Raw genomic sequence first — 64,472 nt, 5'->3', positions numbered from 1 at the left:
CAGTCATGGGGAACCCATCCCTTTGATTCAGTACTGAACAAAAGCCCCAGCCTGGTGCTAACGGGCATTGTGCTAGGAGAGGCTTCATGTTCTGATGAGATGTAAAGCTGAGCTTTGGACCCCATGTAATCAGTAAGGTCCCACACAGCCCTTTCGAAAATTAGACCTGTTATCCCGTTTGTCCTGGCCAAGCTGCGCCTCAGATAAGTACATTGTGACACCCTAAATCATCTACAGATTCAATGCAGGAAAGTAAAGGGATCTGTCGCTTCTTGTCCTAAATTGCAACATACTGTTGCTGTGTGCTATGGAACATGAAATAACACGTGCATTGTTTGCAGATTGGTTTTTAAATTGCTTTGGACACATGCTGGGTTAAAGGCATTGTATATGTATCAAATGATTATTATGTACAGAATTGTTGTGCTGATGTGATCAGAAATAAACATGGTGTGGCTGCAACCTGGGAGTTTAGATGAAATGGTTAAAGAAAATAACCTAGATTTGTCATAAGGTCAGGTTAAAAATGATAAACCGAGCACTGGAATAAATTGCCTAGGGAGATTGTGACCAGATTTTAAGAGCAGGTTAGACAAACACCTGTTGGGGATGGTCTAGATCAGGGGTTCTGAGCCCCCCTCCCCCAACGTGCTATAAAAACTCCACGGCCCACCTGTGCCACAACAATTGTCCTGCATAGTCAGTAGATTAAAAGCCAGGGCTGGGGTTAGTGGGTAGCAAGCAGGGCAACTGCCCAAGCACAAGGCCACAGGAATCCCCGCCCCTGCGAAACGAAGATGCTCAGGCTTTGGCTTCAGCCCCATGTGGCAGGGGTTGGGCTTGGGCTTTCTGCCCTGAACCCCAGCAACTCTAACACCAGCCCTGCTCTCTGGTTTATTTTTGTGGACCCCTGAAACCTCCTCACAGACCCCCTTGGGGCCTCGGATCCCTGCCTGAGAACCAATGGTCTACTCTAGATAATACTTAGTCCTGCCATGAGTGCCAGGGACTGGTCTAGATGACCTCTCGAGGTCCCTTCCAGTCCTACAATTCTACGATTTACACTGAGGACCCTTTACACTCTGCTTTTGATTTATGTTTGTACAGTGCAAGCACTGTGGAGTCCTGGACCAAGACTGGGGCTCCTACGTGCTACCACAATAGTAATAATAATACTGGCAGAATAAAGAATCTAAAGTGGAAGTACATTACAGTTCAGTGAGAATCTGGCCCAACTAGCCCAGTCCTGGGCTCGGATATGAACACACCGTCTTCCAAGGGAGTGACACAGGTTTGTCTTGGGTATATCAGAAGACAGGATTGGGGCTGCAGCGCCTCAAAGCAGTACAAGAACTCACTGTTTGGGGTCTTACCATAGACCACTTGCTGGAAGGTCCACGAACAGCTGGCTAATCACTTGATGCTGGCTTCACCTCTTTGTTTCCAGCTGCTGTGTTGCATTACCAGGAGGACTTGTACATTAACTACCTTCTTAATGTTACATGTTCATAGCTGTAGTGGCCACCATTATGTAACCGTGAGTAGGAAAGGAAGTGGTCTGTGCAACTGGGAAGGGGGTGGGGGGATGGGGGTTCGTCCGATTGGGGATGAGCAGGTGTGTGATCTGTGTGCTAGTGAATGGGAAGGGAGGTGTTCGGTTTGGGGCGACACTATGAAACAATTTGACGGCTTCTCCTTTCTGCCTGATGCAGAAATTACTGGGTGAGGTTCCCTGGCCTGCGTTATGCAGTTCAGGCTAGATGATTGTAATGGTCCCTTCTGGCCTCAGAGTCTCTGAGCTATACAACTGTCTGGAAACAAATTGTTTCTGGACTTCCCCGCATCAACTCAGACCCACTCAACAGAACTAGCATTTCAGCTAATCCACGCTGGCGTCATTGGGGCTTCTTGCTCCTTGGGCAAGCAGGAGAGGAGGGAGAGGTGCTGCAAAGTCCAAGGGCTGGGGAAGGGAACACCTCCTGCCACTCAATAGTGACCTCCCCTGGCCAATGAAGACGTTCCATTAATGGGCTCTGAGGAAGTTCTATCTGACCCATCACATATAGGAGGATGGAGGTGATGATGACTTGTTTTGTGGGGCTGTTTGACAGTGAGAGGTTCTGATGGCTCCAGACAGGAGGTGGAGACCCTCATCCTATAGCAGTTAGTTTCTAGCTATTATTATTATAGTATTTATTATTAATTATTATTAATTATTATTATTATATCTCTAGTGTGCATTACAGTAGCTCCTGGAGACCCCAATTAGGATCAAATCACTGTGCTAGGTGCCCTACCAACATACAATCATACAATCCCTGCTGCAAAGAGTGGTCAGTATAGAGACCAGGTACAACAGGGTGGTGTAGAATGCAAGGGATGACAACAAAGGTAACAAAATGGAACCATTGTTGGTTGCATATGCTATAAGCTAAGGGACAAATTGTAAAGCCCTGATTCATCCTGCTGAGCAGTTGCTCACTCAAGCAAGCCCACTGAAGTCAGATGATTACTCACATAAGTAAGTGCTCGCCAGTGTGAGTACAGACTCCATAAGCTGGAACTAAGCGTTTAACTAGAAGCTTCATTGGTTTGATTCTTTTAAATAAGCGAACAAGGGATATTGATGAGTCACTAACAATCCAATCCAAGGCCTGCGCCGGCTCCCATTAAAGACAGTGGGAGTCAGATCAGGCCCTGATTGAATAGGCAAACACAGTCCAGACTTCCTGGATGTGGCATAATTAGGACACATTGAGGCACCAGTCAGTTGACTCTGTTTCCCAAGATGTATTATCAGGGAGTGGCGAAGGGCAATAGAAATATCAGCAACCGCTGCTCATCCTGCAACTGGCAACAGCACACAGCAGCCAAAAGAAGAAGTAAAACCAGTACATGAGTCTATATATATGCTTACACATGCATGCGCATACATGGGCGGAATTGTGATTTGGTGATTGGGTGATCAGTCAGTCAGGCTTTCGTCAGTGCTAGAGCAAAGGGAAGCTGAAATAACTCCAGCGGAAATGAAAACTACAAGCTTCTGGTTTTTACTGTGTAACCATTGGCTTCCTCTGTGGCAGGTGTTCACGCCCTTCACAGAAGGAAACAGCCAAAAATGCTGTCTCCGCTGTCACTGAACAAAATGTGTATGAATTGTCCACTCCCTGACACTCCCCCAAAGGCCCCATTCTCCATTTGAATGACCCCTGCATTGTGTGGGTTGTGACAATGTGATTTGGAGGCAGATCACAAAGCAAAAGTGCACCAAGATCATTTAATAGACAAGACAATGGGACTTCCACATCTCCAGCGGGGACAAAGTCTTACACAGGACAGGCACTGTAGAACAGCAGGTGCAGTTAAGCATTACAGGGATTGAAAATGGCACTGATCCGAGGTTTAGGGATTGTTGTATTAAATCCTGGACCATAGCTCAACAGCAGTCTTGGTCCAAGGCAGGGCTGTATAAAGACATAAGCTCTATAACCTGGTATCTAGGGCACCAGCTCCTGGAATCATGTGATAGTCAGAATTTTAGCTTTCATTCCAAATAAGAGGACGTGTCTAGCCATCATGGTTTTGAAGAAAAGCCCAAAAACACCTGAGTATTCAGACAGCCTCAAACAATAGCTCTTAGAAGGGTGAGCTGTCCTGTGCATCTCAGTAGGCTGTTACCTCCCATATTAACTGCTGGGGGCCCCACCAACAGCCCCCCCATCAGAGGACTCTGTGGCAGGAGCTGAGGAGTGCAGCAGGTCCAATCGTCTAAGCAGAGAGAGCCCAATTGCTAGAGTAAGTACTGGGTCTTTCCTACTCCATCCCCTCTCACCTGGCCGCTACCACACCTGCCTCACTAGGTGGGGAGGGGACTCTTGATTCTTCCCAGGGCAAAGGGTCCCTGCTGCCAACCTTCCACCTACCAGACTCCTGAGATTTGAAAGAGAAAGCAAAACAGGAGACACTACTGACAAGGATCTTCAGCTTTCTCCTTTCCTCCCTGGGCCTCTCCAGGACCCAGTGCTTCTCCCCTCCCCTTTGATCTGTACACACTATGAACTGGGACAGGAACAATGTGGTGGAACTGACAAGGGTCCAGCTGGATCTTCTCCCCGCCCCGCAGCTTCCCTTAAGGAACCAGGCCAGTCCTGGTTCCATCTCAGGAACAAAAAGAGAGCAAGAGAAGAAACCTGTTAGGTGAAAAGCACAAAGGAAACAACCAGGCAACAAGATATTCAGTCGTCAAAAGCAGCGCAGTCAAAAGCACACCAGCGTCTTCCCTCCCTGAGCTAGCATATGTCACAGACTACCAGCCCAGAGTTGACCTGGCAGTGGCTGCAGAACAGGACAGTCACCCCCACATCACAACATTTTCAACATGAGGGTGAGGGCATAGCACAGCGTGATCCCCACCCTCCTGCAGCCTTCATGCCTCCTCATGCAGGGTGGATCCATTCAAAACCGGTGATGGAACAAGCCCAAAACATGGACAGGTGCAAATAGACATTATGGCCCCCAGGCGTTATAGAGGCCAATAGGGTGGGAACATGGGCTAGATGTGACTCCCCATAGGGCCTGCCACATTTGCAGGGAATGTGATGGCCGGCCTGGATGCTCTGGCTCCTTTGCAGCTTGTGCTTGATCAGTCCTAGCGGGGCAACTGGGAACAGTGCCATTCTAGAGACCAGATGAGACAGGAAAGGCCATTTGCATTCCAAGTTTTGTTGCTGATCACTTTCAAATGGAACCACAATGGCCCAGGGAAGATAAACTGAGAAAGTGGGGGTGAGAATCTGTAACTGATGTTGCATTCTGTGGCATGATTGAAGTTTCATGGTCCAGATTCTGAGCTGTCAATTATTATTATCATTACGATTTATTATTTGTATTGTGGTAGAACCTCAGAGCCCCAGTCACGGACCAGTACCCCATAGTGCCAGGCAGTGTACAGAACAAACAGACAGTCCCTGCCCCAAAGAACTTACAACCTAAGTATAAGACAAGCAACAGATGGAGACAGGCAGACAGATGGGGGAGTACAAGGAAACAATGAGACAGTATGATAGGCAGTAGTCTCAGCACATCAGCAGCTTAACCACTGTCAAGTTTCTTGTAGGCACTGGCGTTATGGCAAAGGAGGGATTTGGAGGAAGACAATGCATGACGGGCAGCAGGAGAGAAAGTGATAGAGATGGAGGGGCTGGGGGAGGGATGCCAAGAGAGGGGAGACACACACAAAGTGGCAAGCTAGGGAAATGATCCTTGCAGCAGCATGCTGACTGCTTTTGTCAAGGCCAGAGAACAGGATGTTGCAGGAACTGAGACATGCGATGATAAGCACCTGGATGGGAGTTTTAGCTGTACTGATGGGAAGACCACAAGGTCGTATCTTAGAGATGCTATGCAGAAAAAATCGACAAGATGCAGGCACCTCCTGGTTGTGAGGATTGAGAGAAAGGGCCAAGTTGAGGATGACACCCAGCTTACGGAGGTAAGTGGCAGGCAGGGTGGTGATGTTGTCTGCATTAGTGATTGAGAAAGAAGGAAGAGGGGAGAAGTTGGGGGGAAAGATTCGGAACTCTGTTTTGGTTGTGTTTGAGCTAAGCTGATGGCTCAACCTCCATGAGAAGTCAGACAGACAGGTTGAGGTTTTTGTTGGGACCAAAGAAGGCAGGTCTGGAGTAAAGAAGTAGATCTGGGAGTTGTCAGCATGGATATAATAGCTGAATGTGTGTTTGCAGATGAGATTACAAGGTGTCGAGATGCCCAGTGGCTGGTCTAATTTACACTAACTTTGATTGACCCTTTTGATTGACCCTTTATGGATTATTTCACCTGCCCAGGATGGCTGAAATTTTGAGCCCTGCATGCCTACACCCTGCCCTAGCAAGATCCACCCTCCTTCCTTCTCTTGGGCAGAACCTCATCATGCTCCTACACTAGAGAACAGCATAGAACCCTTAGATTGTCTATATGCTGACTTGAGAAATGCCCTGCACTGGGGGGGGAAGGGGGAGGGAATTCCACAATGGCAGTTATAGGTTTAAAAAGAAGCAGGAATCCTGAAAAGGAACTGGGCAAAAACCATGCTGCAAACACAAATATGTTGCAGCTCATGAGGCCTGGAAACATTTTTTGCAGGCTCAGTAAAAATACTTGCAGGATGTCCGTTGTTCTGAGCACTGGGTTTGGACAAGCAATCAGAAATCAGTTCCTTTACCTCCAGCTCTGTCAACAATGTACAATGAAAAGAACCATCTGGATCATTTTAGACTTAAGAACACATTCACCCACATGCACCAGTCATCACCTGACCAGCTAAAGGCTGGACTTTCCAGGGTGTCTCTGCAGCATCTCTAGCTGGTTATTACATGATTGATAAAGACCTCTGGATAGCTAATGGGTGCTTAGAAATCAGCTCTTCCTCAGAAGGAAATGGGACAGCAGTGCCACCTGAAGTTAAGTTGAGAATTGCAGTCTCTAAGGTGCCACAAGTCCTCCTTTTCTTTTTGTGGATACAGACTAACACGGCTGCTACTCTGAAACCTGATCTCTGCTCTGGTATCCTGCCTCCAAGGCTGCACCACATCCCAGAAAGAAAGGACAGTGCCTGTGTGTGACAGCCAGCCTGCTGTGCCAGGCCGCTCTCTGATCACCCTCTGGTACGGAACACTCTCCAGAAACCCATGGTCGGGGGTGGGGGTGCACGGGGGACGACATAAGCAGGAGAATTCTGCTGGAGCGGTTTGAGCTAGGGAGTGGAAAGCAGGGATCCCAGGAGTTAGGGGTCGGGGGGAACAGCACTGATCAGGGTATCACATGAACTATCCTCTCTCTTTCTTTTAGAACTGTGGCTCTGATTAAGAGGTTGATAAAACCAGAACCTCAAATCCCAGCCCGCTTCAAACTTCAGGAATGCAGGATTCACATGCCAGGATCCAAATCTGTCCCTACAGTTTTGGCTCCAAATCCAGAAAGGCCCTATTTTCCCTATGAAGAGGGTGGGATTTTCAAAGGGGCCTAGCACTGGCCGAACTCTGCCAACCATCTCTGGGGGTTTCACCATTGACTCAGCAGAAGCAGAGTTTGAAAAAACAGGGTTATTGATCTTCAGGAGAGCCAAATGGGAGGGAAGTGAGAGGCTCCCACCCATGCTTCTCATGGCTCTGTGAAGCTGCTCTCCTGGTCCCTGCCCTGGTTTAAATTTCGCATGCCTACCTCAGAGTTGCCTAGAGCTGACGGGACCCAGCTTTAGCCCACAGACATGCAGGGGTTTGATGGAGCTACTACACCAGTTTACACCAGCTCAGGATCTGGCCCCAGGCAGCTTTTGGCATTCCTGCCACCTGTGCTGCATCCAGTGCTGCAATTGAACCCCCCCACACACACACACCGTTCAGCCATCTGTTCCCCCCACCCTCCTTCACACCTCACATGCCCCTGTCTGACACATGAACCTGGCACAGGCTTTGAGATTTGTTTTTAAGACCTGCATTGATTCCAAGATTCAAAGTCCCAGGGCTCCTGGGCACCCAGTCCTGCTTTGGCTGACAGCCATTGACTGCAACTGGAGCAGGGTTTAGGGTTTATAAACAGCGCTTTCCCTCAGCACGGACACAAGGTCCCCAGAGTCCTGGGTTACCTGCCTTAACTATCTCATTCTTGGGGGCTGCGACTGCATGGGGTCACAAAGACATATTGGGGGGGCATGATCTCCTCCCATGCTTTATGGCTGGATGGGATGGGATAAGGAATTTTATGGAAGGGAAGTCTTGTAACTTTTTTCTGATGTCATCTGAGTGCATGGTATAGAAACAGTTGAGAACCACTGATTCATAACCATCTCTTACTGGCATTTATCCTATGTCCAAATTTCTCTAATCTGGGAAAGCATCCCGAGGCTCCTGGCTTAGATTTCTCACTCATGAGATGAGTTTCATTTGTCTCAATCTAGAGACTCCCATGGTGTTCCTTTGGTGGAGTGATATCTTTCATCCTACAAAATCCTTGGGGATGAATGAACTGGCTTGTGACTAGGGACGGAGGAGGTCCTTTTGCCTAATTTCAAAGCCAAGCAGATACCGTGGGTGTGTAGGTTTGATTTGATCACAAACTTTATCAGGCTCACATCCTACTTAGGCTAGACAATGAGAAAAAGCGAAAGGAGGAAAAAACAGAGCCAAGAGTGGGCAGAGTGAGAAGCAAATATGGGGAAGGGGGTGGAGTGGGGGTGGAAGGTGCAGAGCAAGGGCAAGAGAAAAATACCAGTGACTCAACCAATGCAGCCCCTCTGTTGCAGGCATCACTCCTATGCATTGGGTGGCAGAATGTGTCCTAAATAGACAGCACAGGTTACTCCTTAGCTAGCAAAACAAGTGAGTTTGGTTTTTAAATGGAATCACCCTTTAAAGATCCCTGGGTTTAAGTTACAGGGGAAGGGTTCATGAACTCAACACAGCTATGCCAAAGGCAGCTGCGCAGGTCAACAAGCACTGCCTCCGATGCCAACAGCTTTCCCATTGCTCTTTGTAAGGTTTGTGACCTTGAAATAGCTTCAGGTGTAAACTCCACTTATGTCACAATCAGCCTCCAGAAGGGGAGAGACTAGGGCCAGCGTCTGATATACTGGTGTAACTGGCATCAGAAGCTGGCCCATAAAAGCTCAGGGGTCAGATCCTCAATTGGTGTAAATTGGCATCACACCATTGAAGTTTATGGAGCAAGGCTGAGTTACACCTGCTGTCAATCTGGCCTGTGGACTGAAGATGGTTCAGTCGATCTCCCTTCCAGCACAGGATTCTTCTCAATGTTTTGTTCAGACCTATTTTAAATTCCTCCAGAGAGGAAACTTCCCCCACTTCTTTTAGGAGACTGATGCTTAGAGTTGACGGTGGGGTGGCAGCTGGCAGGGCATTCTCCATGAGGGCTCCAGGGGCTGTGGAATTCCCTCCCATCCCTAGTCCAGAATAGCCCAGACTGGTCAAGGACAGGGCCCATTTGATTCAGCTGGCCTTTGCAGAGAGACAGGGGATGGAGGCTGGGCCATGGAGGTGTTGGTGTTTGATTACGTGCCCCCAGCTGGTGGAAGGAGTGAGCTGATGTTTGCCATCCTGGTCTCCTAGTTTCGAATGATGGGCAAGGTGCTCCGAGCTGAGCTTGGGAGGTTTGTACCTCCCCGCAATGCCCAGACAGGGGTGGAATTCCACCAACTCCAGGGGAGTGTGGCCTAATTTACACCCCTGGGAAAGGAGAACCAGGCCCTTCATAGTCCATTCCTCTCCATAGCGCCATGTCCAATGCCTGTGCTGGGTGAATAAACAGGGCCTGACTCCCAGTTCCCCAAAGATCCCTTTACACTGCTCTGGCAAGGGGCCCTAAAGGGGGTGAAAAGGTGCTACCCTTCCTCCCTCAGTGCTAGTCTCTACTCCCACTCTAAGTGGCTTTGGCCCCCTGTTAACTGTACATGCCCTGTTGGGGCCCATAATCTCTGGGCAGTTCCCTGTTTAGCTGCCCATCACCGGTCTCCCGCATGGGGAGAGGGTTAGGTTGTAGCAAGATCCAGGCACGACTTCGGAGAGCTCCTGGAGATTAAACAAGATCTGGGCTGGGCTGGCAGAAGAAGGATGCTCCAGGGAGAGCTGGCGGCCCTGGGCAAGAAGCTGCGGGCGCTGGGCAGGTCTTGGTGGGAAGGGACGCAGCCTTTGGCACCAGGAGAGGGGGCTCTCGGCCAGGACACAAAAGGCGAGGGCGAAGCGGCGAGCGGAGGGAAGGGGCAGGGATCCGAGGAGGGGCTGAACTCTGTCTTCGGGCCAGAGAGCCGGGAGCTTAGCTGCAGGGCGGCGGAGTCAGAGGGGCAGATCGAGGAGGAGAGAGCGGAGCTGCGGGCACCCTGCGCAGGGACGGGGAGCCGCGTCTGGGCGCCCGGCTGGGGAGCTCGGCCCGGGGGAGCAGCGGGAGAGGCCGAGCTGTCCCAGAGCCGCCAGCCCCTTGCGGGGTCCCGCATGGCCCGGCTCTGAGGGGCTGCGGTCGGGAGGAGCCCGGACGGGACGGGAGTCCAGGGCGATGCTGCGCCTGCTGGAAGCCGAGCTGCTCTTCGCTTCCCTGCTCTCCGGACCCTTCCCGCCGCTCTCCGGGGATCGGAAGAGGTGAGATGCGGGGCGCTTGGGGGCTGTCACTGAACCAGCGCAGCTGGGGGCTGCGGGGCGAGGGCCGGGCGCAGAGGCAAGCCCTGGGCTCCCGCCGGGGAGGAGATCGGGGACGCAGTGCGGGAGCCGCCCGCCCCACAGCAGCCGAGCCTGCTCCCTGCTCCGCCTGGCGAACGCCCCCGCAGCTCTGCGCTCGGGCCCGGCGTGGGAAGCTCGAACGGCTCCTTCCCGTAAGCAGCGCCACGGGCCGGGGGCAGCATCTCTGCCAGGAGCCGGCACCCCCGCCTTTCCCCTTCGCCGGCTCCCGGCGCCCCAGCGCGCCCCAGCGCCAGCAGCCCGCCCTTGGCGAGCCCCACGGGACTCTGCCTGCACAGGTCTCTGACGCCCGGCGCTTGCCACTTGTCCTCAGAGCCACTGAGCTCCTGGAGCTGAGCCGTCACCTGCTATTCCAGTCCCGGAGCCCCCCCCCCCAGCTCTGCCAGTGCCCCCATCCTCACCTGCAGCCCCCCACCCCTCTATTCCAGTCCTGGAGCGCGCCCCCCCCCAGGACTGCCAGTGCCCCCATCCTCACCTGCAGCCCCTCTGCTATTCCAGGCCTGGGCCATATTGCAGCTCTTTCACTGTAGGTCAATCCTTTGTGCGTTTTTGTTTAAAAGTGCATTTCGTGCTGGACTGACAATAGCCCTGTAGATGACAGTCCTCTGTGGATTTGTCCACAGGGCAGGCACAGCATGGGTCCTGGCAGCAAGAGCTTCCCCACCTCTTGCGTGAGGAGAGAAGAAAGAGTTCAGTCTCCATGGTGCATTCAATCCCTAGCTTCTCTTCTGGGAGGGCCACCAAGGGCTTGCCAATTAGCCTTAATTGCATTTGGCAGTTGTGCCCAAGGAACTGGACCCATTTCGCACAAGCCACCGAGCAGCCCTCAGCTGGTAAATGACTTTCAGCGCTCGCAACCTGGGCCAGCGCTGAACTAATGATCTGGCAATGAAGGGATCCATTCCCTGTTACTAATCCCCAGACCCCCTCTGCAGCTCAGAGCCCCAGACCCCCTCTGCAGCTCAGACTGGCCAGACAGCATGAGAGTGCAGCACGGACTGACAACCATGCCAAGGTGTGTGGTTGCTCTGTAATGTGGACAAATGGGGGACTGGAATAAACTGAGCTCAGTGTGGCCCCATTGTGTTAAGGGCTGTACAGACATGTCTGAAGACAGCCCTTGCCCCAAAGAGTTTATAATCGAAAGCTACTGCAGCTTCCAGTATCTGGATTACCACATGCCTTTGCCCATCCGGTGGAGGAAGAATCCCGGGGCCATGTGGTTCTTGTCCCCCTGAAGGCATGCTTGGAACAGGCTTCACACACAGACACCTTTACTTACCCCTTCAGCATTTGTAACTGAGGTCAGGGAGCTGAGTTCCAGCCTGGTTTAAGAAGGACTAACTCTATTGACCCCACTGACACTGCAGCTGCTTCCATCAGGTCTGAATCTGACCCCGTGGGAATTCTGAGGGAGGAAGGACTTCAGGTTTGGGCTTTGATTCTCTTCTCACTTACAGGGGGGTAAATCAGGCATAACTCCCTTAGAGTCAGTGGGACTACACCAGTGTCAACCTGGGGATAAGAGTCAGGCCCCAGATCAGGCCCATCTGTTTTGTTAACATGTTCGGTGCTGCAGAACGAGAGAGAGAGAAAGATCTGACTCACCTTCAAGACAGACAGACAGCCTGTCTGAGCAGAATGGTTTATAGCTAAGGACATAAGCACCAAAGTATTTTCTAAGGGCCAGATCCTCCGCTGGCATAAATGGGCACGCTCGCTCTGTTGACGTCAGTGGAACTATGCCAATGTTCAGCAGCTGAGGCGCCGACCTTAAATCCCCTCCCGCACGTTTTGTGGAGCCTCCAAGTAAATTGTTTTTCCTGGTGTTGCACAATGGACTAACTGGAAGCAATGACACATCACCTTATGCCTGTCAAAAAAATATCTGCAAAAGATGTTTCAGATACGCCAGTTGTGTTGATGGGGCCAGTGCTGCCAAAGCTCCTACCCACAGCCGCAGGACAACTTCCTCTCCTCCCTCTGACACAGGAGCACTCCGCCTTACCCAGCTCCCAAACCACCACACGGCATGAGTCTGTGTGGTTTTCCAGGCCATTAGACCCGACCCCCCCCGGCATGCCACTGGCTAGGAGCCCTGGCCAAGAGCAGCATATTGTTATAAACTGGGTGAAACCTAATCATGGGTTGGGTTAAAAGCTCATTGAGGTTGGTAGGTGTGAACTCATCCTTCTGTTAACATAACTGTAAACATAAATGCCACCTAAGACAAAAGGTGTGTGTGAAGCCATCCAGGTGCTTCTGGGCTGAGTATTGTTTGGGGTAGGTTTGTATGGGTGTGCAAGAGAACACACTGAAACTGAGGACAGAACCAAGAACAGAGAGGGAAAAAACAAGAAAGCCTAGGGCCTGGTCTGCACTACAGAGATGGGTCACCATAAGGCAGCTTACGTCAACTTAACACTGCAAGTGTCTACAACATTTCTCCCGCCGATGTAAGATGCCCACTACACCCACCTAATCGCTCCACCTCCGCGAGAGGCATAGTGCTTAGGTCGACACAGTGAGGGTGACACAGTGTCCGTGTACCCCCTGCACTGCTCACATCGCCTGTTGCTGCCTTTGGCAGCCTGAGCTCTCAGCCTCATGTGGGGCTGAGAGATCAGGCTGTCAAAGGCAGCAACAGGCGATGTGAGCATAGAGTTGACAGCCCGAGCCGCCCTGCTACCAGGGCTGACAGCCAGATTCCCGCCAAGCCGGGGCTGGCAGCTCAGTGGCAGGGCTCCAGCTGTCAGTCGAGCAGGGGGAGCTCCAGCTGTCAGCCCCGGTGGGGGTCTCCGGGCAGTCAGTGCACCGCAATGCCCCACACTGTCAGTTAAATCGGTGCAAGCGCTCCTGGTGAGGACATGCACCACCAACAGAGGGGGCATAGTGTGGACATAAATCACGGCAGTAATTACTGTGGTGGCTGTACATTGACCTAACTTAGGTCAACCTCTCTTTGTAGTGTAGACAAGACCTCAGTGTGGCCTCTGAGTATAGTTTGACCCTGGAAAAAGCTGGAGATTTGAGAGAAATGCATCAAAGAAAATACCAGGCTCCATCAAGTCCTACTTCCGACTGGAACATCCCCAGGGCACCAAAATTTGACTAGCTTCTCATGTCACAAGTATCCAAGGGCACTTGCCTGTGATGTGGTCTGTTTGGAGGGACGGTTAATTCTGACAAATACAACCTTAAGGCCCTCATGTCACTCCAGACCCAAGACCAGTGAGCAAAAACCACCAAGCCATGTCTACTGGTCTGACACGTGCCTATGACACTCAGGTGGGACAGGCTGAGATGGCTTTGTGAACCAAGGCAGCCTGCAATCTGATCTGGAAGGAACAAACTAGACTTAAACTCTTCCTTCATCTTTCCTGCAGCAAATCTTGTCCCGAGAATAAAATCCTGACCATGGAATACTCCTGTACAGGAGCAGGTGGGATGCCGGCCACATGCTTACGGTAAGTCATGTGCCTATTTGGAAGCTCAGGGTGGGAAAGGGGAGGCATGTGTAGCACCCCTAGGATTTTGAAATTGGGGGGCATTTAGAAGGCTTTGTCTTTCCTATAATGAGGATAAACAAACAGGTCACAGCTCTCAGGATAGATTGACTGTGTCTAATGGTTAAATCCGGGGAAGCAGGAGCCAGGATGCCTGGATTCTATTTCTGGTTCTTCCACTCTCGTACCAAGGGCAAGTCCCTTCTGCTCTCTATGCCTCGGTTCCCATAGCTGTACAATGGGGATAATAACTACACCACAGGGGGTCTGATTCTGCATTGCTTGCACAATCACAACGCCCAGGAGGAGCCCCAGCTGGTGTAAATCAGCGCTGCTCCAAGGACTCCGTTAGAGCTATGCTGGGAGTCCAGCCCAGTGACTGTGGAGAGTGTGAATGTGTGAGGAATGCAGGAGCTGGCCTGAGGGTGTTCCGGGGCTTAATGAGTTAATATTTGTAAAGTGCTTTGAGACTCACAAATAAAAGACCCCCTAAACGCTCACAGTATTAGTGCTATTAGCCAGAGCTTCTCCAGTGAAATCCTCCCGGAACTCTTCCACAGTCAGGGCTTTGTGCACTGAGGTGCCGTGTGTGATCTATAGCTTTACTGAGATCACGAATCCTGTACCAGAAAAAGGAGGTCTGAAGTGTCCAAACCCAAACCATGTGTCTCTCCGAGGCAGCCCAGCTGAGCACCAGATGTGGCCAGCTTCCCTCGGACCGGCATCATCTTCAGTCGAAAACAGTCTGAGGAGAGCGGGGCTTGGCAGGCTCCAGTCATTGCAAAGGCATTTTTTAAATGCACACTCCAGCATTTTTTGTGCATTGCCAAGGGAATTCTTGAGCCTTTGGAGACTGGAAAAATAGAGCAGCGTGGAGTTTTGGGAGAGAGCTGAATAGACCCAGCCACTCGCTGAAAGAGAGATCGCAGACGCACATGGCAACTCTGTGCCCGTTGCGGTGAACCCTTGGGTCTCTCTTTGGCTATGTCCACACTTATGGTGGTGTGTCGAGTACCATTGTGCTGCAGTGAAAGGCGAGCTGCATCCCCACTTGTCATTGCAGCGTGTGACTACACATCGCAGTGAAAGGCTCTGGCAGGGGTGGGAGGCCGCGGGACACTGCACTGCCAAACACAGCAGTGTAGACGGGAGTCGCTGCTTGGGTGTGCAGAGAGCCATGTAGGGTATGTACCCCGGGGGGATTCAGGCGTGTAGGGCACTCAATCTGCCTAAGCTAGGGGTGGGCAAACTTTTTGGCCCGAGGGCCACATCGGGGTTCCGAAATTGTATGGAGGGCCAGGTAGGGAAGGCTGTGCCTCCCCAAACAGCCTGGACCCCACCCCCTCCCACTTCCCGCCCCCTGACTGCCCCCCTCAGAACCTCCGACCCATCCAACCCCCCCTGCTCCTTGTCCCCTGACTGCCCCCTCCTGGGACCCCCTGCCCCTAACTGCCCCTCCAGGACCCCACCCCCTAACCAATCCCCCCTGCTCCCTGTCCCCGACTGCCCTGACCCCTGTCCACACCCTTTCCCCCTGACAGGCCCCCCTGGGACTCCCATGCCTATCCAACCCCCCCTGTTCCCCATCCCCTGACCGCCTCCCCCAGAACCTCCCCCACATCCAACTGCCCCCTGTTCCCTGTCCCCTGACTGCCCCCTGGACCTCCTGCCCCTTATCCAACAATCTTGCTCCCCGCCCCCTTACCATGCCACTCAAAGCAGCAGGACTGGCAGCTGCGCCAGCCGGCCGGAGCCAGTCATGCCACCGCACTGCCCAGCAGGAGCTCGCAGCCCCGCCACGCAGAGCGCTGGTGACACGGCGAGCTGAGGCTGCGGGGGAGGGAGGACAGCAGCGGAGGGGCCAGGGGCTAGCCTCTCTGGCCGGGAGCTCAAGGGCCGGGCAGGACGATCCCGTGAGCCAGATGTGGCCCGTGGGCTGTAGTTTGCTGACCTCTGGCCTAAGCCGTGCCACACCATCTACACGCTATATACACCCATGCTAGCTGGGTGTGCAGTGTCTGTACTCTACACGCCGCCGTAGACGTACCTTTTGATCCAGCAGATTGGTAGTCACGTAGCCCCTGCAATACGCTAGGTGCTATCCACACACACACACGTAGAGACAGTACATTTTCAAAGGCATCTGAGTGGTTTAGGAGCCTAAGTCCCATTTCAAAAGTGACAGTGCCAGATTTTAAAAGGTATTTAGGTGCCTAACTCCCACGGAAATCAATGAAGTTAGGAGCTTAAATACCCTTGAGGATCTGGGCTTCAGTACTCTGAGTCTTACTGAAAGTCAGCCACACTCTGGGCTTGTCTACACTTATACGCTGCAGTAGAGCCTCAGTATAGACGCAATCTACACTGACGGGAAGGATACTGCCACCAGCATAGATAATCCACCTCCCCGAGAGGTGGCTGCCAGGTCGATGGAAGAATTCTTCCATTGACCTAGTGCTGCCTACACACGAGGTTAGGTCATCTTCACTACGCTGCTGTGGATTTTTCATGAGTTCGATCTAATTTTCTGGTGTAGACCGGGCCTTAGGCTCTTAAATCACGTGTGTAAAAGGGACTTGGCCGCTCGGTCACGCAGGGCTGATCTGCACCGGAAACTGACATCAGCACTGCTACATCTCTCAGGGGTGTAAAAAGCCGCAACGCCGAGTGATGTAGTTAAGCTGATGTAACCAAGAATTCTTCCATTGACCTAGCTACTGCCTCTCAGGGGTGTGTGAATTAACTACAGCAGAGGTTCTCAAACTGTGGGTCAGGCCCCCAAAGTGGGTCATGACCCCGTTTTAATGGGGTCACCAGGGCTGGTGTTTAGACTTGCTGGGGCCTAGAGCCAAAGCCCAAGCCCTGCCACTTGGGGCCAAAGCCCGAGCCACACTGCCCGGGGCTGAAGCCCAAAGGCTTCATCCCTGGGGAGTAGGGCTTCGGTTTTGGCTTCAGCCCTTGGCAGCAGAGCTCAGGTTACAGGCCCCCCACCTGAGGCCAAAGCCCTTGGGCTTGGGCATTGGCCCCCTCTCCCAGGGTGGCGGGGCTCCGGTGGGCTCAGGCTTCAGTCCCCCTTCCTGGGGTCATTTCGTCATTTTTGTTGTCAGAAGGGGTTCGCGGTGCAATGAAGTTTGAGAAACCCTGAACTACAGTGACAGGAGAACCCCTCCCCTCGCTGCAGTGAGTGTCAACACTGAAACATTACAGCGGGGCAGCGGCAGCCATGAAGATGTTACCCCTTGCTTTAGTTAAACTGCAAGTTATTGGGCTCAGTGTAGGAATCACTAGGTCAATTTCTATACTCTGTGCTGTGTAGGTCAGAGAACATATCCAAACAGTCCCTTCCGGCCTTACAAAAAATTGTATAAATCTATATCCGAGGCTGCGTTAGGGAAGGGGATAGCAGATACAGTCAAAATAGGTAGATTTCAGATCAATAAATGAAACCAATAACTACCATCCCCAAGTAGCCCTGTGCCAAAATCGGTAATATTATCCAGAGGAAGAAGCAGCATGTTTGGGACACCCCACAATGGTGGGTGGGGCAAAGGAGAGGGCGAGGAGTCAAAGAGGACCCCAAGGCCTGAGTGTTGGGGGCTGGGGGTGTGATCAGTAAGGACAGGGGGAACAGGGAAGGTTAGGGAGGGAAGCTGGGGAGATCAGTTTCAGTCTCAGCGGGAGGACGAGATGCGGATTGGCTGGAGAGAGGCAGGTCAGGAGAGGGGAGGTAGAGTTCTGAGTCACTGGCATAAAGATAGTGGCTGAAGCCATGTCAGTGGATGAGATCCCCCAGAGGCAAGGGGTCAAGAGAGAAGAGGACAGACCCTTGCAGGACACCCAGGCTGAGGGAGGAGAAGAGCCACTGAAAGAAGGGGAGGTAAGAGGAGAGTGAGGGGAGGAGAGAAGCACAAACAGTGAGTGATTATGTGGAGAGGTTGGGATGCCTGTTGTAACTAACTAGCCCCCTAGCAGGAGGAGAGGCTGAGAAGTTACTATTGCAAAGCACAAGGGTGTGCAAACTCCCCCGCCTGCAGAGCTGGAGTGGGGTAGAGTTGCCTTTCCCAAGCCAGTGTTCTGATCTGGGAGGGCAGCCCCCGGACCGGACCGTGTCTTGCTACCTGCTCTGTTGGGCAGACCCCCAAGGCTTCTGCATGCTGTCACCAGGGCTGGAGCGGAAATTGGAAGCACACTGGCTGGCTGAACCTTTGCCCAAGCTGCCTGCTGAGTCAGCTATGATTACAGGACTGGCTGGGAGCAGGGCCAAATACCTTGCAGGGCCCTGCCAAGCCGAGCTTCCCCTGAACTCTTTCATTACTGCAGCAGCTGGGCTCCAGCATTTTAATTAGTGAAATTGTGCAGAGAAGCAGAGGGGGAGCGAGGGTGGGGGGGTTATTCCATCGGGCATTTGCTGCTTCTTTCAGCATGGGCTTCCTAGCCACAGGCAGCTCTGGGCTTGGCTGGGGCTCCCCCCGAACGCTGACTCGGGGGAAGCTGAATCAGCACTGTCTATGCCCCCCAGCTGGCATGCATCACATATTCTCGCAGTCCCCTCTTCAGTTCCAGCTTGACTGGCCTCAGCAGCCCCAATGCTGCAATCTGGAAGAGCTGCTGGGCCAGGTCCTTGGGACCAGCCCTGCAGTACCCGATGTAGCTGGGAGCGAGCGGCTGGAGAGGGATCTTTCTGCCAGTCCAGTCCCAACTCAAGACAGCCTCACGGCTGGTTCAAGGTGAGCTCATGCAGTGACTGCATTGCACACAGCAGCTCAGGCCTTTGTCCTTCTACCTCAGCCACACCCCTGTGCTGAGGTGGGCAGGAGGGGTAGCATAAAGCTGGCTATACTGGTTCTTGCCCACACAGCAGTTTCCCCTGTGCCAGGAAAATCTCCAGTAATTGGCGAAACAGGCCTGGAGGCTGCTTTGTGCCACCAGACTGGCGCCAAGCTGGCTCAGTGGGGACCAAGATCTGGTCTTCAGCTAGGGCCTGATCCTGAGAAGAGCTAAGCATCCACATCTCCCATTGCCATGTCTCCAGATCAGACCTTTTCTTCTGAGCCTCCCCACTGTGCACCACCAATAGCTCCCAGCCCTGCCTTAGAGAGACTATTCCTCTCCTTGAGCCAGAGGGCACTTCAGCCTCCTCGTTCAAACAAGTGTTGACTGTCGCCAGCTCTGAGTGACGGGAGGCCTTGGTCCAGAGGGTTTATCCAGGAGTCTCTTCACAGCTGGATTGCACATGTAGCTGAGAAGGGCGTCCGGCGAAGGGTGAGCTCTGCCTGACGCTATACCCAAAAGTAAGGCTTTGAGCATCCTCCCCTTCAGTCCTGGGAAAAAGTGGGGCGGGGATTGGAATCCAGCCCAAATGCAGCCGATGTGCACTACCCACAGATGCACGAGAGTTTCCATAGTCATGGTGGTCTCTGTGCCCAGCTGGAGTGACTTCTTCGCTCCTCCTGGCGCAGAGTCAGCTGACCCCAGCCCAGATCTCAGTACATCACCCAGAGGAGGAGGAGGAGTAGGGAGATTGTGACAGAGGGCAACTTACCTAGGCACCGTGCAGCCTCAGCAGCAGTACAGTCTTACTGAGATCGGACCTTGCCGTGCGATTACAGAATGGGTGGAGGAAGGGGATGCAATGGATCTACCCTCCCTAGTTTGGTATGACATTGTGTGATGATATCGTAGGCAAGACTGTCTCAGGTGAGAGCTTCCAGAGCCAACACTGAGTTAGTCACAGCGTGAGCTCCTTGTGATGCTTCCGTCCCAGAGGACAATGTCTGAAAATGAGCCATCCCAATTCTAGGCGGAAAGTACAGCTCCAGGGAGGGGGAAGTACCGAATGACTGAGTCCAAAGGCAGAAAGTTATGGTTGGCTGGTGATCTGGGCTGGCCTGCACTGGAAAATTAGCTTGGTCCAGTGTCATCACTCAGGGGTGGGAAAAACCCTAAAGGCTTGGCTACACTTGCAAGTTAGAGCACATTAAAGCAGCCCCGGATGCCCTGGCTCACTACCTGTCCACACTGGCAAGGCACGTAGAGCGCTTTGATTCCGCGGCTAGAGCGCTCCTGGTACTCCACCTCGGCAAGTGGAATAACGTTTGATGAGCCTTGGCTGCAACGCCCGGGCGTCAGTGTGAATGAGGTGTTGCATTACTGCACACTGATCAGCCTCCGGAAATGTCCCATAATCCCTTAAGTCAAGTGGACACTCTTCTAATTGTTTTGTAATTGCTGCACGAATGTGGAAATGCCTTTTCAAAGCTCCGTTTCTGACAGCCAGCTGCTTATCTGCTCCGAGACAAAGCAACCATTACTGTGGCATGCTGTGTGTGAGAGAGAGAGGCGGGGCAGGAAGGGGCATCTGCTGCTGTCTGAACTTACAAGACAGCATGCTGACATGCTCTCAGCCCCCCAAAACCCACTCTCTCTCCCCCCACATACACACAACACACTCCCTGTCACACTCCACCCTACCCCCCATTTGAAAACCAAGTTGCAGTCACTTGCATGCTGGGATAGCTGCCCATAATGCACTGCTCCCAATGCCGCTGCAAGTGCTGCAAATGTACCAGTGTGCTTGCAGCTATCAGTGTGGACAGATTGCAGCGCTTTCCCTACTGCGCTCTCCGAAGGCAGGTTTAACTCAAAGCTCTCTACATCTGTAAGTGTAGCCATGCCCTAAGTCCCCGCGTAGACAGCACTAGGTTGATGGAAGAATTCTTCTTCCATCAGCCTAGCTACTGCCTCTCAGGGTGCGTCTACATTGAACTGCTACAGTGGGAAGTGGGAACTGCTGCAGGTGTAGAGTTTCAAGTGTAGATACACTCTAGGTGTGGAGCAATGGGTGGGCTCTGGCATGCATTCGTGTCGGGTGCTGTTTCATTTAGCCTTCCAATGACCAACCTGGAGTGGGCAACTCGCTCTATTTGCAGCTGATTCTGAACAGGGGACGGAGGGTAAACAGTGAAGGCCAAATTCCATTCTCAATGTGGACCCACGGTGCTGGGGATGGAGAAGGAAGGAGCTGGGAAGGCTGCTTAGAGCCCAGTTTTATGGGCCTCTCTGCCTGGTAGCGCACAGATGGGATCTGGAGAGAGGTCTGCTCCAGTCCTCCCTCCCCCGCCAGCCCAGAGGGGTGCCATGGCTGCAGGACCCGACCTTGAGGGAAGGCTCCATGTTCCCCTCGCTCTGGGAGCTGGGCAGTAGATTTACACTGGAGCCTTCCCAGTGATGTCAATCAGGTTGCCCTCCAGGGTGACAGCAGAATTCTTTTGCTTGGCAGAGAATGCAGAAGAATGATCCTGTGGTTAAGGTGCTAGATTTGGACTGAGGGTTTCTAGCTCTGCCACAAGACTCCCTGTGTGACTCTGGTTCCATTACTTAGCCTCACTGTGCCTCAGTTTCCCCAGATGTAAAGTGAGGATAATCATGCTGCCCTATCTTTGAAGTGTACTGTGAGGCTAATGGCGCAAACTTTCAGGAGGTGCCTAGAGTCTTTGGGGATGAGGGCTGTATCCTAGACAGACAGACAGGCCGATCAGGAGCTCACACCTTGCTATCTGGCTGAATGAGACCATACTGTAATAGGGGGATTGGGTTTAGAGAGCGGAAAGGCTGTGGAAGGCCAGGGCGTATCAGCAGATAAACGTTGGGTGAAGTGCCCCTCTCTGGCCTGCACAGCTGCTCTCAGGAACTTGGCCTCTGTGTGGACAGCAGAACGCCCTAGTCCAGGTCTGCCAAGAGGAGGATCTTTGGGCAGGAACTGGGAGGAGCGACTGGGAGGAGCTAGGCCAGCGAGGCGAGATGCTCAGGGCCCAGGCTGTGGAGGCACGAAGGGTTAAAGCCGTGCGTAGGCACTGGTGCCAGACCTCAAGGTGAATTGTGAGGCTGGGGGATGGGGGGACTGGAAGGTCATTTTAATTAAAGTGTCTCCACAGAGGGTTTGAGAAAACAAACCACAGGCTCCTCCCTGCCTCCGACTCTGCGGGAACCCGGCTTTTGCTTTTAATTGAATTACGCTGCAGACATCTCCCCTCTGCTGGGCTGGACCCTGCCTGGAGTGACACTCCACGTCTCGGCAGCAGCAGCCCAGGCAGGGCAAGGACCCAGCCCAGCAGGAGACACAGAGAACTTAAAGCCAGAGCAGGGAGCAGTGCAGGGGGTTGGCATTGGGTAGTGGATCATTTCACCTACAGGTTGCTGGCACTAATCCAGACCAGGCTGATAGTGATAACAGTGGGACCGGTCCAGGGCTCTTTGCTCGGGGTCCCCAGCCAAGGTTCATTTTGACCCTCTCACCTGCACCCTGGTTTTCATTCTGTGTCCCCCGGGAATTCGTTGATTTCTGTGATCTGTGGCCGTGTCCTTCCCCTAGTGGGCTCTGCACATCTGCCCAGAATTCAGATCGGCTGGCAACGCCACCACCAGCATAACCCTCACCCGGACAGAACCTGCGCAGCTCAGCAGCTAGGGTGGTGTTGCTGGCACGGGTGCTGGATCGCTGCCTCCCCAGAGATGGGCATGGCCATTTCCGGCCCCTCTCCGCATTCGGCTACGTGGGCACATGAACCCGACCGTGTCGCAGACCCAGCTCCCGAGCGGCTGCCGGGGGAGCCTCAGCCCTACCAGGCTCTTGCCTGCCTCATGGTACACCGGGGGAGGTAGAGCGGGGTGCCAAGGGGATGGGTGTATCAGAACAGGACCTCCTGCCTCTTCAGCTAGGCCCCTTCTCCAACACAGCACAGGCTAAATCTCAGCAGCGTTTGCCAACCATCTCCCACCATGGACTCGGCCCTGAAGCTGCAACTCCTGTCCCACCGGCTGCTTTGCCGAGCTCTTTGCCGTCAGGGCGCTTTGTCCTGCTTTGCCGTCAGGGCGCTGGGCGGGGAGTCTTGGGTTCTGTTCCAGGCCCTGCCACTGGTCTGCCGGGTGACCTCGGTGAGTCACTTCCCCTCGCTGCAGCTCTTTCTTCTCCCCGCCTTTGTCAGTCTTGTTTATTTTGACTGGCAGCTCTTTGAGGCAGCGATCTCTGTCCAGCACCTCTCGGCACCACTACAAGAGCAATCGCAATGGTGCCCGCCCCGATGCGTTCTCTCCTGAATGGCATCTCATAGACTTTGAGATTTTAAGGCCAGAAGGGACCATCAGGATCATCTAGTCTGACCTCCCGCCACGTCCCAGGCCACAGAGCCTCACCCACCCGCTCCTGAAGTAGGCCCCTAACTTCTGGCTGAGTGACTGAAGTCCTCAACTCATGATTTTAAGACTTCAAGTTAGAGAATCCACCATCTCCTCCATGCTACTGGTTGAGTGTGTCCGCTTCTGGGGTTCTATGAGGCTTCTCTCTTCCAGTGAACCTTTCCCCTGCAGGTCCCCAGTGCTCGCAGCCGTCTCAGATTTCATCAACCCCCTTTGTCCCACCGTGCTTCATGCCATTGCCATGTGTAACGGCCCAGCGGAAGCAGAGGCCAGGAACGTCTCTAACAGCCCCCCCCCAGCCCCCTTGAGGGTTCAAGTGGCTTTACAAAACATATTTCAGCAAGATCCCTTTGCTTTCCCTGTAACAGTCCATGTCACTGCTGCAGCTCTGCGGCCTGGATGGTTTGCATGGAGCTTATGCCCTCATCAAACTCATCTCCGCCTGCTGCTGCGCCCCAGGCCTGCAGCTAGATTAGCTTCCCTGTGTCCCTGAGACGAATTGCAGCTCTCACCCCTTTGCACTGACTGTCACTGGGGGCAGGGAAGACTGGATTTGCAACATGTTTGCAGCAGGAGTTGCACTGGGCACCTTCTGAGGACAGCAGCCAGGCCGCTGGTACATTGGTGACTTGGTCCCATGATTAGCCGATTGCAGTATCAGCAGGTTTGTTTGGGGTTTTTTGGGGATGGGGAACAGGATCCAGTGCTAACTGGTTCCAGAGTCAGCAATTTAACTGGGCACCTTGCTAGTCTAACTGGTTTCTGCGCCAGCTGGTGGAGCTAGGCAAGGATCATCCCATGCTTCTGTTCAGCATTTTTAAAGTGCTCATCACCCTTGAATGGAGGCACACAGGGCCAAATTCATCCTGGCACTGGAGGGGCACTCAGCACACAGACCAGGAGGGGGGTTGGGGGGGGGGAAGGTGCTAAGGTGCCTCCCCTATACGCAAGTTGCTAGGGGGTCAGTTTGGCTCTGGCCCAGGGCAGATCAGCCCCAAAACCTGCCCTCACTTGTGTCTGGCCTCTAAGGACCATTGCAACAGCTGGGAATAGCCCAGTGCACAGGAATATGCTGGCCATGACCCCTCTCTCCTCCAACATGCCCTGGTACCAGAGACTCTTATGGGGGTATGGCCTAGACCCCCCACGATATGGACTCTGCCGAGATTCCCCCTATATAGGTGGAATTCCCCAGAGCAACAGATCCAGCTGGTTTAAGGGCCCTGTCACAGGGTGGGCTGGACTCTTATCCTCCCTGCATGGGGATTCAATTGACTTTATTAACCAGATTCTCCCACCCTTGTTCTGTTCCCAGGGATGCATCTCCCCCTTCCCGTCTGGAGCGCTAAGCTGACATTGGCTGGTGTTCTCTGCTCTGCTTCCCTGCTCTCTCCCTAGAGGGCCGGGATCGCTCTGTCTCATCTCTGAGCCCCGGCTCCCCAGCAGTTCCCAGGCAGCAGCAGCTGCCTCTGTGCCAGTCTGTTCCCATGAGGTCACCGCTGCCCTGCTTCTAGCATCAGACAGATGAAACTTACATACCCCTGGGCTCGCTCTCTCTCTCTCATTAGAAGCATCCACCCACTGTGCAGATGTGGGATGATGGATGTACTTCCCACCCCCCCTGCCACTGAGTGCCCATTCCCTTTCACCCAGCCCACTGTGAAATAGACATCAGGAGGGGAATTGCACTGGTTGATTTCATTTCTCCATTGATTTCAGCAGAGCGACCCTGGCCTCACTCTGGAGCAATGCAGTGAGGAATCTGGCCCTGCTTGTTTCTGCGATGTCTCCCAATTGCTTGTGACAGAAGCTAACTGCTTTTGGGCAGATGTGTGTTCGTCGCTCATTCGTTCTCGAGCTGGCAAGTGGTCCACAATGCAGCCTCCAGCGCTCACATGGTGCATTTTCAAACAAGCCCCTCTGCGTTTTCCCCCAGGCTGCCCCTCACGTGCAGGAGGAGCTCCTCATAAAGCCACCTCGGCCTCCTCCCGGGCTCTCCTCTGCCACAAGGCCTACAAGAAACTACTGGCCTGGAGGCCAAGAATATGCCAGTGTTCCCTTGTGCTCACCCGTCTGTCTGTACTCATCTGTTGTCTCCTGTCTTGTACTTAGATTGGCAGCTCTTGTCTGTTTGTTCTGTGCCTGTACAGCTCCTAGCACAATGTGGCCTTGGGCCATGACTAGGGCTCCTAGGTGATACAATTAAATAAATAATTGTCTGATTCTCGCTCTCTCTCCCCCAGGAGGAAGTGCTGTGAGGGCTATAGGTTTGTGATGGGCCAGTGTATCCCGGAAAGTAAGTATAAAAAGGAGCTCTCTCCCATCCTGCTCACTCTGACCACACTTATTCTCAGGTGGCACTAAAGCCGCGGATCATGTCACCTGTGAGTGGATCGTCTAGTCAGATAAATGCCAGGATGATGCCAACTGCCTGGAAAGGCTCTGGGAGACTTTGCTGCAAAATTTGGGCAGCCTTCTCCACTGCCTGCTCCAAGGGTGAAAGCTCTTGAGATGTTGGCTCATGACAGGGCTGCTTCTTGCACCATGTGATGGCAGTTCTCTGTTTTCACACATCACACCTTCAGCACCCAGCATATGGTATTTCAGCAGACGAGGCTTTCTGCATTCTGCTCTGTGTTGGGTGGGAAAGGGTCCATCGCTTTCATTCTGGAGGTGGGTCCAGGTCACAAAGTTCTGATCCAGATCTGCCCCAGAGTTCCGGGATGTTTGGAACCACGATTTGCTCCAGGCTCATTTCTAGTCTCTGTTGAATGTGGGCCCCTCCAGCTTCTCTGCAGAGTCCAGCGCATGATGGGTCTGGAGTCTGCGCTCTCGCTAGACTCCTGGGGTGCTGCTAGACAGAGGGTGGAGTGGGTCTATTATGGGATGGGGCAGGTCTGACACAGTTAGGTTGGGAGGCTTGGGAGAGGAATTGGGTCACCTGCCAGTTACAGCTAGGGAGAGGGTTTGGCAGCTGGGAGAGGGAGGTGGGGAGGATGCCTGGTGGAAGGGAGAGATTGGGTTGAGGATGCTAGTTACTGGGGAGAGCCCAGCCATGAATTACTTACGCATGCAGAGGACATATGGGGCCGGATCCTCCACTGATGTAAATCTGCATCTTTACAGGGAAGTCAGAGCCAGGCTGAAGATTTGGCCCAGGGCAATGCACTGTGATGTGCGTGGGGGGGGGGGTCACCCTTAGTTGCAAGGCTGCGGTCCAACCCACCCTGCTTGACACCCAGGGTGAGGCGCATGGGAGGGGTGGTCCGTACAGCAGCACACAACTCCATCTGCCCCTCTTTGCAGGCGTGGATGCGTGCGCCGACTTCCCGTGCGAGCAGCAGTGCACGGACAACTTTGGTCGCGTCCTGTGCACGTGCTTCCCCGGCTATCGCTTTGACAGAGAGCGCCACAAGACTCACCTGCACCCTTACTGCCTCGGTGAGTGCCCCCAAGGGTACCCGCCCTTGGCCTGGGCTGGTGGCAATGGCCTGGCTCCGGAATAGCTCCTGTGTCATAAATGGACACACGCGGCATCTTTCAGTGGCCTGGGGTCTGCTGGAGGACTCTGCTTCAGGAGAGGCTGCTGCAGATAACAGCCATCCCTAGGCTCCAGCGTCCAATGTAGGAGCCTAGGGGAAGGTTCCCAGAGACCCATCGCAGGGTTGCCATCCCCAAGGGATGTGTGTATCTCCTGTCCTGGGCTGTAGGATGATAGGAATCTCCCTTCTGCTGCGTCCGTTCCCCTGGCAAGGCCTCCGTGGCCCCTGGAGCTCCCCTGGCTGAGCTGTGGCTGATGTTTCTCTGTGTTCAACCCCAGACATCGATGAGTGTGTGGAAGGCGGAGGTGCCGTCTGCGACCAGCTGTGTACGAACACCCCAGGCAGCTACCGGTGCCATTGCCAGCTTGGCTATTACATAGCGTCTGACGGGACAACCTGTCTGAAATCCAGCAGCGGTGAGTCCGTGGACCAGGAGAAGGATCATGTCCCTAGCACTGTCCGACCCTGGGGCCACGCTCAGCCCTGGCTCAAGCAGATGTAGCTCCACTGACCCATGGCTGCAGGTCCACACCCGCCCCCCATTCCTGCTGCTGACTGGCACAGGTGCGTCATTCTCTTCCAGGCACCACAGTGGTCAAGTCGGAGACCCTGATGGGCACCAGGTCCTGCTCCGTCACCTGCGAGGAGTTCACCAGCATGAAACAGACAGTCTCCCAGCTGAGACAGAAGGTGGGACAACGAACTCTGAGCCTCTCCTGGTCACACACAGCTGGCAGCGCTCCGACAGACAGCTGTCTGGGGCAAACCTGCAGAAGCAGCCCTCAACGGGACCCTGGGGCTGTCACCCCGCCACCGAGTCTCACCAAGTCAGAGCTGAAAAGAAATAGGTAGTCCAGGAAGCGGTCGTCCCGATCACACAGACGTGCTCAGTCAGACCCGGGGCGGAAATGGATCCAAGGGCCGCATTCAGACCTGTGCGAAGTGGGCACAAGTCCATGGAAGTCAGAACTGTTGCATCCACTTGTACCTGTAGTGAATACGGCCCACACGGCTTTTTTTAAAGGATGTGCTGGGAGGGGTGCCTCTCTGGCCACTCCCATTGGGGAGGGGCATGCAGGGGGGCAGGACCTTCTTCCCAGAGGTCCTCCTTCTCTTGGCTAATCTGCATACCCTTTGCAGCAGGTTCCCATTCCCTCTAAACCCGCTAGGCGTAGACCATGGAGCCAGGGAGACCACCCAGGCCATGACCCAACCACTATTTGGCTGGACCAGACCTGAGCAGCTCTGTGACCCCGTGTGCCAGGTTGCAGTGCCGCTCACGCAGATTTGGAAGGGGTGGGTCTAGGTGCTCATGGGCCAGAGGTCAGGCTGCTAGGGAGGCTGCGAGAGGAAGAGGAGGGTCAGGTGTGTGGGGGGGAACGAATCTAGGCCTCCCCCCACTTTCAATGATGCTCTCCAGCCCCTGCCACTGGGAATCACTCTGTTGACACTCTGTCCCTGGGGCATGAGGCTGCAGAAGTTGCGTGACCCTCCCTCCTTACAGGGCTTGTCTGCACTTCTTTTCCTTCCCCTCCCCAGCTGCTGCTTCCCGTCTTGGATAACAAGAGCGGGAAGTCCTGGATGAGGATTAACCGCAAACCAGCAGACTCCTCATACCGTCCTCCTGCCCTAGGGCCCCGAGGCCCCCCGGGGCCTCCAGGTACATCTTGGGATGCTGGAGAGTGCTGGGGTGGGAGACCCTGGATGCCTGTGAGGATCTGACCCAGCACTGCTTTTCATTAGACCAAGCAAGAATCCTGTTTGTCAGAGGGAAGCGGCACGGCCGGGTTGGTGCAATCTTCCCACTAGTGCAGGAGTAACACCTACAGTGGGCAAGCAATGGACACTCTATGTCCCATGGCACCTTTGCCAAGAGCTGGGCTGGGGCTACCCTCTTGGCCGGGCTAATTTCTCAAGCCTGGATCCCCACTACCCTGGAAATACCAGGCTGCATTAGCTCCCTGGGCTTGGCATGGGATGATACACATCTTCTGTGGCTAAAGCCACGGCTCGCCCCTTTCCTGAGGAGACTAGCAGGGCCTCGGGCAGTGTAGATGGTGCAGTGGAAGACACTGCCCTTAATGCTCCAAGGATGACGGCGGAGGCCCATGCAGAGCTAATCCTAGGGGGATAATGCTGCCCCCCATCAGAGTGTTACATACTGCTCCCCTAAATTCGCCCTGTGCGTGGCGATGTTCTTTATCCTCTCCCTAAAACGGCAGCATCACTTGGGCAGGAGGATTGCTTCATTCCACCCCAGAGGTGGCTGCATTTCAGCAGTGAATTATCGCCTCCCAATACTTTGGCACATTTCAGGATGGAAGGTGGCTTAGGCTGTGTCTACACCACAGGGGCTGCAGCTGTGCTGTTGCACTGTAGATGCTTCCTACAGTGACAGGAGGAGTTTTCCCATTGGTGTAGGTCAGTGGATCTCAACCAGGGGTACGTGTACCCTTGGGAGTGCGCAGAGGTCTTCCAGGGGGTCCATCAACTCACCCAGAGATTTGCCTAGTTTTATGGCAGGCTACATAACAAGCACTAGCGAAGTCAATACAAACTAAAATTTCGTACAGACAATGGATTGTTTACACTGCTCTAAATAGAATACACTGAAAAGTAAGGACAATATTTATAGTCCAATGGATTTAGTTTAGAGTTATATGGTAAAAATGAGAAAGGAAGCAATTTGTCAGTGATAGTGTGGCTGTGACGCTTTTGCATTTTTAGGTCTGATTTTGTAAGTAAGTTGGTTTTAAGTGAGGTGAAACTTGGGGCTACGCAAGACAAATCAGACTCCTGAAAGGAGTACGGACAGTAGTCTGGAAAGGTTGAGAGCCACTGGTGTAGGTGATCCACCTCTCTGAGAGGTGATAACTAGCTGCATCTGCACTAGGGGTTAGGTCAGCTTAATTACGTTGGTCCGGGGGTGTGGATTTTTCACACCCCAAGTGACATAGCTGGCTTGATCTACATTTTAAGTGTACATCAGGCCTTAGCTGCCACCTATCATGTGGCAGCCTTTTTAGGTGGCCTCTCTAGCCAGCAGGAGCACTTTCCTGAGTGCTGCCCGTCTGGCATGTGTCAAGGTTCCTTCCCCACTCTGAACGCTAGGGTACAGATGTGGGGACCTGTATGAAAAACCTCCTAAGCTTATCTTTACCAGCTTAGGTCAAAACTTCCCCAAGGTACAAAATATTCCACCCTTTGTCCTTGGATTGGCCGCTACCACCACCAAACAAATACTGGTTACTGGGGAAGAGCTGTTTGGAAACGTCTTTCCCCCCAAAATACTTCCCAAAACCTTGCACCCCACTTCCTGGACAAGGTTTGGTAAAAAGCCTCACCAATTTGCCTAGGTGACTACAGACCCAGACCCTTGGATCTTAAGAACAATGAACAATCCTCCCAACACTTGCACCCCCCCTTTCCTGAGGAATGTTGGATAAAAAGCCTCACCAATTTACATAGGTGACCACAGACCCAAACCCTTGGATCTGAGAACAATGAAAAAGCATTCAGTTTTCTTACAAGAAGACTTTTAATAGAGATAGAAGTAAAGAAATCCCCCCTGTAACATCAGGATGGTAGATCCTTACAAGGTAATTAGATTCAAAACATAGAGAACCCCTCAAGGCAAAACCTTAAGTTATAAAAAGATACACAGACAGAAATAGTTATTCTATTCAGCACAATTCTTTTCTCAGCCATTTAAAGAAATCATAATCTAACGCATACCTAGCTAGATTACTTACTAAAAGTTTTAAGACTCCATTCCTGGCCTATCCCCGGCAAAGCGGCATATAGACAGACAGACCAGACCCTTTGTTTTTCTCCCTCCTCCCAGCTTTTGAAAGTATCTTGTCTCCTCATTGGTCATTTTGGTCAGGTGCCAGCGAGGTTACCTTTAGCTTCTTAACCCTTTACAGGTGAGAGGATTTTTTTCTCTGGCCAGGAGGGATTTTAAAGGGGTTTACCCTTCCCTTTATATTTATGACAGCAGGTAACCTAATGGTGGTTGGGGACAGTGGGGGTTAGACACACCTCTCTTAACAAGAAATGGGCAAACCAGCCCAGACTGCCTCAAACCTGCAGCCTTCAGTTACCAGCCTTCTTGTCCTGGCTCCCCCCACATGGGGAGGGCAGCAGGCCTGGCACTCTCTGTGGTGGGCACACAGCTCTAGGGCTTCCCAGGGAAGAGGCGGGTGGGGGTGCTGGGCTGACATCCAAGTTGGATACGAAGCGGAGATGGATCCAAGCAGAGATTTCCGCTCAGGCTCCAAGCAGAGATTTCCGCTCAGGCTCTAGATTAGAAATGCTCCCTGATCTGGGAGCAGTGGGCTCTGGGGTTTGGGCTAGGCCCTCTGTAAAGATTGGATCCAAACCCTCTGGCCGGGGGTCCTGGGCCAGGGCCTTCTCTGGTATTAATGCTGTCAGTTGCTCTGCTTCTTTAAGACCCAGTTCAGAAATCAAACATCCTTTTCTATGTTAAGGTGACCCGGGAGCAACAGGTGAGAAAGGGAGTCCAGGGGCAGTTGGACCTCCAGGGCCTCCAGGAACCCCAGGGCCCCGTGGGGACATGGGACCAATGGGACCGTATCCTGACTTTGCGCATATCAAAATCGGACAAAGGGGACCAGTGGTGAGTAGCAAAAGCCCCATTCGCTGAGTCATGCATCCTGGCCCCACCCCCAGAGCGCTGGAGTCCAGCCCACCATCCCTATCGTCCAATGGCTTCTTCCCCTGCCCACACCTGGCAAATGGGCCAGTCCCACACACACAAGCCAACCCTGCCCAGTCAGGTTCAGTGCCTTCCCCCTCTCCTGCAGAGACCCACTGCCCCCAGCGCTTCCTGCCCCGCCCCTTCTCTCCAAGAGACCCACAGCCAGCAGCATTTCCCCATCACCAGATCCACTTGCTGGACCTCCAACCACCAGCATCCTTCCCCTGTCCACGCCACCAGAGCTGGCTCCCCGCCCCACAGCTGGCAGGCCCTCAGCCCCACCCAGTGCCACACATGCTCTCCACCCTCCAGATACACTTGCTGTAGACCCAGAGTCGCAATGATCTTGTTTACTCCTGCACTAAGCTTTGTGTTTGTGCTTCTCCTAGGGCGCTCCTGGGGCACCGGGAAGGAATGGCCAGAAGGTACCACGGCTTCCATTATTATCTGTATTGCCTTCGAGGCCCCCAGTGGCGCTCCGCAGTGCTAGGCGCTGTACACATACACACAGTGGTTCCTACTGCAAAGAGGCTCTCCCGCAGTTCTGATTCCCAGTCTCGTGTCTCAGTTCCCAGTGAAAGTAACGTAATTCCTTTCGTGGCCCACAGCCAGGAGAAAATGAGTCTGATCCTCCAGTGCCTTGTCTCTCTGGCCATTATCTACACCAGGGCAAATCAATCCTGATCCATCTACACTAGGAAAATTAGGACCCAGGGTTCTCTGCTGGGGTCACACACCCCCGTGGTGGCAAACATGCACTTTTCGGACTGGTCCATTCTAGTCTCGAAACCAACTGCAGGGGGCATGACGCATGGGGGGCAAGTACACGCCCCCATTCTAGCTACAGCAAAACTTTCCGCACGAGCGGTGTTGTGGCCCCATTGCAACCTGAGTGGTTACATCTTGTCAACCTGCTGTTGCTTGTGCAGAACAGGTGAGGCGCTCCGTCCCAGAAGTGGCTGCATTTCAGTGGTAGGTGAGCGATCCCTGTGTCTGTACAGTTTGTTAAAACCCTTTGGGAGTCTGCAGCATGCAAGGCGCTATAGGAATAGGTGTTGAGTTTGATTCACCTTTGCTCAGATGGCTTTATGTGTTTGAGGAGTGACGGGGCCAACCTCTCTGCTTCCCCCTTGTGGCCCAGTCGGACATTACTCACCCTGTCAGAGTGTCTCTGACAGTCAGTCACCGCCTCTTGCAGGGTCCAGTGCAATGGGCGTCAGCCCTCCAGCTCAGCCATGTCCGAATCCCAGCCCTTCTGGGTATCGAAGTCCCCAAATACAAGCGAGCTATGAGCTCGCAACAGGGTCATCTGAGGAGTCTTCATCAGGAACCCAGGCTTCTGCTCTGGGGCTGTCTTCAAACAGCCCCTCCTTTGGTCAACCCCCGGATCAGCCATCCCATCCACTGGGAGACTCAGCCAGGCTGGCAGCTGTCCCCGACTCCTGGCTGTAACCAGGCTTCTCATCCCAAGAGAGCAGAACTCTGATCTTCTGCATGCTCAGCCCCACGCTAAGCTGGGCCTTCTCCTTTGAACTCCCCGCTCCACACCTGACATTGGCTGCAGGTGTAGCAGGGTGGGGCTCATTGGAGCCACAGAACCTCATGAAACTCCTCCCAGCCAGAATGGGGCCTGTGTGCCCCAGCATGGAGGTCATTTTATTCTCAATGAGTATGAAAATATCTTTGGTGCAAGTTGGTTTTGGGGGTGAACTCTAGCCAGCAACACAGCTTGTTCTGAGGACAAACAAGAGGCCAGACTCTCAGCAGGTGGCAATCAGCCTGGCACAGGTCAGTGCGCAGACGCTAAGCACCCTGACAACAGTTACATACAAAAGCACAGAATATCCCCTGGCAGCAGAATCCAGGAAAACATTAACTTCCCAGCCTGTCGCTGAGAAATCCCACAGCAGCTTTATCCCTACCTGAAAGACCCTGCCTTCAGTGCCCTTGTCAAATAGATGGGTTTTGACAGCGATTTAAATCCCATCCCCCTGCTCTGCCACAGAAATCATTTTGCTGCTAGTCCCCGCTCTGACCTTTGCTTTCTGTTTTAGGGCAAACGAGGATACCCCGGTCCCCGAGGGCCACCGGTAAGAATGGAAAAACAATTAGCAGCACAGAGCATCAGGCAAAGCCAGGGTCAGAAACCTCAGCTTGGGCCCCAAGTCCCCACTGCCTTGCTCCTTGGGAAAGTGAGTGTGAAATTCAACGAGTCTGATTCGTTAGCACTTGGTCCCCACTGTGTTTGGGTGTAAATGGCCGCACAAGGTTCAAGGCAGTGGAGCATCAGGCCCCAGGGGTCTGAGAAAGTATCTAAGGTTAGCCTGATTCTGGGTGTGTCTCACAAGTGTGTGCTCCCCTCCACACACACACACCCTCCCCACAATTCATCTATCTTATTTTAGTAGGCATCAAGCCCAGACAACATGCTCTGCCCTGGACACGACACAAAATAAAGACATTCCCTGCCCCAGTGGCTTACAATCCAATAGACACAATGGGAGAAGATGGGAAGCCTAGAGGAAGGAGTAATTTGTACACATATGGTCAGATCCCACTCTGGTGTAAACTGATGCAGCACCATGGACATCAATGGGCCCTCCCCTGCTAGTATAAATCAGCGTAGCTCCATTGACTTTAATGGCTAACAAAGACCCCTCTGACCAGGAACTTTCTGTTCACGAGCAAGGCCGGGCCCACAGAATCCAACCAACTTGAGCCCACCCTTGTGCATTGTAGCGATGGTGCAATGCTACCTCACAAGAGCCTGTTCTCAGCAAATCCATCCCTGAGGTGAGGAGGTACCTAGCAGCACTCAGCCTTGCATTCCTGGCTCTGCTCCCTGGGAGCATGGAGAACGCCAGCCTCTCCTACATGCAACCAGCCCTTTCCTGCCATTCTCCTGCCTTCCCGAACACAACCTCCGTCAGGCTGGCATTGATCAGCTGGGACATGGCGTCATTGTATCATCGTGAGTCAGGGTCTGGGGTATACTGAAACGAAACCCTGGACATCTTTATGTTTGGCCAGCATGGGAGCCTGGCCAGTCCAGTCTGAGCCACTGGGCCAGAGCTCTGCGCTCAGAGCGAGCCTCTCTATTCTCTCCCCACAGGGCCCTCCGGGCTCCTTTGACTTCCTGCTCCTGATGATGGCCGACATCAGGAATGACATCCGTGAACTACAGGAGAAAGTGTTTGGCCATCACCGGAGGATGGAGTTTGAGACGCCGTCTGCCGACAGCAGGGACTCTGAGGTGCACGAATGGGGATCCGGCCAGGAGGAGCTGCTGCGGGGGCCTAGACCCGCGCGCTCAGCCACATGACCAGGTGGCAGACACCTGCTCCCCTGCAGCTGGACGCAGGAATCGCCCACACTCCAGAGATGTTGCTTGGACACAAGATGCTCCAGAGATGTTCCGTGGTTGCTGGACACTGCAGCTGATTCGTCCCCTCGGGCCAATTTGAGCCCCCCATCACAGTCGCTGTCCAGAGCAGGGAGTCTATTTATTATGAGTGTTAAATGTTATATTTTTACACTAGAAAGAATGGAAAAGGGGTATTTTTATAAAGGTACTTTTCTGTCTCTTTGAAGAAGATGGGACATTCTCTAGATGCAGGGAGGAAGCCCTGGATTTGCTTCTCCACAGCAGCTCAGCCTCTGCCAGCAGTTTATATCCATAGAATCATAGAATCATAGAATATCAGGGTTGGAAGGGACCCCTGAAGGTCATCTAGTCCAACCCCCTGCTCGAAGCAGGACCAATTCCCAGTTAAATCATCCCAGCCAGGGCTTTGTCAAGCCTGACCTTAAAAACCTCTAAGAAAGGAGATTCTACCACCTCCCTAGGTAACGCATTCCAGTGTTTCACCACCCTCTTAGTGAAAAAGTTTTTCCTAATATCCAATCTAAACCTCCCACACTGCAACTTGAGACCATTACTCCTCGTTCTGTCATCAGCTACCATTGAGAACAGTCTAGAGCCATCCTCTTTGGAACCCCCTTTCAGGTAGTTGAAAGCAGCGATCAAATCCCCCCTCATTCTTCTCTTCTGCAGGCTAAACAATCCCAGCTCCCTCAGCCTCTCCTCATAAGTCATGTGTTCTAGACCCCTAATCATTTTTGTTGCCCTTCGCTGGACTCTCTCCAATTTATCCACATCCTTCTTGTGGTGTGGGGCCCAAAACTGGACACAGTACTCCAGATGAGGCCTCACCAATGTCGAATAGAGGGGAACGATCACGTCCCTCAATCTGCTCGCTATGCCCCTACTTATACATCCCAAAATGCCATTGGCCTTCTTGGCAACAAGGGCACACTGCTGACTCATATCCAGCTTCTCGTCCACTGTCACCCCTAGGTCCTTTTCCGCAGAACTGCTGCCTAGCCATTCGGTCCCTAGTCTGTAGCGGTGCATTGGATTCTTCCATCCTAAGTGCAGGACCCTGCACTTATCCTTATTGAACCTCATCAGATTTCTTTTGGCCCAATCCTCCAATTTGTCTAGGTCCTTCTGTATCCTATCCCTCCCCTCCAGCGTATCTACCACTCCTCCCAGTTTAGTATCATCCGCAAATTTGCTGAGAGTGCAATCCACACCATCCTCCAGATCATTTATGAAGATATTGAACAAAACCGGCTCCAGGACCGACCCTTGGGGCACTCCACTTGATACCGGCTGCCAACTAGACATGGAGCCATTGATCACTACCCGTTGAGCCCGACAATCTAGCCAGCTTTCTACCCACCTTATAGTGCATTCATCCAGCCCATACTTCCTTAACTTGCTGACAAGAATACTGTGGGAGACCGTGTCAAAAGCTTTGCTAAAGTCAAGAAACAATACATCCACTGCTTTCCCTTCATCCACAGAACCAGTAATCTCATCATAAAAGGCGATTAGATTAGTCAGGCATGACCTTCCCTTGGTGAATCCATGCTGGCTGTTCCTGATCACTTTCCTCTCATGCAAGTGCATCAGGATTGATTCTTTGAGGACCTGCTCCATGATTTTTCCAGGGACTGAGGTGAGGCTGACTGGCCTGTAGTTCCCAGGATCCTCCTTCTTCCCTTTTTTAAAGATTGGCACTACATTAGCCTTTTTCCAGTCATCCGGGACTTCCCCGGTTCGCCACGAGTTTTCAAAGATAATGGCCAATGGCTCTGCAATCACAGCCGCCAATTCCTTCGGCACTCTCGGATGCAACTCGTCCGGCCCCATGGACTTGTGCACGTCCAGTTTTTCTAAATAGTCCCTAACCACCTCTATCTCCACAGAGGGCTGGCCATCTCTTCCCCATTTTGTGATGCCCAGCGCAGCAGTCTGGGAGCTGACCTTGTTAGCGAAAACAGAGGCAAAAAAAGCATTGAGTACATTAGCTTTTTCCACATCCTCTGTCACTAAGTGCCTCCCTCATTCAGTAAGGGGCCCACACTTTCCTTGGCTTTCTTCTTGTTGCCAACATACCTGAAAAAACCCTTCTTGTTACTCTTGACATCTCTCGCTAGCTGCAGCTCCAGGTGCGATTTGGCCCTCCTGATTTCATTCCTACATGCCCGAGCAATATTTTTATACTCTTCCCTGGTCATATGTCCAACCTTCCACTTCTTGTAAGCTTCTTTTTTATGTTTAAGATCCGCTAGGATTTCACCATTAAGCCAAGCTGGTCGCCTGCCATATTTACTATTCTTTCGACTCATTGGGATGGTTTGTCCCTGTAACCTCAACAGGGATTCCCTGAAATACAGCCAGCTCTCCTGGACTCCTTTCCCCTTCAAGTTAGTCCCCCAGGGGATCCTGGCCATCCGTTCCCTGAGGGAGTCGAAGTCTGCTTTCCTGAAGTCCAGGGTCCGTATCCTGCTGCTTATCTTTCTTCCCTGCATCAGGATCCTGAACTCAACCAACTCATGGTCATTGCCTCCCAGATTCCCATCCACTTTTGCTTCCCCCACTAATTCTACCCGGTTTGTGAGCAGCAGGTCAAGAAAAGCGCCCCCCCTAGTTGGCTCCTCTAGCACTTGCGCCAGGAAATTGTCCCCTACGCTTTCCAAAAACTTCCTGGATTGTCTATGCACCGCAGTATTGCTGTCCCAGCAGATATCAGGAAAATTAAAGTCACCCATGAGAATCAGGGCATGCGATCTAGTAGCTTCCGTGAGCTGCTGGAAGAAAGCCTCATCTACCTCATCCCCCTGGTCCGGTGGTCTATAGCAGACTCCCACCACTACATCACTCTTGTTGCTCACACTTCTAAACTTAATCCAGAGACACTCAGGTTTTTCTACAGTTTCGTACCGGAGCTCTGAGCAGTCATACTGCTCCCTTACATACAGTGCTACTCCCCCACCTTTTCTGCCCTGCCTGTCCTTCCTGAACAGTTTATAACCATCCATGACAGTACTCCAGTCATGTGATTTATCCCACCAAGTCTCTGTGATTCCAATCACATCATAGTTCCTTGACATCACCAGGACCTCCAGTTCTCCCTGCTTGTTTCCAAGGCTTTGTGCATTCGTATATAAGCACTTGAGATAACCTGTTGATCGCCCCTCATTCCCAGTATGAGGCAGGAGCCCTCCCCTCACAGACATTTCTGCCTGTGCTTCCTCCCGGTATCCCGCTTTCCCACTTACCTCAGGGCTTTGGTCTCCTTCCCCCGGTGAACCTAGTTTAAAGCCCTCCTCACTAGGTTAGCCAGCCTGCTGGCAAAGATGCTCTTCCCTCTCTTCATAAGATGGAGCCCGTCTCTGCCCAGCACTCCTCCTTCATGGAACACCATCCCATGGTCAAAGAATCCAAAGCCTTCTCTCCGACACCACCTGCGTAGCCATTCGTTGACTTCCATGATTCGACGGTCCCTACCCAGGCCTTTTCCTTCCACGGGGAGGATGGACGAGAACACCACTTGCGCCTCCAACTCCTTTATCCTTCTTCCCAGAGCCACGTAGTCCGCAGTGATCCACTCAAGGTCATTCTTGGCAGTATCATTGGTGCCCACGTGGAGAAGCAGGAAGGGGTAGCGATCCGAGGGCTTGATGAGTCTCGGCAGTCTCTCCGTCACATCGCGAATCTTAGCCCCCGGCAAGCAGCAGACTTCTCTGTTTTCCCGGTCAGGGAGGCAGATAGATGACTCAGTCCCCCGGAGGAGAGAGTCCCCGACCACCACCACCCGCCTTCTCCTCTTGGGAGTGGTGGTCGTGGAACCCCCAACCTCAGGACATCGCATCTCATGCCTTCCAACCAGCGGAGTCTCCTTCTGCTTTCTCGCCCCAGACATATCATCTGGTCCACTCTCCGCAACGGTACCTGCGGAGAGAACATGAAAGCGGTTAGTTACCTGTGTCTGTGTTACTGGAACCCGGACATTCCAGGGGAAATGTAGGGCAAATGAGCTGGAAGGAAGGAGTAAAACACCGAGGGCCTGATTCTCTTCTCACTCCAGTTTTACACCAGGGTCACTGTGTTGATTTCCCTGAGGTTGCTCCCGGTTTACGCTAGTGTGAGTGGAAAATCAGGTGTGGATAATCTCAGATCCCTGCTGATGTGTCCAAGGAAGAATTCTTTACTGGCTTCAGATCTGACCCTCTGTGTAACCTTGCTCCAGAAAGCTCAATGTAACACCTACTCTGTATGATGCTCTGGCCCTTGCTCGTGATGGCAGATTGATGAGGCTGCTACGGCTGGGTCTTGTAGCTCAGACAACAGAAGCTTATGGTTTCAGATCTCCACTGCCAATAACCCGCATGGTAGAAAGAGAGAGACAGAACACTAAAGGCCTTTAATAAAAGCTCACTGTGCATGCAGGGCCCTCCTCGCCTGGGGAGATGGTGTCACTCTTAGCCCTGGGCTTTCATCCTAAGGAACTGTGAACCCAGGTTACGTCCAGAAATACTAAGGGCCAAATGCAGCTGTGAATCTAAGCTGCTGTCATTTTTGCACCTCTCCTCTTGTAAATGACACGAATCTGGTCTGGCATGCCTTTACCCTCACTTCTGACTTTGGTCTCTGTAACAGGAGAGACGGCAATGCAAATAACTGCAAACAGAGGAAAGTGAACAGGTTCCTTCTCCAGTCTCTGGACCTGGGGAGAATGTCATCAGAACATGAGCAAGGGAATGAGCCCCCCATACTCTCTAATAAAGGCCCGCTAATGGGTTGCAGTCTAAGCGAATTCAGGGGTTCCAGAGAACTCCATAGACAAAACTCTCCAGTAGGTGGCAGCTGGTGTTTTGAAATCTACCCTCAATTTTAGCACAGAGGCACTGGAGACATGAACGCCTGTAATTTCTGCATAAGCAAAACTCTTGTCAGGCTGCACTGGCTCCTACAGAGCAAAGGCATGTGAAGGAAACCGTAGTGCACTCATTATGTGCAAACAGGAGTCTAGGCTCCTACACAAACACACTGCTGCTCTAAGAGGGACGGAGGCTGCCTTAAGATGTGTTCTGCTAAGGATCTGTTATGCCTCTAACAGAGGAGTAGAGAAGCCAGTGGTGAGCTTGGCCGGCGAGTGAGGAGTGCGGTGGAGTAAGTGGCAAAAGCCCAACTCTCACACTACGTCTACACTATTATTCTCGATAGCACCAAAAGGGGCCAAATGAGATCCGGGCTTCTTCATGCTAAGTGCTGCATAATCACAGAGATACAGCCTGTACCTTGAGAGCTTCCCAGCTGCAGAGAAATGCAACTGCGAGGGGAACCAAGGGGAGGGCGTGACTGTCCAACCATCACACAGCAGAGCTGGGACTGCAACCCACTTCTACCGATGCCTAACGTGGTCTCCTATTCACTGGACTATGCTGCCTCCCAGTGGGATTTCATCCACTAGTGCACTGTAGCTGCAAAACCCTACCATAGACACTGTTTATACCAGTGCAGTGTGGCTGCAGGAGGGGATTGCACTGAGCCAGCTACGTTGGTGTAATTAAACAGGGGGCTAAAAATCCTACTGTAGGCCTGGTTTTAGGGTACAGATGGAATTTCCTGGAAAGTTGAAAATAAATGCATTTAATAGGTTAGGAGTTTAAAATTGTGGGTCAGAGCCTCAGATGGTGTGAACAGAAGACAATGGAGCTCTGCTGAGTCCTATGGCTCTGTCTATCCAAGGCTTAAATGGTCCTTATCCATCTTAATTTCTTTCCCTGGTTTTATCTATCCTTGATACTATTACGGCCCCCGTTACTTGGGCACTTCACAGTCTGTAATGTATTCATCCTAACACCACCCCATGAGGCTGGGCAGTGCTGTCATCCCTTTTGTACAGCTGGGGAAACTGAAGCAGACAGGCTAAGGATGTGTCGTCACTGGAGCCTTAACTCAGGCTCTGACTCTGGCACTTAGGATGGAAGACTCCCATGCACCGCTACAGGCTGGGGACCAACTGGCAAAGCAGCAGTTCTGCAGAAAAGGACCTGGGGATTACAGTGGACGAGAAGCTGGATAAGAGTCAGCAGTGTGCCCTTGCTGCCAGGAAGGCCAATGGCATTTTGGGCTGTATTAGTAGGAGCGTTGCCAGCAGATTGAGGGAAGTGATTATTCCCCTCTATTCGGCACTGGTGAGGCCACATCTGGAGTATTGTGTCCAGTTTTGGTCCCCCCACTACAGAAGGGATGTGGACAAATTGGAGCGAGTCCAGCGGAGGGCAGTGAAAATGATTAGGGGGCTGGGACACATGACTTATGAGGAGAGGCTGAGGGAACTGGGCTTATTTAGTCTGCAGAAGAGGAGGGTGGGGGGGAATTTGATAGCAGCCTTCTACTACCTGAAGGGGGGTTCCAAAGAGGATGGAGCTCGGCTGTTCTCAGTGGTGGCAGATGATAGCACAAGGAGCAACGGTCTCAAGTTGCAGTGAGGGAGGTCTAGATTGGATATTAGGAAACACTATTTCACTAGGAGGGTGGTGAAGCACTGGAATGGGTTACCTAGGGAGGTGGTGGAATCTCCATCCTTCGCGGTTTTTAAGGCCCAGCCTGACAAAGCCCTGGCTGGGATGATTTAGTTGGGGTTGGTCCTGCTTTGGGCAGGGGATTGGACTAGATGACCTCCTGAGGTCTCTTCCAACCCTAATATTTTATGATTCCCCCACCCCTCCTCGTGTTCACACACAAAACCCTCTCAGATGCATATGGTGGTGCTTTCAAGCCAGGCAAGCTGGCCCTGCTGTGAGTGTAGTCTGATGCCCTGGAGGGGGTGGGGGTGGGGGGCTGCTTTCACTGGGTTTGGCAACCCATGCACTTTGCAGCAAGGATGCAGGCTAACTCACCTGGAAACAGACAGTCCTCCAGTGCCTTCCCACAATCCCCCACACACATGCCTAGAAGGACCAGCAAGTTCTCCCATAATTCACTGGGAAAGAATCATAGAGCCAATCAGTTCACTGCAGTGCTAAGAACCATGGGATGTGCCCCTAGCAGGTTAGCAGTGTGGACACAATAATGCAGGCAGGCTAGGATAACCCAGGTGGTCAGACCTGGGTGTCAGTCACCTGGACTTAATCTGCAATGAATACCCTAAGTGACTTGCCCAAAGTCACAGAGGAAGCCTGTGGCAGGGCAGGGCATCGGAGCTAGGTCTTATCACTGGGCCATCTTCCTACCCCTAAGTCTAGTAGGGGGAGGAAGATGGTAGTGTTAGAATAGGTGGGTTGGCCCTCTTTACAAATGGCTTGTCAAACCAGGAACTCAATGCTGATGTGAGTGAATGCTCATGTTTAGGCCAAAAATTATAAAGCACAAAGTTATGCATCATGGCTGTCTCCACTAGCACCATGGCAGCGAGTGAATTAAAATGTGTTTGTCAGGTTCCAACATCTAGAACTGGATCGTTGAAGACTATTAGACTTGGGTCATTGATGTGAATGGGAGCAGGACTGGGCCCAAGGTGCCTGGCCAGGGGTGCATGCTGAAGAGCCCACAAAAGAGGAGGTCCAATACAGTGCATCCCTTAAAGTGTGCAGGTGCCTTTCATCTGAGGCCAATCGAAGCACTGTCCAGTCATTCTCTGAGCCAAACACCACCTTGGGAATTACGAGAGCGCTAGTGCCCCCATGTTACAGATGGGGAAATCGAGGCACAGACTGGCTAAGGGACTTGCCCAAGGTCACCCAGCAAGTCAGAAGCAGAGCAGAGAGAGTTCTTGCTTCCCGAGCCTCTGTTCAGTCCACTAGACCCTACCAGTTCTGCAAGGAGCTGGTGGAGACCTCTCAATGTGTGTCTTGTGAGCAGAGGGAGATAGGAATCCAAAGACAGAAGTCTAGCGCCCAACACCACTTCCTGTCCCTAGATCACTGGGCCCTAATGTGCTGTCTGCAAGAAATGGCAAGGGGACGTGTTATTGGCAGCTGGGCTCCAGAACCCTCCAGCTAGCTCCAGTCCACGAGCTAGGCCAGCTGCAAGCACCTGTGTTGCCAGCAATCCGAGCCAGCCCTTCATTCGCACCAGGAGCAGTTGGTGCAGGTGGATTATGGCCCGTGCCCGGTATTTCTGGGTTCCTCCTCCCCAGCTGCTGGACCCTGGGTGGGGTGCATCACCTGTGAAGGGTGTGCAGTGGTGCCTCCTGGGAGACAAGAGGATTGTGGGCTGCAGCAGGGGCTGAAGCAGCTTTTGGGACCCGTTGGAGGAGTCTTGGGGGCCACCATGGAGGGGCCACAATCACCCCTTTGGCCTTTCTCCCCTCTCTCTCCCCCCACACCCTCCCACTTTCCCCAAGGCTGTCTCCTGTGACCTGAATGTCCTGCCATTGTCCCCCTCCCCTCTTGGGTACACTCGCTCCCAGAGGGATCCACCCAGCCCTGGGGCAAGGGGATCCTGCCATCAACTCCTCCAATGTAATTTACACCAGTGCAGGGGGTCATGAAGGGACAGCTGTGCTGAGAGACTGAGAGGAAAGGCAGGTTTGAGGCAGCTCCACCGAGCCTGCAGCTCTCCTCAGGCAGGCCTTTGCGTGCAGGAAGCTCTTATCTTTCTATCTGCCTTTCTTTCCTTCTTAACCTCAGGACAAACTCCATCCTCACGCTCTCTCTGATTAACATGGCACTTCATTGTAATTCCAATTACTTGGTGCATCCAATCAAAGCACCGCCTCCTCTCCAGAGAGCAAGGGATGATAACACGGAATGGGGTGTTGGCTTTGGACCATGAAGAAATGTTAATTATTGCTAAGCACACAACAAATAACCCAGTGACCAGATGCATGAGAGGAGCTCAGTGGAACAATGGAGCTGAAATTAATGAATGGCACCTTTCATGCCATCTACTATATCCCACCTACATGCCTCAGCAGCAGCTAAACTCAACAAGAAACATGTCTCAATGCAAGAAACTAGAGTCACAAAATTTGGATCTTCATCCAGATTTCAAACGTTTCAAAGCTCAGGGACACTTGGATGTGGAATTTTGGTCTGTCACAAATACAAATATGAGCCAATCATAACATTTGAATCTGGATTCGGGTTTAGATTCTAGTTCCCCTCTATTCCCCCTCCTCCTCCACACAGTCACAATGAACCAGATCCTTGGGCGGTATAAACTGATGTAGCTCCATTGACTTCAGCCCTGATTGACACCAGCTGAAGACCTGGCCCCATACTGGAGTGTTGAGAACCAGGTCTCTGATTCAATCCCATCTCACTCCAAGCAGTTAGAGAAAGATAGCTATATACAGCACTCTGGAAACACCAGACCACCTCTGTCTTAGAAAACGTAGATGGGTGAGTATCACATGGAAACATACTGGGGAATCTTCCTCCAAAAGGAAGACAATGAGATACATGGGGATATTCTCCATTGTCAGCCACTCGCATGGCTGCAGTAGCCAGGGATGCTCTTTCTGTGGATGTATCATCAGTGACTAAAACCCTGTGAGATCGGGTTCTCTGCGCCCAGGAGAGATCCAATGTCATGGCCTCAGACTGGAAATATCATGAGCGCAGACTCCTTCATGCTAGGTCAGCGTTTGCTGGTCCATTCCCAGCTGAAACCCAAAAGTCAAGAGGCATGGAGGAAAAACGTGAAAAGAGTTTACCAAACTTTTTACAGTCCTCAGGGTTGGGTCAAACATAGGGAGCGAAAGCTGGGGCTAGTTCTTTTCTGATCTGACCGGCTCAGCCCAAGTTGTGCTTGGCCGAAGGGCATGAAACCACTAAATAGCTGTTATGTGTAATATGCTCAGAGGCAGCGTTCTCAGCTCATTCAACGCCAGCTAGAGAGATTTCTCCGCTCAGCACACTGACAGCATTCATGGGGCAGCCTGCTACTCCCAGGTGTTTGCTAGAGGATACCCCACTTCTTTCCAGGTGGAATCTTTATTAATATTAGGATAGCTATAAAGATAGCGGGATGGCAAAAGTCAGGCCTGGTGAGTGCAGAGAAATTGCACAGATCGGCCTCAATACAGTCAGGGGTTCCCCATCTTTGGGCACATTGCCAGTCCTGATGACGGATGCTCTATTTGTCACATGAGGATCCCGCCAGTCCAATCAACTTCGAAATGGTGTCAAGCTATACAACTCAGACCCACAGTTCAAACACCCCTGAGCTGAGGGGTATTCAACCCATTGCAAGCAGTTGAATCTGGTTTCAGATCTCAAACAGGCCCGAGGTTTGGGCTCGGGCCCATCTCTAACTGGAATGAAAAGGTACTCCGGGAAAGAGAAATCTGTGTGTGTTATTACCAGGCGTTTTATATGCCGTGCATTATGTGCCTGGGTCTGCTCTGCTATTTTCTGTATCTCTGTTTTCTGTGTGCCTGAGGGAAGTGGTATTCTCTGAAGCTGATTAGTACCACAGTGATGGGCAGCCCCAGGGGATAGGCAAGCGGCTGAGAGGAAGGAGTTAGTCTGTCAGCACCTCATCACTTCTTGTTACACAGGGACGGAACTGTTAAGAGATCTGATCTTGTATTAACATGCACGCAGGGATGGGGAGGAGATTGGAAATACCACAACACAAGTCACCGAGGGCGCCCAGAGAAAGAGGAGCCAACAGGATTAGCTCACACCTGTCCAGGAGGATCAGCTGCTTAGACAAGGTGTCCCTGGGTGATGGACAAACCTCAGAAGGGCTCGGAAGCCCACAAAGGTTTGGGCTGCACATCCAGGGCTATCCAGGAAACCGAGCCAGATTTTGGTTTATTTACTTAGCACTAACTTTCCTCTTCCGTATGTTTTATAAACATTAAGGAGTTCATCTACACGTGCCTACAGGAGGAAATGATACCTGACTATAGACATGTCCAGCAGAAAGAAACAGGACAAAAATCCAAGGGTTGGAAGCTGGAGCTAGACGCCACAGTCAGGGGTGCCCTCTCTCTGAGAGGCAAGAGGTCAGACTGGAGGTTCTGAAAGGTCCATTCCAATCTTTAAAAAAAAAGAAAATCTATGACTTAATTCCCATGACTGCCCTGAGCAGCAGCCAGTGTTACAGTCCCAAGGGACAGGAAAACAGATGAAGGGCCTGGTTTTTCAGAAACATTGAGCACCCAGAGTGATCACTGAATTCAGATGGAACTTTGGCTGTTCAATACCTGTGACGATCAGCCCGTAAGTGACTGAACCAAGATCAGAGCACAGCCCAGGAGAAGAGGCAAGATGAAGAGATTTTAAGGCCAGAAGGGACAGTTGTGATCACCTAGTCCCAGGGCTATTAAATTTCATTGCACCGCAACCCCCTTCTGACAACAAAAATTACTATGCAGCCCCAGGAGGGGAGACTGAAGCCTGAGCCAAGGGGCTTTAGCCCTGGGCCCCAGAAAGTCTAAGCCAGCCCTGGCAACTCTATTAAAATGGGGTTTCAACCCACTTTGGGGGTCCTGACCCACAGTTTGAGAATAGCAGACCTAGTCTGACCTCCAGATGAGCACTTAGGAGGTTCTGAGTCCCAGACCCCTGCTCAGTCCAGCCTTTTCTCCCAGCTCTCTTGGCCTATTTCCACTTCCTGTCCAGCCAGTGGCTGAAGGTGTAGAGGGAGCAGGAAACACACATGGGATCAAGGTGGGTGACTGTGATTAAGTGGGACTGTTCTTAATGCTTCCTCTGAATATTGTAGGGGTACCTCAGTTTCCCCTATGCAGTTCTTAAGTATCTAGGTGGTGGGATAAGGGTGGATGATCGTTGCAGAGCCCTAGGGCAGGTGTGTGCAGGGGTCTAGACACAGAATGGCCAACACCCTGTTTCCTGGCAACTGATGGCCTGGCCCTTCCCCCCTGCAAGGTGAGAGCTAAAGGGTTGGAGAACAAAAGAATCAGGTGACCTCCTGGCCTGGGAAAGGGGCAAAACCCAGAGGAGGAGGGGCTGGAGGGAGATTCAGTTTGGGGCTGGCTGGGACATGGAGTGAAGTGCAGATGTGGTTGTCTGGCTCACTGCCCCCCAAAATGGACCCAGCTGAGGGGTCCTGTTCTCTGCACCTGCAAGCTCTGTTTTAGACCATGTTCCTGTCGTCTAATAAACCTCAGTTTTACTGGCTGGCTGAGAGTCAAGTCTGACTGCGAAGTTGGGGGGCAGGACCCTCTGGCTTCCCCAGGAGCCCCGCCTGAGCAGACTCGCTGTGGGAAGCACGCGGAGGGGCAGAGGATGCTGAATGCTCTGAGGTCAGACCCAGGAAAGTGGAAGCTGTGTGAACTGTATGTCCTGAAGACAGGCTGCTCACAGAAAGGAGACTTCCCCAGAGTCCTGCCTGGCTTTATGGGGAGCAGTTCCAGAGCATCACCCAGGGACTCCGTGACAACTGTTCTCTCTGTCCCAGGATCTTGCCACCCCAGGAATGTCTCCCCATTGACCATCACCTTTCGCTCCCACTGGAGGTCCGAGGGGCCTGGCCCCAGGAAACTCCACAGACATATAGGTTGGGGTCAGGAGTGGGAGCCTGTCCACCTCCCCACCCATCTGGCTGATGGAGTCTATGGCCTTGGGACCCAGCAAGGGAGCTACACCCTGGGGCTTTTCTGCAGGGTCCCCCTGGTTCAAATCTCCAGCCTGCTCAAAGGCAGTGAGGTGGGCATCCACATTCCCCGCTCCTTAACCAGGGGCAGCAATTTAGTCTCTAGGTTCCCTGCAGAACTGGCCCCCCAGGGTCTATCCCCACTCACCCCTGGGAGGTCCCCTATGCCTATCCGCTCCACCACCGCCAGTTCATGCTGCTGCTGCTTGTGCAGCTCTTTCTCGGGCTCTCGCTGTCTCTCACGGTCCTCTTGCTCTCTCGGACTCAGCTCCAATCCCATCCGTCTCCGATCTCCTGATGGGGAACCCGATCGTGAAGACCCCCGTCTGGTCAGGGACAGGAGCCTTGGGGATGTCTGGCTCCCACTCCAGCTGCTCCCAGATCCTGCTATAGCCCCATTTGGGGTCAGGAATCTGTTCCTTAGAGCAGTCATCCTCCTCCAGCTGCACAATTAACTCTGCTTTGGTGAACTTTCCCATGCTCAACCGTCTCTTTCTGCACAGGGTTACAATGTCCTTCTTAAGGAGATGGTGACAGGCCATTGCTCTGCTCTTCCCAAGTTGTTGTGGATTCTCAGGCCTGTGTGCTCTCAGCTCCCCACGGCTTCCAGGGAGAACCTCTAGTGTGCCAGCCCTTCGAGGTCACCACCTCTTTGCCAGGGTCGAGCTGCAGACTCCTCTGCCCCTTGGACGGCTCGCTGCAATCCCCTGGGGAACCCTGTCACTGCAAAAGTCCTTCTCTCTCCAAGGAGCAAGCCGCAGGCTCCTCCGCCCGAGACTGCTCACCGCAGTCCCCAGGGGGACCCCATTACTGCAGTCCTCCTCGCTGGTCACACTCCCAGGGGTTAATCGCCCCCCGAAAGCACTCCTCACTGAGCACACCTGGTCCTCGTCAATCCCCCTTCATTTTACTGCTCCCCAGTCACTTACTGCAGGAAGCGCCATCCACGGGGTACAGTACATCCCACCACTGCCACAGAGTCCCTGGGCAATGCTCTGGAACTGCTCCCCATGAAGCCAGGCAGGACTCTGGGGAAGTCTCCTTTCTGTGAGCAGCCTGTCTTCAGGACACAAAGCTCACACTGCTTCCACCTTCCTGGGTCTGACCTCGGAGCATTCAGCATCCTCTGCCCCTCCGCGCGCTTCCCACAGTGAGTCCGCTCAGGCAGGGCCCCTGGGGAAGCCAGAGGGTCCTGCCCCCCAACTTCGCAGTCAGACTTGACTCTCAGCCAGCCAGTAAAACCGAGGTTTATTAGACGACAGGAACATGGTCTAAAACAGAGCTTGCAGGTGCAGAGAACAGGACCCCTCAGCTGGGTCCATTTTGGGGGGCAGTGAGCCAGACAACCACATCTGCACTTCACTCCATGTCCCAGCCAGCCCCAAACTGAATCTCCCTCCAGCCCCTCCTCCTCTGGGTTTTGCCCCTTTCCCAGGCCAGGAGGTCACCTGATTCCTTTGTTCTCCAACCCTTTAGCTCTCACCTTGCAGGGGGGAAGGGCCAGGCCATCAGTTGCCAGGAAACAGGGTGTTGGCCATTCTGTGTCTAGACCCCTGCACACACCTGCCCTCTAGGGCTCTGCAACGATCATCCACCTTTATCCCACCACCTAGATACTTAAGAACTGCATAGGGGAAACTGAGGCACCCCTACAATATTCAGAGGAAACATTAAAAACAGTCCCACTTCGTCACACTGATGTTGCGGCAAACACTGGGGCTGGTTGTTATTCAGATTGGCCATCCCTCACTCCTCTCAGCCTGCACCGCAGAGCCAGGGTTATTCAGAGGTCTCGCTGCCCTCTGAACTTTGTACACTTCTGAACTCCAGCTCTAAGCCCCTTAATGGGGCGGGGCCTGAAGCTGCTCTTGGGTATTCCAACCTGTGCCAATAAAATCTCCGACATGCTGGAAGCGTGCATCCTTTCTGCTAGGGCACCCCCTCCTGCCCATGTGCAGCATTGCAGGGGACTTTGCCTCTCTCACTCCCTCTGGTGGCCACTTTGGAAACAGCGCTCATTCCTTCCCTGATTCCTTCTCTGGGTCTTCTGTGGCTTGTACCTCCCGCCAAGCCAGCCATCAGTTCAGTCCCGTTCCAGAGGTCAGCTCTTAACAGATCCTTCGCCCCTCCTGGGCTTGACTTCAGTTCTCTTACCTTTGTAGGCCCCTAGTTCAGGGCTTTTCTCCATCAGCGAGACCTGTCTCCTCCACAATCTCCCCCTTCCCAACTGAATTCCCTCAGTCTGCTTATATGGCTTAGCTCTGCCTCTTCTATCCAGGAGACAACTAGTTACCCCCCACCCCTGCCCCCCAGGAGCATAGCATAACTAATGGGGTCCTTTTCCTTGCCGGTGAAGGAGTTTAAGCCTCATCCCACATGCCCTTCCTCAGGGTAACTCTGCTATCTGAAGAATGTGATATTCAGTCTGGTAATGAGTTTTTAGCCAAGATTCAAAATCAACATGAGCCCAGCAGAGGAAGTGGAGCTCTTGGATAAACCTGTGGAACTCACTGCTACAAGATGTTTTCAAGGAAAATAGCTGACATTTAAAAGAACTAGACATTTTGTTGGATAAGAGTTATAGGATCTGCAGTTATAGGATCCAAGGTTTCATTTGCAAGGGCTCTCTCCACCTTCATAGAAATGTAGGGCTAGAAGAGACTTCAAGATGTCATCTAGTCCATCCCAACATGCTGAAGCAGGACCAAATATACCTACACCAGCCCTGGCAGGTATTTGTCCGACCTGTTCTTAAAAACCTGAAGTGACAGGGATTCCAAAACCTCCCTTAGAAGTCTGTTCCAGAGCTTAACCATCCTTAAGGTAAGAAAGTTTTTCTTAACGTCTAACCTAACTCTCCCTTGCTGCAGATTAAGCAGATTACTTCCTGTCCTACCTTCAGTGGACATGGAGAACAATTGATCACTGTCCTCTTTATAACAGCCCTGAACATATTTGAAGACTGCGAGCAGGTCACCCCTCAGTCTTGTTTACTCAGAGTCTACACTACAAAGTTAGGTCAGTAACTACACCACTCACCCCATCTGATGTAGTTAAATCGACACCTCTTCTGTCGACGAGCTATCGCCTCTCGGAGGAGTGGATTTACCACAGTGACAGAAGAACCCCTTCCATCCCTGTAGCATCTCTAATATATCTATGCCTGTATCTGTATTTTCCACTCCATGTATCTGAAGAAGTGGGGTTTTTTTTACTCACAAAAGCTTATGCTCAAATAAATCTGCTAGTCTTTAAGGTGCCACCAGACTCCTTGTTGTTTTTGTAGCATCTCTAGTGTAGACAAAGCCTAAATTTACCCTCTGTTTTAAATCTTCCTCACAGGTCAGGTTTTCTAAACCATTCATCCTTTTTGTTGCTTTTCTCTGGACTCTCTCCAATTTGGCCCCATCTGTCCTAACACATGGCACCCAGAATTGGACACAGTACTCCAGCTGAGGGCTCCCCAGCGCTAAGCAGAGCAGGACAGGACAGTTACCTCCTGTGTCTGACATAGGACACTCCTGTTCCTCTGTGGTGGGGCACTCTACTCACCGCAGGTGCGGTGCCTCCTCCTGGCTATTCTGGGAAATAGCTCCCAGGTCAATGCCCCTTTCTGCAGTTGCATGCCATCACTCCATCTCTCTCTGGTCTGCAGGCTCTGTCTCACACCAGGAGTTGCTACAGCCTCTTCATGACTTGGCCCTCCAGCCCCCTCCTTCAAAGTCTTTGTCACTCCACAGTGACCCAGTCAGTCTTCCCATTCACTGCCCCACCCGTGCCACTTCCCCAGTGGTAGATAGGGGAGCCTGGGCCTGCCTGCTACTCTGGGTTCCAGCCCAGGGACCCTACAACATGAAGCCAAGGTCAGTTCAGTCCTCAACCTTGCTGCTTCCTCCCTGGGCTATGTCCTACCCTGGCACTCCCTGCTCTCTGGGGTCTGCTGCCCTTTCTGCTTCCTCTGGAGCAACCATGGGCTATTCTTCTCTCTAGCCCCCAAACCCAGCTCCCTTCTCCCAGGGAGTGACTGTAGCCTAGCCCTGCTGCCTCACAGCTCCCTGGCTTTATAGAAGCCCCGCCCCGCCTATTTCTGCACAGGTGAGCTTCCCCTAATTAGGGCTTTCCTCTCAGTCTTCAGCCGAAGAGGTGAATTGGCCCATCTGGCCTCCATTAATCCCTTCAGAGCAAGTGTTGGGCGGACACCCCATCACAACACCCAGTGATATTAACCTTTTCCACAACTGCGTCACATTGTTGGCTCATATTCAATTTGTGACCCACTATAACCCCCAGATCCATTTCAAGTAGTACAGCCCTATAAGAAGCTTAGTCCTGAAAATGCTTCTCAGCTCTGCCCAGCAGACATGTAAAGGCACATCATCCCCTTGAGGGCAGACTCATAGGTACATACCCAGCAGAATGGACTGTTGGTCCAGCTCCCGGCCTGGGTGCTTGGCCCCTGTGTCTGGATTGCTACCTCCCATGGGCTGGATTTTTCATTTGAATACCCTTTTATTGTTAGTAGTATCACACCTCGGGACCCTATCTTAGATCAGGGCCTCATTGTGCTAGACTTACAGTGACAGACAGTCCCTGCCCCAAACACCTCACAATTGGCATAGACAAGACAGACAAAAGAAATACAAAAAGAAAAGGAGTACTTGTGGCACCTTAGAGACTAACCAGTTTATTTGAGCATGAGCTTTCGTGAGCTACAGCTCACTTATGCCTGGTTTACAGACAGGGAGCTGAGGTACAGAGAGATGTAGTCACTTGCCCAGGGTCACAAAGGAATGTGTGGCAGAGCCATGAATTTAACCTACATCTCCTGAGTCCTAGTCCAGTGCCGTAACCTGACTGTGGGTGCATGCGTGTGAGAGAGTTTATTATTTATATTGCAGGATTCCATCATGGACCCATTGTGCTAGGTGCTGGCCAAACCCAGAACAAAAAGGCAGTCCCTGCCCCAAAGAGTTTATGTTATGGATGTGGGCCATCTGACCTAGTGGTTAGAGCTGGAGCCTGTCCTAATGGTTATAATCAGGAACGGTGACTGGGAGTCAGAGCCAAAGATCAAAGCTAGAATCAGGACCTAGGCGAGAGCCGGTGTCAGGAGCCAGGCAAGGGCAAAGGACCACAGGAGTCTGGAGTGGGACAGGAACAAGCTGGAGCAGGGCAGGGAACAAGGAAGGGGCAGGAGAGATTGCAGCCGGGAGCATAAGCATTGAGCAGCTGGTGACCTGCTGCTGAGCTTACACACAGACCTGTTGGCTCCTTGCAGCCAATGGGGTGAGTCTGCCGCAGCCCAGCTGGGCTCATTCACCAGCCCCAGGCTGAGCTGCAGGAGGGCTCCAGCCCATAGTACCTGACACTGTTGAGCTTCTATCCACTTCCCTCCTTGATCAGGAGCATCTGGGAAGGAAATGGGGAGAAGCAGGCAAGAATAAGCTATGCCTGCTTCATTCCTGCCCCTCCCAGCCAGGTGAGCAGCTCAGGCAAGTAGGGCTCCATTTCAGCACGTAGAGGAGCGTGAGAATGACATTGCGTGCCTGGGAGACAAAGGTGGCATGCCCAGCATTTCCACCCAGTCCCGCCGCACTTCCTCCCCAGGGGCTGGTTAGAAATCAAAGCAGGGAAAAAAAAAAGGGTGGGGAAAGATTAAGAAAGCTGCTGCTCTGCTTGCAACACCCTGGGAGTAGCGTTTGCCACACACAGCCCTCTGCGTGCAAGCGGTGAATAAACAGCCAGGCCATCAGACCACGCAGGGGTGGAAAAGGATGACAGCCTGGCCAAAGGGTGACAGGAGAAGCTGCCCTTCAGGCTCTCCCACGGCCTCTGACCTGTCTGGCCCCCAGCTGCAGCTGCCCCCACTGGGCCTGCTCTGTAGATGTATTGTCACAGGCATCGGACTGGGACTCTGAGGGTCTGTCTACACTGCATACTGGTCCCGGGTTCCAACGTAGGTTTGAGCCCAACCCCCGCGTCTGTCCACACACAAATCAGCCTGTCTCGGATCAGCAAACGCTCAGGATCCGGGTCTTAGGTCTCTGCTGGTGGGGGGGCCTGGAACCTGAGTTGGTGATTCAGGGCCAAACCCTGTCGCTCTGCAGCATGGATGCAGCTCAAGCCACACACCCGGGTCAGAAGTTCTGTGCAGTATGGAAGTGTTAGTACATCTGTGAAACCCAGGTTTTCAGTGTAATGTGGTTTGTCAAGTGCAGGCTTGGAAAATCGAGTCCACTAGCCCGGGTCCCCCAGCCCCGGGTTTATAATGTGGTGTAGGCGTATCCAGAGAGGCTGGTTCTCTGCTGCCTTGTGCATTTGCACAGGTGCAATGCACGTGTTGGGGGTGATCGTGATTATTTATTTGTATTACCGTAGTGTCTGGGAGCCCCAGTCATGGCCCAGGGCCCCATTGTGCCAGGCGCTGTACAAACACAGTCCCTGCCCAAAGAGCTTACAATTGTTACCAATCTGACTCACTTTGCATTGCAGCAAATAACCACACCTGGTGCAGGGCAATGGAGAATCCAGCCCAGGAAATATGGGGTCAGTTCTCAGCTCTCCAACAGATTTCCTGTGTGACCTTCAGCCGGCCACTTAGTCCCTCTGGGCCTCTATTCCCACCCTGTAAAATGTGGATAAGCATGGTCCCTTTGTCTTGCCTACTTAGACTCTAAGCTTGTTGGGGCAGGGACTGTCTGGTACTATGTACCTGTTCAGTGCCTAGTGCAATGGGGTCTGATTGCAGTTGGGGGTCTCAACACACTTAGGCCCAGCTCCTCAAAGGTATTTTGGCTCCTATTGATTTCAATGGAAGTGAGGAGTCTACACACCTTTGAGGAGCTGGCCCTAAAGTAATACAAATCATTGATAAGACCTGTGGCCTTTGCTCTCCAGGGCTGTGAAGCCAACACCCTGCACTGGCAGGACATTCACAGGAAGCATTTGTAAAGGGGTTTTTTACTCGCTGGGTGACCTTGGGCAAGCCGTGTCACCTCTGTGTGCCTCAGTTCTTCCTCTGTGAGAACACAGCGACATAGGAATCGCCACAGCAAATCAGACCGGTGGTCCAGCTAGTCCTGAATCCTGCCAGGGACAGACCAGGCCTTGTAGATCTTCATGTGGCTCCTCTTTGGCTCAGGAAGAGATTCAGGAGCTTCCATGGCATTGTCCTCCTCCTGGAGCCCCTCGTAGGGGACGATCTGGATTTCACGGTGGCCAGCACCAGATGCTCCACAAAATTCCCTAATTGACAACTATGGAATGATCTGCCCATAGGAGAAGTTTCTTCCTGACCCCCATCACTCAATGGTTCCCTGATTCCCTGAAGCATGAGGGTTTATATCCCTTCTAATTAAAAAAAATTGAATTTCTTTTTAACCTATCTAGTTGCACTTGGGATGTTCTCATTATCCATATAAACATCGAATCTTGTGGCAATGAGTTCCACAGGCTAATTACAGGTTGTATCAAAAAGAAGGCATGCTGAATCCTACCCTGCTCCAAGGGGGAGGCGGGTTTAGTTTGTGGGGAGGAGGGGTGTTATGAGGGTTCTGAGACAGAGTGTTGCCCTGTTAAGAGAACTTGGAGACATTCCTATTGAATTGAATGATGATGCTCTATCAGCCAATTCATTTTAAAGGCCGTAATAAAAGCAATCAGCATTGGAGAGATAAGGGCTCCTCCTCCTTATCACAATGCCAGTTCCAGTAAAGAAATAATAGAGCTGGCAAGGTACACCGGGGATTATGGACTGAAAGGTTTAATGAGGAAAATCACTAGGAAAAGACAAAGCCAGAGGGAGGACATCTCGTATCTAGGAACAGTGACTGAGGCTTTCATGAGAACAATCAATGGATTTGTTTATCTCAAGTCCCTGACTGAGAAAGTGGCAAAGGGCTAAAATCCTGGACTAGAGCAACCAGAGAGCATCCTGGGAAATGGAAATCCTCTTTCTAGCTCTGTGAACTAATCCATTAGAAGCTGTTCTCTGCTGGGCTGGTGGAAGGAGTGTGGGCCTTGACTGGGCCAGTATTAATTACAGTCGTGTCTAGAAACCCACTCACAGATCAAAGTCCAAGTGTGCGAGACGGTGTACAGACAAGCAGCAAAGAAGACAGGCCCTGCCCCCAAAGCACCAACAGTCGTAGACAGGTTACAGCAGGTGAATGAAGCAAATGAATGGGGTAGCCAGGGCAAGATGGAAGGGGGAGGTACCACCAAAGCGAAGTCACAACCCTCCCATGCAGCAGGAGTAAAGGGGTGTAAATGAAAATGTCCCATGGAGCAGGAGGGAGTCTGGAATCAGACCAACGTCTGTCCAGTTGTCTTGGGACTGAGGATGGTGGCAGGTAACACATCCCCACTCTGCCCTACAAACCTAGGCTTTGCTCCCACCACCAGGAAGCGTCGATCCTTCCTGACCCCCAAACTTTCATTTCCCAGCCACGTTGTTTGAGAGGCAGTGGGTCTAGCACACTGGGAGGTGAAGGACTCCTGAGTCAGGCTTGTAAAGGAAGGTTCATGCTGGAAGCGAATTGTAAAGAGCTGGTGCAAAGCTCAGGCGGGTTCGTAACACTTACCGCTGTGAGCTGGGGGAGAATTTGCTTACTTATTGGTAGCACCCACAAGCAAAGCTGGGTGCTACAAAGACCACAGCTAGTTCATGATTTTATCATTTACCACCCAGGCAGAGGGCCAGATTCTCTAAAGTGATCAGCACCCACCCTGGGGGCAGATTGACAGTGTGGCTCAATTCCAATTGAGACAGCAACGTAATTATCCCTAGACTGGTTATGGATAATAATGCTCCTTATAAAGTGCTACGCCTAGAGATGTATATAGCAGAAAATGAAGCTGCATTATTAATTAATCATACAAAACTCATCCTTATGCTATCGAACGAGTGGTGTTATTGAATGCAGGGCACCTGTGAGTCATCAAACTATTTTATTCTGTTCTAGATCGGTTCTTATGCCGCGTTCATCACTGCAGCGTTTAAGTAGCTTCCCATCGTGCAAGGTTCAGTAGCTTCCCATAAGCCACATGAATGAGATCTGTTCTACACACCATTCCGTACCACTATCACTATGTCTGTTTGGGGTGTGATTATTTTAACTGATATAGTTATACCAGTGTAACCCCTAGTGTGGACACAGTTATACCAGTATAACGTGCCTTATAGATTTCCCCTTCTCATTCAGAAGTAGCGATACCGGCATATGTACCTTATCACCAGTATAACTGCATCCACACTAGGAGGTTGTACTGCTTTAAGTACGAGTCCTAGCACCACTCAGGGCATGGCTACACTGGAAACTTCAAAGCGCTCCCGTGGGAACGCTCCCCTGGAAGCGCTTTGAAGTGCGAGTGTAGTCACTTGCACGCGCTGGGAGAGAGCTCTCCCAGTGCTCCTGGTAATCCACCTCCACAAGGGGATCAGCTCCCAGCGCTCGGGCCCCGTTTACACTCGCGCTTTAAAGTGCTCTGACTTGCTGCACTCAGGGGGGTGATTTTTCACACCCCTGAACCAGCAAGTTAGAGTGCTATAAAATGTAAGTATGGCCAAGCCCTCAGTTACCTGTCTCAGCAGGCATTGGAGACAATGTAAAACCTGGAAAGGACTCCTTAGGAAATGGCTCTTTTTCAGATTTTACAAAATCCTGGGCTCAGGTATCTGGAGAGAACCTTCCTGGGGTGTTTTAAGCCTGGTCTTGAGAACTGTGCTGGGCATCTGTAGAACCAAAAGCCGTCAGTGTCGCACCTCTTACAATCAGCACAGCAATCACCAGGGTGGCTGCATGGCCTGACCTCTGAGGGCTAGCCCATGTGCATAGCGACAGGAGAATCGGGCTGCTGGGATGAGGGCTGAGTTCTGATGGATCCCTTACCGCAGAGGATCTAGACACTGGTGAGATCCCAGGGGCATGTTTGGAAAGTACAGCAGCACTTCCAAGCAGAAGCCTGCATACCCTCTGACGTTACAGGCCTTTGTAGCTAGGGCTGGTCTATACAGCTTGAAAAGGAGCCACCCCCGACCCCCTCCAGCAAACCAGTGAGTGTTTATAGTCTAAGGGCCAAGGGGAGTTAAGCACCATAATACCTTTAAAATACCTTTGAAATCTGGCCCTTAGTGTACCCCACACATCCCTGGGACCCTAACACCCTAAATCTGGCCCTAAGTGTACCCCACACAGCACTGGGCCCATTAACAAGCCTGCTGGAAACTGTATTGAAGCAAGGGCTGTGTCATTGGATGGGTCCCAGACGGCAATGAGTCGGGGCAGAAGAGCAGAGGGTAATGCAGCATTTGCTGGACTAGCTAGGGCACCTCACTTAGGAGAAAGATCAAGGGCGTAGGAGTGAGCAGAAGACAAGAGTCCATCCAAGGGGAAAGGAGAAGAGGGAAGAGGAGGGGAGCAGTGCACTCAGCTAGAGGGAGGAGTCTTGGGCAGGGCAAGGCGGTCGAATAGTGTTTTGGTGTCTCCAAACTCCATTTAGCCTTGATCACGGTGTTGTCTGTGGTGGCCCAGAAGTACAAGCCACATGGAAATTCTGTCTAATTACTTCTCTGCTCCCCATCACCATAGTATCTGAGCACCTAGACGCCAGATCTGCAATGCCCTGGAGAGGCCCCAGGCCCACTATATGCATGTGAATTCCCAGTTCCACACTGCAAACTCCATAGCACAGCTGGGCTCAGGTTCAGTCACCAACCAAAGAACCCGGCTCCTAATTTCAGAGCCTGTTTCTTGTCTGGGAGGTGGGCCCAGTGGAGTTCCAGCTTGGGACGGGGTAGTCTTCACAATGGGACAGAGCGGTAGAAGGCGGGGTCTAGCTCAGGGACTGACGGGCATAAGGGGGTTACACTGGCTCTCATGCAATCCGTGTCGTTGGAGACTGAGCTTGTCTCTGGGTCACTGGCTCACCTCCTTGTCCCAGTGAGACTCGTTGTTCCCTCACACACTAACCCCACCAGTGGGCAGAGAACAACCTGGGAATGAGTCTAACCAGGAGTCATGGTTCAGGACTCATGCAACACACTCCAGTCCAGAGACCAACACCCCGTATAACATCTCCCCAGTCATAGCCACACGCCCTAGCAGTTAGAGCCAGCGAGGGCTCCTTTCACATCCTTCCTTCCATCACTCAACATGCATTGCACAGACAGCTTCCTCGAACAAAGAGAAATGAAGCAACAGGGTATGGGGAGGAAGAGTGGAAGCCAATAGCCTAGGACACTAAGGAGATTCCAGACACAGAAGGAAGAATTTACACACACACACACCCCCGCCTGCTCAGCATCCCGCAAACCTAGCCTGACGCTAGAGAGGGAAATGCTTCATGCCTGGCAAAATCAAAGCCTGGGTGCAGCCTCTGTGGCCTCGTTTACACTACCCGAGGTAGACTGGGCAGTTAAAATAAATGCAGAGCTCCCACCATTGCTACCATCCGTGGAGCTACCCCAGGGCCGGAGCAGCGCTGGGGATGTTAATAAAGATGTCAAAACAGACAAGTTTGAAAGGGAGGAACCCTAAAAAGACCCAGGATTCTTCTTCAGCCCGTGCCACCAATTGGTGGGGCAACATCGCAACACAAACTCCTCCAGCACGCTGCAGCTGATCCTGCCCATGCATGAGGGTCAGCTCAGCAGGCCTAACTGCTTCACTGAGCCCATTCAGAGACTGGGCTTAACCATGCAGTGATGCAGCCTTAACCGTGAAAAACAAAGGACCCCCTGTAACTAAACGTAGTCTTTCAGTTCCCCTGTTGGGTCCCTATCTGGCTGCAAGGTGCTGACTGCCCCCCCAGCTTCCAGGGATCTGAGGTCACTCAATGCCTCTCAGGAGGCACCAAGGAACAGGCCCCGTAAGAAACTGAATTTCCCCTTGCTGCAGTTCCCAGCGAAGCAGAAACAGGATCACAGTGCAGGAGCCCCCAACATGGGGGCAAAGAAGACCAAGGTGTGTTGGGATAAAAGGCCTTGTTCGCTGGAGTCAGCGTGCGACTTCACTTCATCTGCCTGACTTGGGTCAGATGCCTTCACTGAACCCAATGATGGTTGCACTTGCTGATAAGGGAGCCCAAGGCATTATCCTTCCCGCCTCTGGCCGGAGAGACACAAGCGCAGATAAGGAAGCAGCTGTGTTCTTTGGTGGGAATGAGCCTTTTATTGCTGCAGGCGAGATAAGCAAAGCAGGGTATGAATTTATGCTGCTGAAGTGAAACTATCCCTCACTGACAAAAGACCTCTCAGACGCAGGCTTATCAGAAGCTGCCATTTACCCCGCCATGAGATCACTGCTGTTATCCTTCACACACAGGTGCACAGAGCCGAGGCCATGAAGACAAGTTTCTCAGCAGAGGATGCGTTTGGGGTTAGACACCAAGAGCTAATCTAGTGCCAACAGACCAGGGACTGAACCAGGGACCTCCAAAGCAAAGTATGAGCTGCTACATCTTGGGCTAAAATTCCACAGCTGCCTACCTGGGGGCTGTAACAGACTCATACGCTCTGCAGAGCAGCACAGAGGGAAACCTGTAACACACACTCACCTGTGGGTTACACCAGCATCGAGAAAGAGAGGGAGAATGGACATGGCCTAGATGAAGGGGTTGTAAGCAGGTTTAAGATATTTCCCATCCACATTTTGCCCTGCAAAAGGTCCATATCTCCCTTGGGCCCCATAACTAATGGCAGAGGGAAATGTATGGAGCTTAAAGGGTCAGAACCTCTGCTGGTGTGAATCACCATCGCTCCATTAACTGCAAGCAAGTTCCAGTAGGGCACAGCATGAGAGAGCCTGAGAACCCCTGGGCCACGGGTTGTGATTCTGTCCCCAGCTAACATGCAAGAACAGCCACCGCAGACGCTCAGCAACTGCATTCAATTGCACCTCCTGCAGGCAGGTGCCTTCAGAAATCTCCCTCTAGCCAGAGCTATGGCCACAAAGCATAAATAATCAAACACCGATCAACAGGCTGGAGCTAAAGCTAATACCGCAACATTGGGGCTGCTAGTCCTAGACACACTTTACTTTATGAAAACACAGTATAAACTGGTCTAGTACAATATTTGGAACCTTTCTGTGGTTCGGTGGAGAGCTCCTTCATCTATTGTAACCTAATATGCCCCAAACTCTTTTAATAGCTGTTATTCTATAGCCAAAGGACCAAATTCTGTTCTCATTTACACCCATGCAACCCCAATTAACTTAATGAAGAAGACAAGAAAGACTTGGGGCATGGATACAATTAATTTAGGCCCCAATTCAACAGTGCATTTAAGCATGTGCTTAAGTCTAATTGAAATCAGTGGGACTTAAACAGAAGCTTAAATGTGTTGCTGAATTGGGCCTTAATGCAGCAGAACAGGGTTGGGAATACTCATTTTCTTCTTCATTCTGTTTTGGTTCAAGTCAAACATAATTCACATTTGCATTCCCAGCATCTAAACCCTGCTAAGCCCTGGGAATGCACAATACAGTCCGAACTGTTTTCTCTCTGCAAAGTTCAATTATCTCCAATAAAGCCTTATTATATCTATGAGGCTACAGTCATTCCTTCTAGTGGTCAGATGACAATTCCAGTGTTTTGGTTTTTAAAGCCGTGTGGTGGATAAAGTTTCTGGCTTGGGACTGAAAACTCCAGGTTCAAATTAGGATGGGGGTTCATTTTCATGGAAGCCGTCCTGTGTTAATATTATTTTGTCCTCCATGTGCTGTGGATAAATAAATACTTGCCGCTCAGTTATTTTTCTAAACAAAACAGGCGTAGCTGATCAAAAATATTTAATATGGATAGAAAGCCAAGCCTGAAAAAGGAAAGGCCAGCATACTTCGGAGTTCCTTTTGTAGTAGGAAGAGAGCGTGAGACATAAGTCTTTGTATCAGAGGCCTGGTATGAGGCAGGACTTGCTCACAGAATCTGGCAAGAACAGGGCTGATATTGCAGAAATACACATTCCTAAAAAGTGCTAGTCACAGAACAGTCACGCAAACACATCCTGATATCAAGTGATACCAGAACATCCCAGTATCAAGGATAGTACGAAAACATTCCCCAAGGATAACAGGAACACACTGACCCCTCCTAAAAGATAAGGTCAGGATAATAGTATGTAATAGAAAAGGAGGACTTGTGGCACCTTAGAGACTAACCAATTTATTTGAGCATGAGCTTTTGTGAGCTACAGCTCACTTCATCGGATGCATACTGTGGAAACTGCAGAAGACATTATATACACAGAGACCATGAAACAATACCTCCTCCCACCCCACTCTCCTGCTGGTAATAGCTTATCTAAAGTGATCACTCTCCTTACAATGTGTATGATAATCAAGTCGGGCCATTGCCAGCACAAATCCAGGTTTTCTCACCCTCCGCCCCCTCCCCCACAAACTCACTCTCCTGCTGGTAATAGCCCATCCAAAGTGACCACTCTCTTTACAATGTGTATGATAATCAAGGTGGGCCATTTCCAGCACAAATCCAGGTTTTCTCACCCCCCCCCCCTTTTTCAAAAACCACACACACAAACTCACTCTCCTGCTGGTAATAGTTTATCCAAAGTGACCACTCTCCTTACAATAAGAAAAGGAGGACTTGTGGCACCTTAGAGACTAACCAATTTATTTGAGCATGAGCTTTCGTGAGCTACAGCTCACTTCATCGGATGTTGATGTTGCATCCGATGAAGTGAGCTGTAGCTCACAAAAGCTTATGCTCAAATAAATTGGTTAGTCTCTAAGGTGCCACAAGTACTCCTTTTCTTTTTGCGAATACAGACTAACACGGCTGTTACTCTGAAACCTCTCCTTACAATGTGTATGATAATCAAGGTGGGCCATTTCCAGAATAAGGGGGGGGGTGTGTGAGAAAACCTGGATTTGTGCTGGAAATGGCCCACCTTGATTATCATGCACATTGTAGGGAGAGTGGTCACTTTGGATAAGCTATTACCAGCAGGAGAGTGAGTTTGTGTGTGTGTGTGTTTTGGGGGGGGGTGAGAAAACCTGGATTTGTGCTGGAAATGGCCCAACTTGATTATCATACACATTGTAAGGAGAGTGATCACTTTAGATAAGCTATTACCAGCAGGAGAGTGGGGTGGGAGGAGGTATTGTTTCATGGTCTCTGTGTATATAATGTCTTCTGCAGTTTCCACAGTATGCATCCGATGAAGTGAGCTGTAGCTCACGAAAGCTCATGCTCAAATAAATTGGTTAGTCTCTAAGGTGCCACAAGTACTCCTTTTCTTTTTGCAAATACAGACTAACATGGCTGTTACTCTGAAACCTGTCAGTATGTAGTAGAGATGTTTTGATTGAACCAACATGTACAAGGTGATAACTAGCCAGGGGGCAGTGGGGGCAGTGACTAACTATGTCAGAGGCAGTAAGTAACTTGTTTGTATCAAGGTATAAAGATGTAACTCAGAGGTCGTATCTTTGCCCAGACGAGGGAGGAATGGAAAGTCCCGTCATTCACTGAGCTGGTCCATTGTCATGGGCATGCATGTCTTAGTATCCTTGTAGAGTCTACTGGGTGCTATTACCATGCTTTGTCAACAATAAACCTGGCTGGCGCCTTCGTACCTTAACAGATCTTGTGGTCATTGGGCGGTTCACTCGAGGTCTGCTGTGCTGTCTGTCTGCACAGAGCTGGGGCAGCACACAGGGAGAACACATACACACAGCCGAACATCTAACCACACCTTTCACTGCAATGGCTAAGCTAGAAGGCAGTTTTTCTGAGTAAGTAGCCACTTAATCTAATACCAGCTAACCCAAAAAAAATACATCCTTCAGCAAAATGCTGGTCCTCCATAATTGATCTGGAACTATGAAGCCAGAGCAAGGGTAGTGGTATGGCCTAGAGCAGGGGTTGGCAAACATTTTGGCCTGAGGGCCACATCAGGTTTCTAAAATTGTATGGAGGCCTGGTAGGGAAGGCTGTGCCTCCCCAAACAGTCAGGCATGGCCCAGCCCCTGCCCCCATCCAACCCCCCCACTTCTCGCTCCCTGACGGCCCCCCCGGGACTCCTGCCCCATCCAACGCCCCCTGTTCCCTGATGGCCCCCTGCCCCATCCACCCCCCTGCTCTCAGTTCCCTGACCGGCCCCAGACCCTTCATCTGTAACTGCCCCCCGCCATCCCATCCAACCCTCCCTCCTTCCTGACTGCCCGCACCCAGGACCCCTGCCCCATCCAACCACCCCTTCTCCCTGACCGCCCCTGGACCCCTTGCCCCAATTGCCCCCACCCCATTCAACCTCTCCCACCTGACTGCCCCCCCGGGACCCTTGCCCCATCCATCCCCCCTGCTCCCTGTCCCCTGACTACCCTCTGCCACCCCATCCAACTCCTCCTCTCTTTCCTGACTGCCCTCCCCAGGACCTCTGCCCCATTCAATCCCCATTCCCTGCCTTCTGACCACCCTGACCCCTATTCACACCCCTGTCCACCCCCCAAACTCCCCTGCCCTCTATCCAACCCCCCTCCCCACCCCACTCCCTGCTCCCTTACCACGCTGCCTGGGGCACCGGTGGCTGGCAGTGTGGCTGCACCAGGACAGGCAGCCGCGCAGCACAGCACAAAGCACTGGGCATTGCGCCACGCGGCGGCGTGGCTGTGGGAGTGGGGGGACAGCCTCCCGGGCCAGGAGCTCAGGGGCCGGGCAGGACGGTCCCGCAGCCCAGATGTGGCCTGCGGGTTGTAGTTTGCCCACCTCTGGCCTAGAGCATAGGGCACCAGACTAGGAGTCAGGAGACCTGCATTTTATTCCTGGCTCCGCTACTGACCTGCTGTGTGTCCTTGAGCAAGTCACTTTCCCTCGCTGTGTCTGCATTTGTCATTTAGCGTGCCAGTGCTTCAGGATAGGGACTGCGGGTGAGATTTTTAGAGGCTTGTAGGCACGTAAAGAACCAGATGGCTGCTTGTAGGACTTTCAAAAGTGCATAGATGACTAACTCCCACAGGCAGCTATGCACCTCAATGCTTTTGAAAATCCCAGTCAGTGCCTGTGTGCATCTGTTGGCACCAAGATGGCTTTAAAAATCTGGACCTGTCTCTTATGTGTGTACAGCACCTGGCACAAAGGTGCCCCAGTCTAGGGTTTCTGCGTGTAACTGGAACACAGACAATCATAGTAATCTCTTGCACTAAAGTGCATGGTGGAGCTGACTCTACCAGCAGGCAGAATGAGAGAGGATCTGTGTCTGCAGATAGTGTTTGTGTGGGGAGGGAAGGGGGGCAGAGTGAGGGCAGCCAGCTTCAGTAGTGTTATTGAACATGCTCAGTTCATGTGAGCATGCTCACTACAAGCCAAGCTGCAAAT

General features: G+C 52.2%; 1 protein-coding gene across 1 annotated transcript; it reads left to right on the top strand.

Annotated features, from left to right (window-relative positions):
• The first annotated feature begins 10,062 nt into the window (after nt 1–10,062).
• On the top strand, nt 10,063–34,526 carry LOC144270746 (collagen and calcium-binding EGF domain-containing protein 1-like). Its single transcript, XM_077827407.1, has 11 exons — nt 10,063–10,145; nt 13,628–13,708; nt 25,186–25,238; nt 26,249–26,383; nt 26,763–26,900; nt 27,068–27,174; nt 28,024–28,144; nt 30,975–31,123; nt 31,594–31,629; nt 33,259–33,294; nt 34,317–34,526. The coding sequence occupies exons 1-11, from the start codon at nt 10,063–10,065 to the stop codon at nt 34,524–34,526; spliced, it is 1,149 nt and encodes a 382-aa protein (XP_077683533.1).
• The last annotated feature ends 29,946 nt before the right edge of the window (nt 34,527–64,472 follow it).

The sequence above is a fragment of the Eretmochelys imbricata genome, chromosome 10 (assembly GCF_965152235.1).
Source record: "Eretmochelys imbricata isolate rEreImb1 chromosome 10, rEreImb1.hap1, whole genome shotgun sequence".
Taxonomy (NCBI): domain Eukaryota; kingdom Metazoa; phylum Chordata; order Testudines; family Cheloniidae; genus Eretmochelys; species Eretmochelys imbricata.
This window is presented reverse-complemented; position numbering and strand designations above follow the sequence as displayed.

What these genes read in the sequence shown, in the direction of transcription:
- LOC144270746 (XM_077827407.1), top strand. Translation starts at nt 10,063, where the DNA reads ATGCTGCGCCTGCTGGAAGCCGAGCTGCTCTTCGCTTCCCTGCTCTCC. An exon ending in CTGTCTGAAATCCAGCAGCG is followed by an intron (nt 26,901 to 27,067) that starts GTGAGTCCGTGG and finishes ATTCTCTTCCAG; the next exon opens with GCACCACAGTGGTCAAGTCG. An exon ending in CCGGTCCCCGAGGGCCACCG is followed by an intron (nt 33,295 to 34,316) that starts GTAAGAATGGAA and finishes CTCTCCCCACAG; the next exon opens with GGCCCTCCGGGCTCCTTTGA.